Source organism: Bufo bufo, chromosome 1 (assembly GCF_905171765.1).
Source record: "Bufo bufo chromosome 1, aBufBuf1.1, whole genome shotgun sequence".
NCBI classification, from domain to species: Eukaryota; Metazoa; Chordata; class Amphibia; order Anura; family Bufonidae; genus Bufo; species Bufo bufo.
Genome location: NC_053389.1, coordinates 45,865,117 through 45,933,135, shown reverse-complemented (window position 1 = coordinate 45,933,135; position 68,019 = coordinate 45,865,117). Strand labels below are relative to the sequence as shown.

Below are 68,019 nucleotides of genomic sequence, written 5' to 3'. Positions count from 1 at the left end.
ATGAGGCCTGAAGCTTGATTGCTTGCCGAAGGTTACAAGGAAAACTACATACCCAACAGTTTTGGCTCATAAGGTCCATTGGTGGCCATCTTCTGATCCACAACGACTTGCCTTGCAATGACTGGCATGGCGGCCATAATATGATTGTCCTCATAATTTTCCTCCAGTTTCTTTTCAAAATTGCACAATCTGAACCAGGAGTAGGTTTCAAAATGGTCTACACTACTAGACCCACCTTGGGTAGTCATCCGGCAGGCTTGAAAGAACTATTGTGCTGAAGGAAATTGGAGAAATAAAGTCATGTGCGGCTATTTGGTGTCACAGAGCACAGATCGGATGCATGTCAGGCCATTAAGACTAGGAAAATGTGACTTGACTCCAAAGGGCTAATAATTAAAAGCAGGATATATTTATGGTATTAAGAAGGCAACTGAGAACATGTATACCTTCCTGAGTACTGTGGGACACCTACTTCTTTTAAAGAGGGCATAGTTCCCCTCGAAGGTAAGTCATCACTAAGGCTAGGAATATATGACTTTTGTCTCCAAATAGCTAAATATTAAAAGCAGGAGATATTTAAAGTATTAAAGGGGTTATCCAAGACTATTAAATTCCCCCCATATGCCTGGGCCCCTTACAATGAATTTACTTACCTCGCTCTCCGCTCCCTGCGCTGCTCCTGGTTCCCGCACTGCCGCTGCTGCTTCTCCCCGTGTGCGGATGAAAACATCCGGTGTTGGAAGGGAGCAGCCAATGGCCGGCAGGGACAGGGACCAGCCTCCCTAGCATCCCTGTCTCCGCCTGCCATACGTTGCTCCCCCCGACACTGGATGTTTTCATCAGCGGCAGTGGGGGAACCAGGAGCAGTGCAGGGAGGGAGGTAAGTATATTCAATGTGAGGGGCCCGGGCATATGGGGGACATTTAATAGTCTTGGAAAACCCCTTGAAGGAGGCAACTGAGAACATGTATACCATGCAGAATACTGAATACTGCGGGACACCCTCTTCTTTTAAAGAGGGCACAATTTACCTCGAAGGTAAGTCATCATAGCTTGCTATTGGGCGATTCTTATATTGTATGCCCCACATTTATTTTTGACCTTGCTGGCACTTCTATACATTGCCATATTTTGACAGTATTGAAGGAGGAGGTGCCGTGTCTACACAAGAAAAACTATACAAATGTGTTATTGCTATAATCGTACTGACGCAGAGAAAGAAGGTAAAAGATCAGTTTTACCACATAGTGAACACTGTAAAAAACAAAAAAACTGTAGCGAAATTGCTTTTTGTTTCCAGATTCCTGCTACATTTTATTCAATATTACATGGTGGAATAAGAAAGTACAACTGGTCCTTCAACAAACAAGCCCTCATACAGATATGTGAACAGGGGCGTAACTAGAAGTGACTGGGCCCCACAGCAAATATTTGTAAGGGCCCCCCCCAGCGCGCTTTGCACCTCCCTCCTCCTGTGTAAACCCCACTCCTTTGGCACAGTGTAGCGGTATACTGTATATTGTGTGGCACAGTGTAGCGGTATACTGTATATTGTGGGGCACAGTGTAGCGGTATACTGTATATTGTGTGGCACAGTGTAGGCTATATGTGTATAACATAAACATATTTCATATGAAAACTTACAGTTACTTGGTTTGGCCCTTGGGGATCTCGGACGCCACTTCCACACTTTGGCCGGGGGCTCGGTGGAGCTGATGTTGTGTTTTATCCTAATGAGAAAGATTTCGTAATAAGGATTTGGAGAAGGGGCAGAGGGATAGCAGAGCAGGGAGAGGATGGTGCTGCTACTAGGGGGTCATACCATGGGGGAGTAATAAAGCCCACAATAATGCCCCCCCAGTAGAAATAATTCTCCTTATAATGTGACAGTGCAAAAATACCCCCTTGTAATGCCCCCAGTTGAGCTAATGTCCCCATAGTGCCCCCATAATGTCCCAGTATAAAATTCCCCTATATAGTGCCCCCAGTAAATTCCCCCATAGTGCTCCTCTCCCCCCTTCCTGCTAGTGCCCCCCATAATGTACCAGTAAAAAATGCCCCATATATAGTGCCCCAGTAGATGCCCCTCAGTGTCCGGCCTCTGATAGGCTGCCGGCCTAGTGTCCCCCATAATGCCCCCCAATAATGTGCCAGTAAGTGTCCCCATAGATGCCCCCCCATCATGTGCCAGTATCAAGTGCCTCTCTCCTCCCCCCCACATGTCCCAGTATCATAGTGCCATCTCCCATCCCCCCAATGTGCCAGTATCAAGTGCTTCTCTCCTTCCCACCCCCCATGTGCCAGTATCATAGTGCCAAACCCCCCCATGTGCCAGTATCAAGTGCCTCTCTCTCCCCCCCATGTCCCAGTATCATAGTGCCATCTCCCCCCCAAAAAAGTGGCAGTATCAAGTGCCTCTCCTCCTCCCATGTGCCAGTATCATAGTGCCAAACCCACCCATGTGCAAGTATCAAGTGCCAACCCCCCCCCCCATGTCCCAGTATCATAGTGGCATCTCCCCCCCAAAAAAGTGGCAGTATCAAGTGCCTCTCCCCCCATGTGCCACTATCATAGTGCCAAACCCACCCATGTGCCAGTATCAAGTGCCAAACCCCCCCTCCCACATGCCAGTATCAAGTGCCTCTCTCCTCCCCCCCATGTCCCAGTATCATAGTGCCATCTCCCCCCCCCCCCCCCAAAAAAAAGTGCCAGTATCAAGTGCCTCTCTCCCCCCCCCCCCCCATGTGCCAGTATCAGGTGCCTCTCCTTCCCCAATGTGCCAGTATCAGGCACCTCTCTCCCCCCCCCCATGTGCCAGTATCAGGCGACAACCCCCCCCCCCATGTGCCAGTATCAGGTGCCAACCCCCCTCCCCCATGTGCCAGTATCAAGTGCCTCCCGCTCCCCCCATGGCAGTAACAGTCGGGTATTAAAAAAATAAAAATAAACACTTATACTTACCTCCATGTCAGCGATGCGATGCAGCCTCTTCCTGTGTCCCGCCCTGTATGTCCATATATAGAGTCAGTGCTTGTATTTCAGAAAAGTTTCTGCTGGGATTCAAACCCGCGACCTTCTGTATCAGAGGCAAAGCACCTAACCACACGACCATAAGAGCTGCCTTGCTGCTGACTGAAAAAATATGAGACTTCTACTGTTATAGCTGGCTAAGTCTACATCTGTACACAACACACCCAGCACTGCTATATCTCTATATGACAGCTGTCCGAGCACACTCAGCTCTGCTATATCTCTATATATGATAGCTGCCCCAGCACACCCAGCTCTGCTACATCTAATATATATGACAGCTGCACCAGCACACTCAGCTCTACTATATCTCTATATATGACAGCTGCCCCAGCACACCCAGCTCTGCTACATCTATATATCTCTAAGTATTGCTATACAGTAGATAGATATATAGAGATATAGCAAAGCTGAGTGTGCTGGGGCAGCTGTCATGTGTATAGATGTAGCAGTGCTGGGTGTGTTTGGGCAGCTGTCATGTGTATAGATGTAGCAGAGCTGGGTTTGCTGGGGCAGCTGTCATATATAGAGATATAGTAGAGCTGAGTGTGCTGGTGCAGCTGTCATGTGTATTAGATGTAGCAGAGCTGGGTGTGCTGGGGCAGCTATCATATATAGAGATATAGTAGAGCTGAGTGTGCTGGGACAGCTGTCATATAGAGATATAGCAGTGCTGGGTGTGTTGGGGCAGCTGTCATGTGTATAGATGTACACTTAGCCAGCTATAACAGTAGAAGTCTCATATTGTCACAGATGAGGATGGGGAAAACCCTCAGCTGTGCGATGACAGAGGATGGTAGTCACGTCTTGGCCAGAACCACAGAACTAGGGAGCAGGTCACCTCCTATTGCCTCCCTAATCTGACCCTAACTCCTAGCGACATGAGCCGACCTTGAAGGTAGGAGGACTCATGCTCTGGAACCTCGGGTCCCTACTTGCCCTCCGCCGGTCCCTACGCTAGGAGCTGGGTAGACTACCTGTTCCTCCTGGACATGGAGAAATAGGAGTCTAAAGATGGCCAAACTATAAAGACAGGGGAAACGGAAACAGGCATATGGCAATGGCAGGTAAGTGCAACTAGTACTAACACCCACCTGCCACAGACACAGGGCCTGGGACCCAAGTATCAGTGCTGCTGTCCACAAACACAAACGACAGAGCACTGATACTTGGGTCCGAGGCCCTGTGTCTGTGGCAGGTGGGTGTTAGTACTAGTTGCACTTACCTGCCATTGCCATATGCCTGTTTCCGTTTCCCCTGTCTTTATAGTTTGGCCATCTTTAGACTCCTATTTCTCCATGTCCAGGAGGAACAAGTAGTCTACCCAGCTCCTAGCGTAGGGACCGGCGGAGGGCAAGTAGGGACCCGAGGTTCCAGAGCATGAGTCCTCCTACCTTCAAGTTGCACTTACCTGCCATTGCCATATGCCTGTTTCCGTTTCCCCTGTCTTTATAGTTTGGCCATCTTTAGACTCCTATTTCTCCATGTCCAGGAGGAACAAGTAGTCTACCCAGCTCCTAGCGTAGGGACCGGCGGAGGGCAAGTAGGGACCCGAGGTTCCAGAGCATGAGTCCTCCTACCTTCAAGGTCGGCTCATGTCGCGAGGATTTAGGGTCAGATTAGGGAGGCAATAGGAGGTGACCTGCTCCCTAGTTCTGTGGTTCTGGCCAAGACGTGACTACCATCCTCTGTCATCGCACGGCTGAGGGTTTTTCCCATCCTCAGCCGTGACAGTATGACCACAAGGGTGGCCCCCACTGGCAGATGGAAATACCAGGAGGGTTTCTCCAGCAAAGCATGGCTGAAGAACCCCTCAGCTTCAGATCTCCAAAGAGGCTTTATAGCCCAAAGTGGCCACACCCACACAGACACACACAGGAGAGGGAATTAACCCTTCCAACACTAACAGGGAGTGAAACCACTTAAAGGGGAAGTGTCCAAATGCACATCACACTGTAGCTGTTACCGCAGGCAACGACATGGGTGGCAACCATGTCCTGGGAGTCAGCCAGAAGGCCGAGACACTGCCACCACATGTACACATACCAAACGTTGCCACAGGCAGCCACAGTGAAGGGAAGTGTCACAGTGCACACCTAACATAAACCTAGTGCACACCAGACATACAAAGTGCATACATACACACACACACTTAACAGAGAGGTTGCTAGGTGCAACCGCATGCACATTGCCGCAAGCTGCCTAGCACCAGCTCAGGCTGCTCTACTGCGACAATACCCAACTACTTGTTGCCCGCGGAAACCACAAGTGAGGCTACACACTAGCGGCCCTCACCTGTGGTTGAACAACTAAACCAGACCGCAGGCAACCGCATGCGGTAAAGGAGTCACGGCCATGGCTATGGCCGTGACACATATTTTTTCAATCAGTAGCAATGCAGCCCTTATGGCTGTGTGGGTAAATGCTTTGCCTCTGATACATGGTACATGGAGGTTGTGGGTTCGAATCCCAGACACATCAGGAGACAGTAAGATTAGAACACATTAGCGAGGGGGCCTGGTCCGCTGCAGCTATTTAACTAACTTGAAAATAAACTGTCACACATGCTGTCGGGGCGCCGGGCCCCTTGGCAGCCCGGGCCCCGAAGCAGCCGCTTCCCCGGTAGTTATGCCACTGTATGTGAACATAGGAACTAAAAAGTCATGGCTCTGGGAAAGCAGGAGGTAAAAAGTGGAAACGCAAAAATGGAAAATTGTCATGTCAGGAAGGGGTTAAAGATAGCTTATGATAAGATAGATAACATTCATCAAGAACATTTAAACCCTCAATTGCTGCCGCCATGCTGATTCTAGCCCGCCTAAAAAAAGTGGTGGCCTAGCATCCTAGTATAAAGGCCATTAATGACAGCCTTAAAATAACATATTGGTGATCAATAAAGGGTTAACATTACATTTTGAATACAGTTTTCCGTGACTAAACTATAAAATAAAAACTATTAGTCAGTGAAAGGATGAAGTAAAAGCAGAAATGTTTTATTTGCTCTGAAGAATATTGGTAGGATAGTCTGGAACGATGGTAAATCCAGTGATACTGCCGTCTTGGCCAAGAAGACGTATAAATGGAAAAGGACGGCAGCACTGGAGGTTCAGCCTCATGAGCAGGCACTGCAGATGTCTATTCTGGTGGAGAATGTCCTGCTGATGGTAACAGGACATTTTTGGCGGCTCCTTAGATGGTTCTAAGCTGGGACCCTGAATTTAAAATACAACATATGAAACACATCAATAATCAGTAAAGTGAGTGAGAAAACATCAGAGACAGATGAAGATGCTAGAGAGGACTTCTTACCATAGGTTGTAGATGGAACGGTGGAGAAGGGTCTTTCTTGATGGTGTCAGGTCAGTGGTGGTAAACTGAAGGGAGACAAATATAGAAATAAATCTTCAGTGGGTTAAAAGTGAAGCAAAACATGAAATAATTACTAGAAAGACTGATTTTATGACTACTATAAATGTGTTGTACGTATGGACCTCCTACCTGGGCCGCAATCCAAGCTACTTGATGTTATTCTTGTTTTTTCATCTGAAGCAATGGCTCCTACACAAGGGGCATCTCGGGTTGCAACTGAGCCAAAGGGATATGCAGTTGCGATGGTACAGATGGGAGCAGGGAAGCGGTGTTACTGGCTCTCCGATGGTAAATTCCTCCATACAGATGGTACAAGATGTTATTTCATCGCCCTGGATAAAAGGCCGAGACTGGAGGTCTGCTATCCTGCATACCCTGCGCGGCACCCTTGTTTGTGGTGGTGGTTGGTGTTGTGGCACTGGCCGACTAGGGCCGGGCTCAGGAGCAGCTGGCACAGGAACAGAAGTTCTCCCTTCCAATAGATTGGTTGTGGTCTGGGAGGCTACACCAACCGTAGGCCTGCTGCTTGGCCCAGCAATGGCCACTCCTGATGGTCGGGAGGGTCCAGCTGGTAATCGCGATAATGGCGATCTACTCCGCTGCCTGGTTTCCTCCACTCTGCCATGCCGTGGAGGATCTTGGCGGCGGCGGCGGCCTCTTCTACCCTGGAGAGGCACTCGGGCTTCTTCATTCTGCCCTGTTTGGTGCCGTCTTCCTCTTTCTATAGTCCTGGATCTTAATCTCAGAGGAATAAGGTCATCGTCTAAAAGAAAATCATTGATGCAGTAATTACTAAGAGTTAATGAAAGAAACCTTTAACTAAACCCAAAACTGTTCCTAAATGTGATTTTCTGCTGTAGATCCCATTACTGTCATCGACAAGCGATAAAGTGCAGGATGATGAAACCCCCAGTTATTAGATTCACCTCATGGAAACGCATCCCACTTTGTAGAACCTTACCTTGATTTAGTAGGTGACTCATGGTCCACTGTCAGCTCGAAAGAGGTGGACGCAAATGGGACAATAGGAAGCCCCCAAATAAAAAAGGAGTCCAAGCACAGGTGGTAAAGTGCCTGAGGACTGAAAGCTGATCGAAAATCAGAAAATATAGATTCGCGAATCCGAAAATGTATCGGAGCCAATAAAAGTGTCAGCAGACGCGTCAACTCAAAATGGCAACGATATCAGCCTGAGCTGGGCAGAAATACCTTCAGAATGATGATGTCACAATGAAGGACCGGAACACTGCATCACTGTGACATCACTGTATTCTAGAGGCCATGTGACTGTCACATGTCTGTGCCATGTGCTGCTCCTCAGACTGTGACATCACTGTATTCTAGAGGCCATGTTGGCTGCATAATCTGTGATATCTGTACATTATAGCTGCCATGTTGTTTTCTGGATCACAGAAAGTGAATGGTCCTGATAATTCTCATTATATGGCACCACATATGCAAAACGCACACGGCGGGTATCCGTGTTTTGCAGGTCCGTAATTTGTGCACCGCAAAACACTTACAGACGTCTGAATGGACTGATAGCTTCTAAGTGCCCGCAGCTTAAAAGCGTGTTAATTGGCTGTGCTGCAGCATGTCAACAAGCTTTATTCAGCATCCGAGCACGGACTTCCGCGTCAAAGTCCGTGTTTGGGTTCAGATGCCCGGACCCCGAGATGTTCGGTACAAACCCGAACATTCCAGTTCAAGTTCGCTCATCCCTTCTATAGAACATAGAATCTGCATTGCTGAGCATTGGTGTCAGTAAGGTAACCTCCTGCCAAAATCTGCTAAGACTTTACTGCAGTGAGGGACACTGCTCACCCTTGGACACATCCTGGCCAGACCTGCCTTCAAAACCCTGTTTCGCACAGTGGACACTACATCCACCATTACAAGTACTATTACCTGCCATAGATTCTACTGGAAGAGACTTCAGACAGATTGATACAGAGGGAAGAAGACCATAACTGCCATCCTTGCTTATCTGTTACGCTGCAATAGATGCACATTAATCCATGGATGGCGGCACTGAATTGTAATATAATGATCTTTCTGTAAGGAGATGGATACAATTATATTACTTTACAGAAATAGTAATCTAATGATTGTATGTTGGGGTCCACTTGGGGGCCTAAAAAAAATTTAAAAAGTTTTTACAAATGTGTATATAAAAATATTCAAATTATTAACATTCAAATTATTTCAAATCACCACCTTTCCACAGAATTAAAATAAACAATAAAAAAATAAAAAAAATTAAAATTATATGCTATTTAAAATCTAAAAAAAATTATCCCATATGGTGAACGATGTAACAGAAAAAAAAAATCAAAATGGCCTATTTCATGTTTTTTCATCACATCAAAAAATAAAATAAAATTGATTTTAAAAAAATCATACACACCCCAAAATGGTATCAGTAAAAAAAAAAAAAAAGAGCCCTCACAAAGCTCTGTAGACATAACTATAAAAAAAATTATGGTGGTCAGAATATAGCAATAAAAAACAAAAAGTTTTTTTCCATTTTTTTTTTTTCCAGTATTAAAAAACAAGAAAGACTATACAAATGTGTTATTGCTATAATCGTACTGACGCAGAGAATGAAGGTAAAAGATCAGTTTTGCCACACAGTAAACACTGTAAAAACAAAAAACTGTTGGAAATTGTATGCAATATTACATGGCGGAATAAGAAAGTACAACTTGTCCTGCAACAAACAAGCCCTCATACAGCTATGCGAACATAGAAACTAAAAAATCATGGCAATACATGGCATATAATGTCCCTTTTTTTCAATTTAAATAAAGCACCATGTAGACATAGACAATAATAAATACACAGACTGGAGAGTGGAGGTAAAAATTGGCCATGGCCTGTTTATTTAAAACCAAACTTTAACCATTACTTTAATAAACCATATTATGAGCCTAGTCATAAACTCTGACTCAATTAAACCATAACCATACATAAGAGTCCATCCCATCACGAGATGACTATCCTTAACCACCCACCAGGCCAGAATTGCCTTTAAGGCGGCAAGGGCCCCACCCCACCAACAGCTATTTCCACCATAGCCTGCAGGTTGAGATTAGAAATATCATAACCAATATCCGATAAATGAACACCATCCTTAAAAAACAGGCCTGTCTCTCCACTCTCCAAGTCAATGTGCCTAAAAGAAAACCCCCATAACAATTGAATAAAATGTGACATTGCACGATTTATTCTTTTCTGGACCTTATCCTTAAATTTTGGGTCGGGTTAAACTCTCCAACACCACCTACAAATAATTTCAGAAAATATTAGCCTAGTGTCGGGAAAAAGTCAGCCAAGGTCCGTCATTGTCTTTCTCATCTGGAACTTAAAATCCATGGTGTCTCCACAGCCAGTGTCATTACCACCTAAAAGAATAATAATAATGTCCGGATTAGGGAAATCATCGTGTAAATGTAGAACAAGATCTATCAAACCTGACCAGCGAATCCCTCAAACTCCAGCCCAGCAGATCCTGATGACCTCTGACGATAAGGTCAGATACAATCCATAACAGCGGTCTGCAGCCCTCCTATTAGCCCAATGGATAGAGGAATGGCCCAGAATCCAAACTGTATGACCTGTAAAGGCTAAGAAAAGATTAATTAATTAACAAATGGGGCCTCACGTAAAGCTGATACCTATTAGAAGACCACCTACCAATACGTCTAATAACAGATTTGTGCAGGTCCGCCTGGGAGGCAGCCATCGCAACCCCGATCCGAAACGAATGAAAAGAGAAAAACTGTGCACTTAAACCCAATTTAACTAGGCATTTAGATAAAACTGCTCTAAATTGAAATTGCAACAAAGGAGACAAATCCTGATGCACAAGAAAAAATACACTATTTCCCTGAGGCCGAATAGCTAAATATTGCAAAACAGCATTAACCAGACAGATCCTCTTATCTGCAATAGCCCCAACCTTCAAATAACGACCTCTTCTAGCCTGATCGGTTTTGGATCTCTCAATGAAAATTGACACCATCGAATTCTGAACCGAAACATGATGCAAAGCTAAACCTGTCCTTTCCAAACGAGAACGTGGCAATAATTCCCCAATCCGTAAAGCCCCAAAAAATAATACAATGAACGCTGTACAGAATAACGACGCATCAAACTGCGAAAAACAAACTGAAACTCCACACAACTTAACCATCAAATCCGGAGAGATAGGACACCGCCCATCAGGTAAGCATCCCATAGATTTATAACCCTTCATTAGCTGCTTAATCAAGAAAAACTCTAAAAAAGATTGGGATCGAAATAACTTAAGGAAGAAAGACATGCCAGGCAAAATTCTGCATACTGAACTGTGAGCCAGCTTCTCCTCGAACAACTGCAGCAAAAAGCCAGTGCCAAAGATTCATTCACCAACGAAGGTGATATCGACAAACTAGAAGTAAAATTATCCCCTAAGTTACGCGTAACCATGCCGACATATAGCCTTTCCATGTTGAAGCTGCAACTGAACGACTCGGTATTTCCAAGGCTACGACCAAATCAGAACCCACAGATGTTCCGGACAAGGAATCCCGCAAGCATCGGCCGACGGAGCCAAACTGCGAAAGCGGACCATCTGAAAACGTGACAAAATATGCACTGCTTTAATCCAAACATTTAATTTTAAACAAAGCAAAACTAAATGCCTTAACAGCTTGACGACCACTTTACTCTTAGAGGATAAACAATTTACTGCAAACATAACTCCTTTGTTGTCAGTATGCAAGCGGATCCGTTTATTCTTAAAAAATTACACCAAAGCGCCAATGCCACCATAACAGGAAAAAGTTCTAACAGAACAAAGTTTAACAATAGCAAATTTGAAACCCAAGACTCGTGCCATGCCTCAGCACACCAATGTCCATCCCAGAATACACCGAAACCACTACTGCCTGCAGCATCCGTGAACAGATTTAATTGTGCAGCATCCACAAAATCCTCTGGCCTCTCATAGCACGTACTGAAACAACCCATTCAATAAACATGGAAAAGGCCTCAAAATAAAAACAAGAAATAGAACATCCCATAGGAAGACATAGTAGTAACATAGTACATAAGGCCAAAAAAAGACATTTGTCCATCCAGTTCGGCCTGTCATCCTACAAGTTGATCCAGAGGAAGGCAAAAAAAAACCCTGTGAGGTAGAAGCCAATTTTCCTCACTTTAGGGGAATAAAAATTCCTTCCCGACTCCAATCAGGCAATCAGAATAACTCCCTGGATCAACGACCCCTCTCTAGTAGCTATAGCCTGTAATATTATTACGCTCCAGAAATACATCCAGGCCCCTCTTGAATTCCTTTATTGTACTCACCATCACCACCTCCTCGGGCAGAGAGCTCCATAGTCTCACTGCTCTTACCGTAAAGAATCCTCTTCTATGTTTGTGTACAAACCTTCTTTCCTCCAGACGCAGAGGATGTCCCCTCGTCACAGTCACAGTCCTGGGGATAAATAGATGATGGGATAGATCTCTGTACTGCCCCCTGATATATTTATACATAGTAATTAGATCTCCCTTCAGTCGTCTTTTTTCTAACGTGAATAACCCTAATTTTGATAATCTTTCAGGGTACTGTAGTTGCCCCATTCCAGTTATTACTTTAGTTGCCCTCCTCTGGACCCTCTCCAGCTCTGCTATGTCTGCCTTGTTTACAGGAGCCCAGAACTGTACACAGTACTCCATGTGTGGTCTGACCAGTGATTTGTAAAGTAGTAGGACTATGTTCTCATCACGGGCATCTATGCCCCTTTTGATGCAACCCATTATCTTATTGGCCTTGGCAGCAGCTGCCTGACACTGTTTTTTGCAGCTTAGTTTGCTGTTTATTAAAATTACTTGATCCTTTTCCATGTAAGTTTTACCGAGTGTTTTACCATTTAGTATGTACGGGTGACTTGCATTATTCCTTCCCATGTGCATAACTTTACATTTGTCAGTGTTAAACCTCATCTGCCACTTATCTGCCCAAGCCTCCAATCTATCCAGATCCCTCTGTAGTAGTATACTGTCCTCTTCAGTGTTAATTACTTTACACAGTTTAGTGTCATCTGCGAAAATTGATATTTTACTATGCAAGCCTTCTACAAGATCATTAATAAATATATTGAAGAGAATAGGGCCCAAGACTGACCCCTGAGGTACCCCACTAGTGACAGTGACCCAATCTGAGTATGTACCGTTAATAACCACCCTCTGTTTTCTATCATTGAGCCAGTTACTTACCCACATACAGACGTTTTCTCCCAGTCCGAGCATTCTCATTTTATATACTAACCTTTTATGAGGTACAGTGTCAAATGCTTTGGAGAAGTCCAGATACACGACATCCATTGATTCGCCGCTGTCAAGTCTAGAACTTACCTCCTCATAGAAACTGATTAAATTTGTCTGACATGACCGATCCCTCACGAAGCCATGCTGATATGGCGTTATTTGCTTATTTCCGTTAAGATGCTCTAACATAGCATCTCTCAGAAAACCTTCAAACAGTTTACCCACAACAGATGTTAAACTTACCGGCCTATAGTTTCCAGGCTCTGTTTTTGGACCCTTTTTGAATATTGGCACCACATTTGCCATGCGCCAATCCTGTGGGACATTCCCTGTCAGTACAGAGTCCGCAAATATCAGAAATAAGGGTCTGGCTATGACATTACTTAATTCCCTTAGGATACGGGGGTGTATGCCATCCGGTCCTGGCGATTTGTCTATTTTGATATTTTTAAGTCGCTGTTGTACTTCTTCCTGGGTCATACAGGACACTTTTAATGGCGAATTTATTTCAGCATTCAGCATTTCATCTGACAGTTTATTTTCCTCAGTGAATACATTGGAGAAAAAAATATTTAATAGCTTTGCTTTCTCCTCGTCGCTCTCTGCGACTCCCCCCTCATTACTCTTTAAAGGGCCGACACCTTCAGATTTATACTTTTTAACATTTATATAATTGAAGAACATTTTAGGGTTAGTTTTACTCTCTTTGGCAATTAATCTCTCGGTCTCTAGTTTGGCCGCTTTTATTTGTTTTTTACATGTTCTGTTTTTTTCCTTATAGTTTTTCAGTGCTTCCGTGCTACCCTCCTGTTTTAGTGTTTTATATGCTTTCTTTTTGTCATTTATTGCTTTCTTTACAGTTCTATTTATCCACATTGGTTTCTTTTTGTTCCTTAACCTTTTATTCCCATACGGTATGTACCTCTCACAATGAGATTTTAGGATGTTTTTAAAGATATCCCATTTTTTGGCTGTATTTTTATTTTTGAGGACTTTGTCCCAGTTAGTTAGGCCTATGGCCTCTCTTAGTTGGCTAAATTTAGCTTTTTTGAAGTTTGGTATTTTTGTTCCTCCCTGTAGAAACGCTCTTTTGAATGATAATTGGAAGGTTATTACTTTATGGTCACTATTTCCCAGGTGTCCCCCAACCTGCACGTCTGTTGTTCTGTCAGGTCTATTGGTTAATATTAAGTCCAGTATGGCCGTCCCTCTAGTCGGGTCCTGAACCAGTTGGGAGAGATAATTGTCTTTGGTTATTGCCAAGAATCTGTTTCCTTTATGAGATATACAAGTTTCAGTTTCCCAGTCTATATCTGGGTAGTTGAAGTCCCCCATAATAACCACCTCATTATGATTTGCCGCCTTGTCTATCTCGTTTAGTAGTAGATTTTCTGTGGACTCTGGTATATTAGGTGGTTTATAGTAGACTCCTATTAGTAATTTATTGTTGTTTTTAGCTCCATGTATCTCTACCCACAGTGACTCCACATGTTCATGTCCCTCACTTATATCTTCACGGAGTGTGGGCTTTAGACAAGACTTTACATAAAGGCAGACCCCTCCCCCTCTCCGGTTTTGACGATCCTTTCTGAACAGACTGTAACCTTGTACATTAACTGCCCAGTCATAGCTATCATCCAGCCATGTCTCAGTTATTCCCACTATGTCATAGTCCTCCTCACACATCACTAATTCCAGTTCACCAGTTTTATTAGTCAGGCTTCTGGCATTAGTATACATACATATGAGAGGTTTATGTATATTTTTTACCCTACACCTTTCCTTCTGAACTGTTCTTGTCCCTCCTTCCATTTCTCCCCCAGTCCCACTAGCTTGCCCCCGGTCTCTATCTGCACTATCTTCCCCTTCTATAGTGTAATTACCCTCCCCCCCAGTCCCTAGTTTAAACACTCCTCCAACCTTCTAGCCATCTTCTTCCCCAACACAGCTGCCCCTTCCCCATTGAGGTGCAGCCCGTCCCTACGATAGAGCCTGTAGCCGACAGTGAAGTCGGCCCAGTTCTCCAGGAACCCAAACCCCTCCATCCTACACCAGTACTTGAGCCACTTGTTAATTTCCCTAATCTCCCGCTGCCTTTCTTGTGTGGCCCGTGGTACCGGTAGTATTTCGGAAAATACTACCTTTGAGGTCCTTGCCCTAAGCTTTTGCCCTAAATCCCTGAAATCATTTTTAACGACTCTCCACCTACCCCTAACTTTGTCATTGGTTCCGATATGGACCATGACCGCTGGATCTTCTCCAGCCCCTCCCAGTAATCTGTCAACCCGATCCGCGATATGTCGAACTCTAGCGCCGGGAAGACCGCACACTGTTCGGCGATCACGGTCTTTGTGACAGATTTCCCTATCTGTTCCCCTAATAATTGAGTCTCCCACTACCAGCACCTGTCTGGCCTGCCCTGCTCTCCTGGTCCCCTGCTTACCGGAGCTGACATTCCCCTGACTGGCAGAGGAAGTGTCCGGCTGCGGCAGTGCCGTCCCTGGACTGATATCCCCCTCATCTGCCAAACGTGCAAACTTGTTGGGGTGTGTCAGATCAGGGCTAGCCTCCCTGGCACTCTTCCCTCTACCCCGCTTTCTAACTATTACCCAGCTAGCTACCTCACTTTCCTCAGCATCTGTCAAAATAAAAAGAACCTTGAAAATGAAAACCCAAAGAGTTAAAAGCAGCCGAATGGATGGGAAGCAGTTGAAACACCGACTGAATATCGGCTTTCGCCATTAAGGCTCCCTTCCCAAACTCCTTAACTACAGAAATTGCTGAATCAACCACATCCGGAAACTGCTGCACCGACGGCAAATTTTTAAACATTGCACAACCTTCACCCGCAAATGGAGACAACACAAATGCTTCTGAAAAACCCGCCATTAACAAATCAGCCATCTGCCGGTTTGAGAACCTGCTTAGCCAAGGAAGAATTTTCAGTAAATTTATCGGCATCCATGCTTTTGAAAATAAATTCTTTTGCCATCGGTTGCGACAGCAAATTGGCTTTCTAAAAGCATCTGGACATTGGGTGATTTGCTCCACAAAACCCACACTCAGGCTTGTACTTACAACTGGCAGGATATTTGCACTGCGACTCATTATAAGCAAAGCAAAGGCCCCGCTTCATAAAACCTCCAGCAGTAGATAACTTCTGGCTGACAGCTGGAGGCTTCTGTGGGACCAGAAGATTGAGCCACAAGTTCACATCCTTCGTGCATCCCACTTCAAACAGTGCCCTCACCATTATGAAGTAAAGGAGAAGCTTCTTGACATCATCCAAGTACCTGATGTTACTCCTGTCCTTTGTGATGACAACCTAGGTACCACAGTGTTTTGTACTTCAAGTGAGGACAACAAAATAGTCTTGTCAGTTGAAGACAGAAAATTACCGTATTTTTCGTTTTATAAGACGCACTTTTTTCCCCTCCAAAGTGGAGGGGAAAAGTCACTGCGTCTTATAAAACGAATAGAACTAAAATTAGGTGGCTCAGGAGCTCTCACTAACAACTCCTGAGCCTGTCATTAAACTGTTGGGCGGGCTGGCGGCTTCACTAAAGGTTTCTGCCGCTAGCCCGCGCTTCCTTAACAAGACTGCACCAGGGATTGTCGGGCTGGCAGCTTCACTTATTGTGCTCCGCTGCTGCCAGCCAGCCCGCCCGCTATTATAGTAAACCGAACTGAATTTTCTCCTGGTACGGAGATTTCAGAGACTTCCACTTCTGTTTTACCTCATGAATCAGTAACTCTGGGCTTGTCTCCTCCCTTTTGACAATGTCCGCTTCTTGTATGAATTCAGGAAAGAAGTGCAGGACTTGCAGCTGGCTGCACAGCAGCTAATGCTTTCTGCGTCGCTCCATGGAATCATCCACCAGGACTGGCTGGGATCTCGCATCACCTTCTTTACGCCGCACGTCCAGACTCCAGACAAGGGCGGTTAGAGAGGGAATCCAAAAGCCCTCCGCCATCCTGTCACTGCTTCCTGCTCCCGAACTACTTGTCTGGACGTGCGGTGTAAAGAAGAAGGTGATGGCGAGATCCCAGCCAAAGTCCTGGTGGATGATTCCATGGAGCGACGCAGAAAGCAGAAGATGCTGTGCAGCCAGCTGCAAGTCCTGAGCTTCCTTCCTGAATTCAAGCAGACATTGTCAAAACGGAGGAGACAAGCCCAGAGTTACTGATTCAAGAGGTAGAAGAGGTAAAACACAAGTGGAAGTCTCTGAAATCTCCGTACCAGGAGAAGGTGAATGAAGTTAGAGATTATACAGTAAACCGTTGGGCGGGCTGGCAGCTTCAATGAATGTGCTCTGCTGCCGCCAGCCCGCACTTCTTTAGTCCTGCTGATTAGTGGTGAGCGCAGTGGTGCTGCCCTCACCTCCATCAGCTTCCTTCCAATTTCCCGCTGTACCAGCTCTGCTCCTGCTGTGTAGAGCGGTTTTGTGTACCCAGTCCCCGGGTGAGTGGAGCTCAGGGCAATATAAAAATGACTGCAAATGTGTCATCTATGACTACAAACCCCCCCTTCCCCCCTCCCCTCTCATCCATAGGTATCCACCCAGATACTGCAGTATATGAGTGGATTCCTATGGATGAGGGGGGTTATAGTCATATTTAATATAAGCACTGTCCAGGGACTGTTCTGTAATTGTCATGTGTTTATATTAAATATGACTATAACCCCCCTCATCCATAGGAATCCACGCATGTGCTGCAGTATATGAGTGGATTTCTATGGATGAGGGGGGTCATAGTCATATTTAATATAAACACATGCCAATTACAGAACAGTCCCTGGATAGTGTTTCTATTTAATCTGACTATAACTCCCCTCATCCTTGAGAATACACCAATGTACAGTACCTACAGTACATCAGTGTATTCTCTAGGATGATGGTATAATCACATAAGTGTCATCCATAGATCCCTCATAACAGTGCGTCATCCACAGAGCCCCTCCATAGAAGTGTCATCCACAGATCACCCATAATAGTGTCATCCACAGACCACCATTAGTTCAAAACCCACCAAAAGCACACCTTTTGGTTAAAAATATTTATTTTCTCATTTTCCTCCTCAAAAACCTAGGTGCGTCTTATAAACAGGTGCGTCTTATAAAGCGAAAAATACGGTAATCAAAATAATGGATAAGGAATTCTTTCAGGATGAGTCTAACAGCTGGGTTGCACCATTACCTCTTCGTGCTACAAGGGCCAAACTCCCGACCAATCGTGAACAGGCTTTATCCAGATTCAACTCACTTCAACGAACACTAAGGAACAGGCCTGAAATGAAGGACCATTTCATCGCCTTTATGAAAAGGATCTTTAACAATGATCACGCCGAACCAGCGCCACCACTTCAAAGACACGATGAGTGCTGGTATCTGCCTTTCTTTGGAGTGTATCATTCACGTAAGCCAAAACAAATCAGGATAGTATTTGACTCCAGTGCCAAGCATCAAGGTGTATCCCTAAACGATGTTCTTCTCACTGGCCCGAATCTAACCAACAACCTTGTAGGCGTACTTATGAGATTTAGAAGAGAACCAGTTGCCATAACTGCTGATATTGAACAGATGTTTCATTGCTTCATTGTACGCGAAGACCATAGGAACTTCCTAAGGTTTCTGTGGCACCGTAACAACAACATGGACAATGAGATTATTGAATACAGCATGAAAGTACATGTTTTCGGAAATAGTCCCTCACCCGCTGTTGCAACATACGGTTTACAAAGGACTGCCATTGATGGAGAAAAGGAGTATGGAGCGGATGCTCGACACTTTGTTGAGAGAGACTTTTATGTTGACGATGGACTTAAGTCTTTACCTACAGACGAAGAAGCCATAGACCTGCTCCAAAGGACACAAGGTATGCTTTCTGAGGCTAACACAAAATTGCCTCAAATAGTGTTGCTGTTATGAAAGCCTTTCAACCTGGTGATCATGCCACAGGGTTTAAGGACTTAAATCTGGGAATGGACATGCCACCTATACAGAGAAGTCTGGGCCTACGGTGGGACTTATTAAATGACACTTTCAGCTTTCAAGTCAGCTCTACAGACAAGCCATTTACCAAGCGTGGTGTTCTGTCAGTGGTAAACAGCCTATACAATCCAATGGGATTTGTGGCTCCCATCACCATACAAGGTAAAGCCTTACTTAGACAGCTCTCAGAGTCTATTAAAGATTGGGATGCTCCACTGCCATCTGACAAGCTTTCAAAGTAGGAGTCCTGGAAGCAATCTCTACACGCCTTAGATGGAATCCATATACCACGCTGCTACACCTAGGCTTCCCTTGCTACGAGCCGGAGAAAAGAGCTTCACATCTTCTCAGACGCGTCTACTGAGGCCATAGCGGCTGTTGCCTACCTCAAGGTGAGAGACTCTTCTAATCAAACCCACATAGGGTTTCTGTTTGGGAAAGCTAAGTTAGCACCTAAGCCTGAGCACACAATTCCTAGGCTTGGACTTTGTGGGACTGTGCACGCTGTAGAAATTGCAGATTTCATATTACGCAAGCTAGACATTCAGATAGATGACACCAAATTCTACAATAGACAGTAAGGTTGTTCTGGGCTACATATACAGTCAGGTCCATAAATATTGGGACATCGACACAATTCTAACATTTTTGGCTCTATACACCACCACAATGGATTTGAAATGAAACAAACAATATGTGCTTTAACTGCAGACTGTCAGCTTTAATTTGAGGGTATTTACATCCAAATCAGGTGAATGGTGTAGGAATTACAACATTTTGCATATGTGCCTCCCACTTGTTAAAGGACCAAAAGTAATGGGACAATTGGCTTCTCAGCTGTTCCATGGCCAGGTGTGTGTTATTCCCTCATTATTCCAATTACAATGAGCATATAAAAGGTCCAGAGTTCATTTCAAGTGTGCTATTTGCATTTGGAATCTGTTGCTGTTAACTCTCAAGATGAGATCCAAAGAGCTGTCACTATCAGTGAAGCAAGCCATCATTAGGCTGAAAAATCGAAACAAACCCATCAGAGAGATAGCAAAAACATTAGGTGTGGCCAAAACAACTGTTTGGAACATTCTTAAAAAGAAAGAACGCATCGCTGAGCTCAGCAACACTAAAAGACCCGGAAGACCACAAAAAGCAACTGTGGTGGATGACCAAAGAATTATTTCCCTGGTGAAGAAAACACCCTTCACAACAGTTGGCCAGATCAAGAACACTCTCCAGGAGGTAGGTGTATGTGTGTCAAAGTCAACAATCAAGAGAAGACTTCACCAGAGTGAATACAGAGGGTTCACCACAAGATGTAAACTATTGGTGAGCCTCAAAAACAGGAAGGCCAGATTAGAGTTTGCCAAACGACATTTAAAAAAGCCTTCACATTCTGGAACAACATCCTATGGACAGATGAGACCAAGATCAACTTGTACCAGAGTGATGGGAAGAGAAGAGTATGGAGAAGGAAAGGAACTGCTTATGAGCCTAAGCATACCACCTCATCAATAAAGCATTGCGGTGGTAGTGTCATGGCGTGGGCATGTATCGCTGCCAATGGAACTGGTTCTCTTGTATTTATTGATGATGTGACAAAAGCAACAGGATGAATTTTGAAGTGTTTCGGGCAATATCATCTGCTCATATTCAGCCAAATGCTTCAGAACTCATTGGACGGCGCTTCACAGTGCAGATGGACAATGACCCAAAGCATACTGCAAAAGCAACCAAAGAGTTTTTTTAAGGGAAAGAAGTGGAATGTTCTGCAATGGCCAAGTCAATCACCTGACCTGAATCCGATTGAGCATGCATTTCACTTGCTGAAGACAAAACTGAAGGGAAAATGCCCCAAGAACAAGCAGGAACTGAAGACAGTTGCAGTAGAGGCCTGGCAGAGCATCACCAGGGATGTAACCCAGCGTCTGGTGATGTCTATGCGTTCCAGACTTCAGGCTGTAATTGACTGCAAAGGATTTGCAACCAAGTATTAAAAAGGGAAAGTTTAATTTATGATTATTATTCTGTCCAATTACTTTTGGTCCCTTAACAAGTGGGAGGCACATATGCAAACTGTTGTAATTCCTACACCATTCACCTGATTTGGATGTAAATACCCTCAAATTAAAGCTGACAGTCTGCAGTTAAAGCACATCTTGTTTGTTTCATTTCAAATCCATTGTGGTGGTGTATAGAGCCAAAAATGTTAGAATTGTGTCGATGTCCCAATATTTATGGACCTGACTGTACAACCAGACTAAACGTTTCTATGTCTACGTCAGCAACAGTGTAGAAAGAATCAGGAAATCATCTAAACCTGAACAATGGCATTATGTCCCATCCGAAATTAATACTGCAGATCATGCTACTAGGCCAGTGTCTGCAAGTGTATTTGCAAATTCTTCCTGGTTAACAGGTCCTGAATTCCTGCTGGATCACACAGAAGAGACCACGGCTGACGTCTTCGGTCTTCTAGAACCTGACAAGGATCCAGAGATTCGTCCTGAAGTCGCAACCCTCGCCACCAGAACTGAACAAAGACTCGTCTTGGGCTGTCAACGCTTTGAACGTTTTTCCAAGTGGATAAGGCTTGTATGCACCATTGCAAGGTTAGTCTGGAGCAAGAAATAAAAGGCTGAGAATAGTACAGTAAAAAAGCACTATAACTATCTGAAAAAAAAACGGTGGACCTAGAGGATAGGTCAAGAAGATGTAATGTACGAATTATTGGCTTAATAGAAACCCCTGATGAAAAAAATCTAGCAGGAACGATACAATCTATAATCTTTGAAAATTTTGGGAGGGGAACATTTTTCAGCACTGTTTCTAATCGAAAGGGCCCATCGAATCCCTGGGGGCAAATTGATTCTGGGGAGGCCGCCAAAGACTGTAATCATTGAGATGTTAGCTGCTTGTGATAGAGACATGATAAGGTGTAAACTTTATTTTTTTCCCGATTTTTCGAAAGAAGTTCAAGATAAAAGACGTACTTTTTTAGATGTTAAAAAACGTCTTCAGTACTCATTATTTTGACACTCCAGATATGGCCACCGATTGGTTAGATAGGAAAATGTTTAAAATATGCTTTTTTTTTTTTTTTCTTGATACTTTGTGCTTTCTTGTTCAGTTTTTTTTTTTCTTCTTTGGTTGATGGAATTCTGGCTGGTTGAGTGGGGGAGAGATGGTCTTAGTTAAGAGGTCTGTTTTTTTAAATCTACAGATCAAGGGGGATATGGAGTGTTTGGGTGGGGGGAGGGCAAGGGTGGGGGGGATTAGAGGGAAGGGTGGGCTGCGATGCTTCCAACGTTGAGGTGGGGAATGGAGTGAGGCTTGAGGAGAGTGGTACCTGGGCACTTTAGGATTAATTAATGATTATAAAAATACTTACATGGAATGTTCGAGGTCTTGGGGAGAAGATAAAAAGACAGGCGGTATTAAATTTGATAAGGAGACATCTGCCAGCTATTATTTGTTTGGTTGAAACTCATTTTTCACAGGAGATGATCCCCCGACTTGGGGGGAGGTGGGCTACACAGGTTTATAATTCCACATATAAATTCCACATACACTCACCTAAAGAATTATTAGGAACACCATACTAATACGGTGTTGGACCCCCTTTTGCCTTCAGAACTGCCTTAATTCTACGTGGCATTGATTCAACAAGGTGCTGATAGCATTCTTTAGAAATGTTGGCCCATATTGATAGGATAGCATCTTGCAGTTGATGGAGATTTGAGGGATGCACATCCAGGGCACGAAGCTCCCTCAAAGTTCCACCACATCCCAAAGATGCTCTATTGGGTTGAGATCTGGTGACTGTGGGGGCCATTTTAGTACAGTGAACTCATTGTCATGTTCAAGAAACCAATTTGAAATGATTCGAGCTTTGTGACATGGTGCATTATCCTGCTGGAAGTAGCCATCAGAGGATGGGTACATGGTGGTCATGAAGGGATGGACATGGTCAGAAACAATGCTCAGGTAGCCCGTGGCATTTAAACGATGCCCAATTGGCACTAAGGGGCCTAAAGTGTTTCCAGAAAACATCCCCCACACCATTACACCACCACCACTAGCCTGCACAGTGGTAACAAGGCATGATGGATACATGTTCTCATTCTGTTTACGCCAAATTCGGACTCTACCATTTGAATGTCTCAACAGAAGTCGAGACTCATCAGACCAGGCAACATTTTTCCAGTCTTCAACAGTCCAATTTTGGTGAGCTTGTGCAAATTGTAGCCTCTTTTTCCTATTTGTAGTGGAGATGAGTGGTACCCGGTGGGGTCTTCTGCTGTTGTAGCCCATCCGCCTCAAGGTTGTGCGTGTTGTGGCTTCACAAATGCTTTGCTGCATACCTCGGTTGTAACGAGTGGTTATTTCAGTCAACGTTGCTCTTCTATCAGCTTGAATCAGTCGGCCCATTTTCCTCCGACCTCTAGCATCAACAAGGCATTTTTGCCCACAGGACTGCCGGATACTGGATGTTTTTCCCTTTTCACACCATTCTTTGTAAACCCTAGAAATGGTTGTGCGTGAAAATCCCAGTAACTAAGCAGATTGTGAAATACTCAGTCCAGCCCGTCTGGCACCAACAACCATGCCACGCTCAAAATTGCTTAAATCGCCTTTCTTTCCCATTCTGACATTAAGTTTGGAGTTCAGGAGATTGTCTTGACAAGGACCACAACCCTACATGCATTGAAGCAACTGCCATGTGATTGGTTGACTAGATAATCGCATTAATGAGAAATAGAACAGGTGTTCCTAATAATTCTTTAGGTGAGTGTATACTACCTATTCCAGAGGAGTTACAGTATTGATTCACAAACAGATAAATTTTCTATGTTTGGCATCCTCTATGGACAAACAGGGGAGATATGTTTTTCTTTATGGTAGGCTTGATGGAATGTTATGTATCTTGGCTTTTATTTATATTTCCCCTCCGTTTTCTAGGCAGGTAGTGAATTGTTTGATGGCCTTTGTGGATCAGTGGCCTGATTGCTTGGTGATAGTCAATGGGGATTTCAATTGTGTGATGAATCCAGAGGTAGATAGGATTTGCTCTGGAGGGAATGGGTGCTCCCTGGTCCAGGGGTCCCCCCCTGGCTCGTTTTTGCCAAGAGGTGGGTCTCGTGGATGTTTGGGAATATCTATTTAACCACTTAAGGACCACAGGTTTATACCCCCCTAGTGACCAGGCCCTTTTTTACAAATCGGCACTCCACAACTTTAGCGGTTTATTGCTCGGTCATGCAACTTACCACCCAAATGAATTTTACCTCCTTTTCTTCTCACTAATAGAGCTTTCATTTGGTGGTATTTCATTGCTGCTGACATTTTAACTTTTTTGTTATTAATCGAAATTTACCGATTTTTTTGCAAAAAAATGTAATTTTTCACTTTTAGTTGTAAAATTTTGCAAAAAAAACGACATCCATATATACATTTTTCTCTAAATTTATTTTTCTACATGTCTTTGATAAAAAAAAAATGTTTGGGTAAAAAAAATAATGGTTTGGGTAAAAGCTATAGCGTTTACAAACTATGGTACAAAAATGTGAATTTCCGCTTTTTGAAGCAGCTCTGACTTTCTGAGCACCTGTCATGTTTCCTGAGGTTCTACAATGGCGAGACAGTACAAACACCCCACAAATGACCCCATTTTGGAAAGTAGACACCCTAAGGTATTCGCTGATGGGCATAGTGAGTTCATAGAACTTTTTATTTTTTGTCACAAGTTAGCGGAAAATGATGATTTTTTTTATTTTTTATTTTTTCCTTACAAAGTCTCATATTCCACTAACTTGTGACAAAAAATAAAAACTTCCATGAACTCACTATGCCCATCACGAAATACCTTGGGGTGTCTTCTTTCCAAAATGGGGTCACTTGTGGGGTAGTTATACTGCCCTGGCATTCTAGGGGCCCTTATGTGTGGTAAGTAGTTTGAAATCAAAATCTGTAAAAAAATGGCCTGTGAAATCCTAAAGGTGCTCTTTGGAATGTGGGCCCCTTTGCCCACCTAGGCTGCAAAAAAGTGTCACACATCTGGTATCACCGTACTCAGGAGAAGTTGGGCAATGTGTTTTGGGGTGTCTTTTTACATATACCCATGCTGGGTGAGAGAAATATCTCGGCAAAAGACAACTTTTCCCATTTTTTTATACAAAGTTGGCATTTGACCAAGATATTTATCTCACCCAGCATGGGTATATGTAAAATGACACCCCAAAACACATTCCCCAACTTCTCCTGAGTACGGCGATACCACATGTGTGACACTTTTTTGCAGCCTAGGTGGGCAAAGGGGCCCACATTCCAAAGTGCACCTTTAGGATTTCACCGGCCATTTTTTACACATTTTGATTTCAAACTACTTTGCACGCATTTGGGCCCCTAAAATGCCAGGGCAGTATAACTACCCCACAAGTGACCCCATTTTGGAAAGAAGACACCCCAAGGTATTCCGTGAGGGGCATGGCGAGTTCCTCGAATTTTATTTTTTTTGTCACAAGTTAGCGGAAAATGATGATTTTTTAAATTTTTTTTTCTTACAAAGTCTCATATTCCACTAACTTGTGACAAAAAATAAAAACTTCCATGAACTCACTATGCCCATCATGAAATACCTGGGGGTGTCTTCTTTCCAAAATGGGGTCACTTGTGGGGTAGTTATACTGCCCTGGCATTTTAGGGGCCCGAATGCGTGAGAAGTAGTTTGAAATCAAAATCTGTAAAAAATGGCCGGTGAAATCCAAAATGCTCTTTGGAATGTAGGCCCCTTTGCCCACCTAGGCTGCAAAAAAGTGTCACACATGTGGTATTGCCGTACTCAGGAGAAGTTGGGCAATGTGTTTTGGGGTGTCATTTTACATATACCCATGCTGGGTGAAATAAATATCTCGGCAAAAGACAACTTTTCCCATTTTATTATACAAAGTTGGCATTTGACCGAGATATTTCTCTCACCCAGCATGGGTATATGTAAAATGACACCCCAAAACACATTCCCCAACTTTTCCTGAGTACGGCGATACCAGATGTGTGATACTTTTTTGCAGCCTAGATGCGCAAAGGGGCCACATTCCTTTTAGGAGGGCATTTTTAGACTTTTGGATCCCAGACTTCTTCTCACGCTTTAGGGCCCCTAAAATGCCAGGGCAGTATAAATACCCCACATGTGACCCCATTTTGGAAAGAAGACACCCCAAGGTATTCAATGAGGGGCATGGCGAGTTCATAGAATTTTTTTTTTTTTGCCACAAGTTAGCGGAAATAGATTTTTTTTTGTTTTTTCTCACAAAGTCTCCCTTTCCGCTAACTTGGGACAAAAATTTAAATCTTTCATGGACTCAATATGCCCCTCAGCGAATACCTTGGGGTGTCTACTTTCCGAAATGGGGTCACATGTGGGGTATTTATACTGCCCTGGCATTTTAGGGGCCCTAAAGCGTGAGAAGAAGTCTGGAATATAAATGTCAAAAAAAATTTACGCATTTGGATTCCGTGAGGGGTATGGTGAGTTCATGTGAGATTTTATTTTTTGACACAAGTTAGTGGAATATGAGACTTTGTAAGAAAAAAAAAATAAAAAAATTTCCGCTAACTTGGGCCAAAAAAATGTCTGAATGGAGCCTTACAGGGGGGTGATCAATGACAGGGGGGTGATCAGGGAGTCTATATGGGGTGATCACCCCCCTGTCATTGATCACCCCCCTGTAAGGCTCCATTCAGACATCCGTATGTTTTTTACGGATCCACGGATACATGGATCGGATCCGCAAAACACATACGGACATCTGAATGGAGCCTTACAGGGGGGTGATCAATGACAGGGGGGTGATCAATGACAGAGGGGTGATCAGGGAGTCTATATGGGGTGATCACCCCCCTGTCATTGATCACCCCCCCTGTAAGGCTCCATTCAGACGTCCGTATGTTTTTTACGGATCCACGGATACATGGATCGGATCCGCAAAACACATACGATCATCTGAATGGAGCCTTACAGGGTGTGATCAATGACAGGGGGGTGATCAGGGAGTCTATATGGGGTGATCACCCCTGTCATTGATCACCCCCCTGTAAGGCTCCAATTAGACGTCCGTATGTGTTTTGCGGATCCGATCCATGTATCAGTGGATCCGTAAAAATCATACGGACGTCTGAATGGAGCCTTACAGGGGGGTGATCAATGACAGGGGGGTGATCAATGACAGGGGGGTGATCAGGGAGTCTATATGGGGTGATCACCCCCCTGTCATTGATCACCCCCCTGTAAGGCTCCATTCAGATGTCCGTATGTGTTTTGCGGATCCGATCCATGTATCAGTGGATCCGTAAAAATCATACGGACGTCTGAATGGAGCCTTACAGGGGGGTGATCAATGACAGGGGGGTGATCAGGGAGTCTATATGGGGTGATCACCCCCGTCATTGATCACCCCCCTGTAAGGCTCCATTCAGACGTCCGTATGTGTTTTGCGGATCCGATCCATGTATCAGTGGATCCGTAAAAATCATACGGACGTCTGAATGGAGCCTTACAAGGGGGTGATCAATGACAGGGGGGTGATCAGGGAGTCTATATGGGGTGATCAGGGGTGATCAGGGGTTAATAAGGGGTTAATAAGGGACAGGGGGGGGGTGTAGTGTAGTGTGGTGCTTGGTGCTACATATTACTGAGCTACCTGTGTCCTCTGGTGGTCGATCCAAACAAAAGGGACCACCAGAGGACCAGGTAGCAGGTATATTAGACTCTGTTATCAAAACAGCGTCTAATATACCTGTTAGGGGTTAAAAAAAATCGCATCTCCAGCCTGCCAGCGAACGATTGCCGCTGGCAGGCTGGAGATCCACTCGCTTACCTTCCGATCCTGTGAATGCGCGCGCCTGTGTGTGCGCGTTCACAGGAAATCTCGGCTCACGCGAGATGACGCTAATCGGCGTTAGTGTAGCCTGGGAGCGCCGCAGCAATGACGCCTTTCGGCGTTACGTGTGCGGCAAGAGGTTAAAGAAAAAAGAGCTTTCTCCTGTTTTAGTAAATCTGGAAGTTCTATGTCTAGAATTGATCTGACTTTGATAAATAAAGGTTATTTAAATTGTGTTAAACGGATGAAATACGAGGCCAGATCCGTTTCAGATCATGTTCCCTTCTTAATAGAGCTATGTATGGTTGGGAATGAGTCTAGAGTGAAATCCCCATTTAGATTGAATCCCCATTGGCTATTAATAATTGATAATCATAATCAGATAGAAAAGCTAAATCTCAATATATCTGGGATGTGTTTAAAGCATTTATGAGAGGGATTTTTATCAGTACAATTGCAAATTCGAGCAAACGCTATGCTATGAAGGAGAAAGAATTAGAGGAAGCAGCCGCTGTAGGAATGGCTAGATACGCCAAGGGAAAAACAGAGGAAGGTAGATAGATTATGCAGAGGACAAGCCAGGCTTTTTCTGACTTTCTTCTGGATAAAGCCCAACAGAGGCTGTTCTTCAGAGGACAAAAATATTTCTCAGAGGCAGGTCGTTTGGAGATGGACTTGTGTCCCCAAGAGATAGAGGATTCAATGAAGGCCTGTTCAGGTAATTCTTCCCCCGGATTGGATGGACTCCGGTATGAGTTTTATCGTAAAGACAATGACAGAGGCCGTCATAACAGTAATATTAAAGAAGGGTGAAGACCCTAATGAGTTGGGATCTTATAGACCTATTTCTCTCCTTAATACAGATGTTAAACTCTATTCTAAAATTTTAGCTATGAGGCTATCTAGTGTTATGACATCAATTATACATCCAGACCAAAACGGCTTTATTCCTAATAAGGGGACTCATTATAATTTACATTGCCTTTTTTCTAATATACAGACGTCTGGATATACACACGATCTATTTTGTCTATAGATGCGTCTAAGGCTTTTGATACAGTTGAGTGGGGATTTCTATGGAGAGTGCTTCATAGGATGGGCTTTGGCCCTAGGTTTATTAATATGGTTAAACTTCTTTATAGATTCCCCACCGCAAGACTCAATATAAATGGTCATCTCACAAGAAGTTTCCCTATGACTAGAGGCACTCGCCAGGGATGTCCACTTTCTCCTCTTCTATTTGATATCTATATTGAACCCCTGGCTGCCAGGGTCAGACAAGATCCTAGGATTCTAGAGTTTGGGGTATTGGGAACGGAAGATTGCATTTCTTTATATGCAGATGATATTTTATTTTATGTCCAACAGACAAAATCTACTTTGTTAACTATCATGCAAACGATAAACTCTTTTGGAAAAGTCTCAGGTCTGGATGTAAATTGGGATAAAACCACGCTTATGCCACTAGATACTACAACTATGCCCTTAGATAAATTTACATTCCCCAATGACAGCCCTTTGAACACCCTGAAAATCGCTGAGTCCTTTGAGTATCTTGGTATCACAGTCTCCCCTAGGGTGGAAGACTTTATCCCGCTTAATTTGACGCCATTGATAAATAAGTTAAGGTCAAAAATAACAACGTGGCTTCGCCTACCTTTATCAAAGGCTGATAGAATATCTCTAGTTAAGATGGTGATTCTCCATCAGTTACTCTATCTCTTTAGGAATTCTCCAGTTTGGATTCCGGATAGGTTCTTCAAAGTAATCGAAAGTATTAATAACGATTTACTTTGGGGGAGGAAACGTGTGAGACTTAAGTTAGAGCATTGGTATAAGCCTTTGGAGCGGAGAGGAGTTAATCTCCCCTGTTTCAGGGGCTATTTCTTAGCTGCACAGTTTTGTTTTCTCCGTGAATGGAATGATAGCCCACTTTGTAGGGATTTAGTGAACAGATCTCCATATGATAATTTTTTCACTCTATTGGAGTCTGATCAATTGATCAACCCAGATAGGGAATTTAGATCAGCCAGAAATCTCTTTATGAAGTCATGGTACTCTATTAGACTATGGTGTGGAGTGAAAGGTTCACTGGGATGCACTTACAAACTTTAGATGAATTAGCTAAGGATCAATATTGGCAAAAAAGTAATATTTTATATTTGACACAGGTAGTAAGTAATGGAGATATTATTTCATTTACAGATTTATCACAGAGAGAAAAAGCACAGAAATGATTATGGTTTTGGTATTTACAGCTAAGATCGGCACTTTTGAGTATAAAGAAAAATATTAGGCTTCAAATACACACTTCAATACAATTTAATGAGTGGATAGGGAACCTGGATCAGAAGATGAAGATTTCCCAACTTTATAAAAATTTACTTATAGCACGATTTGGAGGTGTCTCTTCCTCTGACCAGAGGACTTGGCAAAATGAATGTCCAATGATCCATCTGAATGACCAGGGGAATGTAACTTTGAATTTAAAATTGGTCTCACATAATTTTAAACACGTTTTGGTACAGTTTACTATTTTACATAGACTTTATGTCACACCTCTTTGGCTTAGTAGATGTGGGATTAGGAATGATTCCAACTGTCCTAGGTGTGATGTTCCTGAAGCGGATTATTTGCATATGTTCTGGTCCTGTGTAGAGTTGAAACAATACTGGGGGGCTATTCATAAATATATTGAGGGAAAATTGAAGGTGCGGATCCCTTTTTCCGCTGAATGTTGGGTATTTGGTGAGCTGGCCAAGGTGAGCTGTCAGCAATATAAAAAAAATCTTTTATTTAAGATAATGTTTTTGGCAAGACTTTTGATAGCATGTTCTTGGTTTTCGCGAAACAGTCCCACTGTGAATACATGGTTAAATCTGGTGAATATTACTAAAGATATGAATATATTTTGTATAAGCAGAGAAATACTGAGAAAAAATGGATTGGAATCTGGGGAGACTGGAATTCATAGAGCTTCCTCCGCTCTTCCACCCTCCACCACTACCCCTCGGTCTTGGGACAGAGGAGTGGTGGTGAAGGGTGGGGGATTTGAGGGGGTATAAAAAAATATGTTAATAATGATATGCTTTATATAATTGTTATTGTTGGAAATTTAATAAAGTTTGGTTAAAAAAAAAAAAAAGGTTGGACTGGGCAGAGTAACTTTATGGAGTGGGCAGAGTAACTGTGTAGAGTGTTTGGAGTGAGTAAAGATAGTAAACATTACACTAACCAAATGATTGATCAAATTTAAAAAGTGCACATGGCAAGCTTGATAGAGTGAGAAATGCATTTCAACTTTTATTTATTTATATAGCACATTTAATTGCAATGTTGTTGCCCAAAGAGCTTCACATACTTTTATAAAAACATTAGCAGCCGATTTGTGTAGGTGGGCTTGAAAATGAGGGAGTGGTGGCAGTTTAGAAATCATGTCCTGATTTTTCAGCTCACACTCTACCTTTTGTCACTCGGCTGGCTGCTCACACACCTGGGTTCATATGACAACTCACTCTACAGCAAGGGCAGAGAAGAGCGGTTAAAAACAAACTGCTCTAATTTGCACACTTCACTTGCGGTTGCCTTCTTCAAACGGTCGTAGTTAAAAAATCACAAGACCCAGACCTACATTTTAATGCATAGTATGTCTCTGAAATATAAAAAATGAAGGCACAGTCGCAGTTTAGAAATTGCCCTTCAAATTTGAGGTGGCTAGAGTGGAGTTTCAATGAATGCCAATGGGCAGCATGAGTTACAAACAAATGGTCATATTGTGAAAACTATCGGGACTATGGCTTAGCAGTGGGAATTTTAGTGGCAGCAGGGATAGAAAAAATGGCCCAAGGGTCAACTAAAGGGGTTTAGGCGGAAACCCTTCTGTCCTGTGTGGGGGGCCTGGTTTGATCCTTGCTATGGGGCCCTTACTTCTCTATGTAGGTGTCATGGTCTTACCTGCTTGCTGCTCTCCTTCGTTTGACATGTGCTGGCGGCCATCTTGGTTTCTGGGTTTCTTGTAGCCTTCCACCCTGCGGCTCCTCCTTCCCCTGGGAGGAGCTGGATGCCTAGCTCATATATATAGGAGGTCTGTGGCTTCAGTTCCTTGCTTGGTCCTCTTGTGTTCACATGCTTCTAAGACTGCTGCTGCTTCTGGTTCCTGATCCTGGCTTCGTCTGACTACCCTTCTGGTTCCTGATCCTGGCTTCGTCTGACTACCCTGCTGGTTCCTGATCCTGGCTTCGTCTGACTACCCTGCTGGTTCCTGATCCTGGCTTCGTCTGACTACCCTGCTGGTTCCTGATCCTGGCTTCGTCTGACTACCCTTCTGGTTCCTGACCTCTGGCTTCGCAAAGACTCTGCTCGGTTTCACCATCCGTTTGGACTTTTGCTTTACAGCTTTATTTTCAATAAAGCCTTCTTATTTTCACTTATCTCTTGTTGTACGTCTGGTTCATGGTTCCGTGACATTAGGACCAAGCCATGAATTCTGACGGTACAGGGCCATTCTCGCTACCCACGCTGGTTGCCAGACTTGATCAGCAGGATCACCTGTTGGGTCGGTTCGCTGTGGCGTTGCAAACCCTGCTTGAACGCACGGCTCATTTCGCTCCCGTTGCCGATGGGTCGGTTGTCGCTCCTGGGCTCGCTCCTACTGCCGCTCCGGTTGTTGCGCCAGAGTCTACCCCGACACCTGTTGTTGCGCCTGCGGTGTTTCGGGGTATGACCGGTTCTGCCCCTCTTCCACAGCGCTTTGGGGGAGAGCCAACTCAGTGCCGAGGTTTCCTTAACCAGGTGGGCATTTATTTCGAGTTGCTGCCACATGCCTTTCCTACTGAGAGATCAAAGGTGGGCTTCTTGATCTCGCTGCTCTCGGACAAGGCCTTGGCCTGGGCCAGCCCTTTATGGGAGAACAACAATCCGGTGGTTGCCGAGTTTTCCGGTTTTGTTGCTTCTCTTCGGAAGGTATTCGATGTGCCGGCTCGTGCTGCCTCTGCTGCGAAGCTCCTTATGTCCATCAGACAGGGTTCACGATCCGTAGCTGAATACGCCATTGAGTTTCGTACCCTGGCAGCAGAGGTGGGCTGGAATAATGAGGCTCTGGTCGCTGCTTTCTCTCATGGTCTCTCGGATGCCTTGAAGGATGAGGTTGCAGCTAAGGACCTACCAGTTGAGCTCGAGTCTCTTATTTCTTTCCTGATTTTGATTGACACCAGACTCAGGGAGAGACCTTCCTTTAAGGAGAACCTGCGGAGGTCTTCTAACAGATTGGTGCCTACGTTTGCTGTCCCACCCGTGCCTCCCTCTCCTCCCACGCCTCCTGGGGATGACTTGTCTGGGGGTGAACCCATGCAGCTGGGGTTTGCTCGCCTGTCCGAGGGGGAGAGGGCACTCCGGAGACGTGAGGGCCGATGCATGTACTGTGGTCTCGGTGGGCATTTTCGGTTGGCATGTCCGAACCGTCCGGGAAACGCTCGTACCCTGAGATCCTGTCGGGGGCAGATCTTGGGTGGAGTCTCCTCGTCCCCGGTTTCCCGTGTTGACAAACCACTGATCACTGTTGTCCTCTCCTGGGTCGGGGGCTCGGTGACGACCCAGGCGTTGGTGGACTCTGGTGCTGGTGGTTTGTTCATTGATAGTGTGTTCGCTGCCGCCAATTCCATTCCTCTGCAGGCTCGAGGTTCCCCACTGGCTCTTGAGGCGATAGACGGCAGACCCCTTCTGCCGCCACACGTGACTCATGAGACCCTTCCAGTGGGGATAGCCATTGGTGCCGTTCACAGAGAGTCGGTCTGCCTCCAGGTTATTTCGTCTCCACACTACTCGGTGGTCTTGGGGTACCCCTGGCTCCAGAAGCATAATCCGACTTTCGATTGGAGATCGGTCGAGATCCTCTCGTGGTCACCGCAGTGTGGGGCTAGTTGCATCCATGGGTCTGTCAAGTTGTTGTGTACTTCCTCGGACTCTCTGTTGCCTCCTGAATATGAGGAGTACCGGGATGTATTCGATAAGGTGCGCGCGGTTGCCCTACCTCCGCACCGCCCATATGATTGTGCCATAGAGTTACAATCTGGTGCCGTTCCTCCTCGTGGCAAAGTCTATCCACTGTCGGTAGCGGAGAATGAGGCCATGGAGGAGTACGTGAGGGAGGCGCTTTCACGCGGACACATTCGCAAATCTTCGTCCCCGGCAGGGGCTGGATTTTTCTTTGTGAAAAAGAAGGGCGGTGAGTTGAGGCCTTGCATCGATTACAGGGGTCTCAATCGCATCACGATCAAGAACGCTTACCCGATACCCTTGATTTCCGAGCTGTTCGATCGCCTTAAAGGGGCCACGGTCTTTACCAAACTTGACCTGAGGGCGGCATATAACCTGGTAAGGATCAAGGCGGGCGATGAGTGGAAGACCGCGTTTAACACCAGGACCGGTCATTACGAATCCTTGGTTATGCCCTTTGGGTTGTGCAATGCGCCCGCAGTCTTTCAGGAATTCATCAACGATGTTTTCCGTGACCTGTTGCAGCAGTGTGTGGTAGTCTATTTGGATGACATCTTGGTATATTCTGAATCCATGGAGGCCCACATTCTGGATGTCAGACGAGTGTTGCAACGGTTACGAGAGAACAAGCTGTTCGGTAAGCTTGAGAAATGCGAATTTCACCGATCCCAGGTAACCTTTTTAGGTTACATCATTTCCGCTGAGGGGTTCTCCATGGATCCTGAGAAGGTTTCGGCTGTCTTACAGTGGCCCCAGCCCAGTGGTCTTCGTTCCCTGCAGCGCTTTTTGGGCTTCGCCAATTATTATCGGAAGTTCATCAGGGACTTTTCCATGCTGGCCAAGCCTCTCACGGATCTGACCAGGAAGGGCAGTAATTCCCAGGTCTGGCCGCTCGAGGCCATCCGAGCTTTTGAGGCCCTAAAGTCCGCCTTTGTGTCGGCTCCGATTCTGTCGCATCCCAACCCTGGGTTGCCCTTTGTCCTCGAGGTGGACGCGTCTGAGACGGGAGTAGGCGCCCTTCTGTCTCAGCGTAGAACACCAGAGGGTCCTCTGCTTCCTTGTGGGTTTTACTCCCGGAAACTGTCTTCCGCGGAGTGCAACTATCAGATTGGTGACAGGGAGTTATTGGCCATCGTGCAGGCCCTTAAAGAATGGAGGCACTTGCTCGAGGGTTCGGTGGTTCCGGTTCTCATCCTGACGGACCACAAGAATCTGACCTACCTTTCTGAGGCCAAGAGATTGACACCACGTCAGGCCAGATGGGCTCTGTTCTTGTCACGTTTTAATTACGTGGTCTCCTACCTACCCGGTTCCAAGAACATCAGGGCGGATGCCTTATCATGGCAGTACTCCGAGCTGTCCAGGGAGGAGTCGATTCCGACTTCGGTCATACCTCCGAATCAGATCCTGGCCGCCATTCGCACCAGCCTGACCTCTCCCCTGGGTGAGCAGATTTTGGCGGCTCAATCTGGTGCTCCCTCTGGGAGACCCAACGGCAGATGTTTTGTGCCTGAGGAGTTGCGCACTCGGTTGTTGCGAACCTACCATAACTCCAAGACCGCGGGGCATCCTGGAAAGAATCAGCTGTCCTGGGCTGTTTCACGTCTGTTCTGGTGGCCTTCCCTACGTTCCGACATCGCCGCATATGTAGCGGCATGCTCCGTTTGTGCCCAGAGTAAGTCCCCTCGGCACCTTCCGTTGGGCCTTCTGCAACCCATAGCCACCGGGGAGCGTCCATGGTCACACCTGGGGATGGATTTCATTGTGGACCTCCCTGCATCCCGAGGCCATACGGTCATTCTCATGATTGTGGATCGGTTTTCCAAAATGTGCCACTGTGTTCCTCTCAAGAAGTTACCCTCTGCACAAGAGTTGGCCACGATTTTTGCCAGGGAGGTCTTCCGGTTGCACGGTTTGCCTAAGGAGATTGTGTCGGATCGGGGGAGTCAGTTTGTGTCCAGGTTCTGGCGCGCCTTTTGCTCCCAGTTGGGGATTCATCTCTCCTTCTCCTCGGCCTACCACCCTCAGTCCAATGGGGCCGCAGAACGATCCAATCAGGCCTTGGAGCAATTCCTTCGTTGCTATGTCTCCGATCACCAAGACAATTGGGTTGACCTCCTGCCTTGGGCTGAGTTTGCCAGGAACACGGCGGTGAACTCTTCCTCTGGGACGTCTCCCTTCATGGCCAATTATGGGTTCCAACCTGCCGTGTTACCGGAGGTATTCTCTCCCCAGGATATTCCGGCTGTGGAGGATCACCTTTCCGTCCTACGTGCTTCTTGGGTACAGATCCAGAAGTCCCTTGAGGTCTCTGCGCAGCGCCAGAGACTCCAGGCTGATCGCAGACGAGCGCCTGCTCCTTCCTACCAGGTCGGAGACCGTGTATGGTTGTCCACCCGCAACCTCAACCTTCGAGTGCCCACTCCCAAGCTGGCGCCTCGCTTTGTTGGTCCCTTCCGAGTGCTTCGCAGGGTAAACCCGGTAGCCTATGCCCTTGCGCTTCCTCCTGGCATGCGGATCTCCAACGTGTTTCATGTCTCCCTGTTGAAGCCACTGGTGTGTAATCGTTTCACTTCCTCGGTTCCTCGGCCTCGTCCGGTCCAAGTGGGCAATCGTGAGGAATATGAGGTGAGCAATATCCTGGACTCACGCCTGGTCCGCGGTCGGTTGCAGTTTTTGGTCCATTGGCGTGGTTATGGTCCAGAGGAGCGTTCCTGGGTTCCCTCCGCAGATGTCCATGCTCCTGCCTTGCTCCGAGCCTTCCACGCACGCTTCCCTCAGAAACCGTTTTGTGCTCCGCGGAGGAGGGGCCCTTGAGGGGGAGGTACTGTCATGGTCTTACCTGCTTGCTGCTCTCCTTCGTTTGACATGTGCTGGCGGCCATCTTGGTTTCTGGGTTTCTTGTAGCCTTCCACCCTGCGGCTCCTCCTTCCCCTGGGAGGAGCTGGATGCCTAGCTCATATATACGTATAGGAGGTCTGTGGCTTCAGTTCCTTGCTTGGTCCTCTTGTGTTCACATGCTTCTAAGACTGCTGCTGCTTCTGGTTCCTGATCCTGGCTTCGTCTGACTACCCTTCTGGTTCCTGATCCTGGCTTCGTCTGACTACCCTGCTGGTTCCTGATCCTGGCTTCGTCTGACTACCCTGCTGGTTCCTGATCCTGGCTTCGTCTGACTACCCTGCTGGTTCCTGATCCTGGCTTCGTCTGACTACCCTTCTGGTTCCTGACCTCTGGCTTCGCAAAGACTCTGCTCGGTTTCACCATCCGTTTGGACTTTTGCTTTACAGCTTTATTTTCAATAAAGCCTTCTTATTCTCACTTATCTCTTGTTGTACGTCTGGTTCATGGTTCCGTGACAGTAGGCCACTAACAGTTCATACAGTGTTCAGCCCTATTCTACTGGGACATCAATATTCTACTCCTGGACAACCCCTTTAATGGCCTGTCCTAAGCATAGGGCATCAATACGCCGACCCCCTGCTTGATGCAGTGCACTCTACTGCAGCCCATGGCAGGTGGTAGGTGAGGGACGTAGGTGATTGGGCAGTTCTAAGCCTTAGATTCTGATAGATTTGGTATTTATATATTTTTATTTCTCTGTTTATCTCTAGAGTTATCCTGTAGACATGGCAGTGATCCCAGATGATTCTCCTGCCCACGAGAAAACGTAAGTGATCACAAAGGTGCGAGAAAAACTACTCGTGGACGTGGAGATCACTATGGGACGAATGTACTGTACATAGAAATCATAGAAAAATGTCATATAACACCTTTCCCCCACCTTCACCCACAGATGCTGCTCATTAAAAGCTGTTGTTCCATAAATGTCCACCTCTGGCACGCGCTCCTATCTTAAAAACAGCCTACCACCACACCACACATGTGCACCTTACTGTGCATTCACTTAAGGCCCTATTTTTTACATAGAAGCAGATCCCAGGGGCTCGGCTAATTTTTGCAGTGCCATAGAAGCGAATGGACAGTGGCAGTTTCCTCTCCATTAGCTTCAGGGCTCCATTCTCTAGAAGTGGGACCTGTCCTGCACCTATGGGACACTTATGGTATATTCTAGCAATTTGCCATAAATGTTCCAATTGGTAATATCCTTTTAAAAGTGGTTGTCCAACCAACAAAGCAGTTTAACATGTGCTCCACAATGTGCTTAGCATAAAGAAACAAAGCCACTTATCTGTTCACCGATGCTCTATTCCAGCGCCGAGGGTCCAATCTCCAATGCTTCTGGTCCCCTGTGGACTAGAGGTTTACACCCTGATGTCATCATGTGCACTGCTGCGTCTATTCACTGGCCTCAGAGGTTTTGTGTCTCTTAAAGACACGTCACTGCTAAGGTCAGTGAATGGCTGCAGAGGTGATGATGGATGGGATGCTACTAGAGTTGAGCGAACACCTGGATGTTCGGGTTCGAGAAGTTCGGCCGAACTTCCCGGAAATGTTCGGGTTCGGGATCCGAACCCGACCCGAACTTCGTCCCGAACCCGAACCCCATTGAAGTCAATGGGGACCCGAACTTTTCGGCACTAAAAAGGCTGTAAAACAGCCCAGGAAAGGGCTAAAGGGCTGCAAAAGGCAGCAAAATGTAGTTAAATCCCCTGCAAACAAATGTGGATAGGGAAATGAATTAAAATAAAATAAAAATATAAAAAAATTAACCAATATCAATTGGAGAGAGGTCCCATAGCAGAGAATCAGGCTTCACGTCACCCACCACTGGAACAGGCCACTGTCAGATATTTAGACCCCGGCACCCAGGCAGAGGAGAGAGGTCCCATAGCAGAGAATCAGGCTTCATGTCATAGCAGAGAATCAGGCTTCACGTCACCCAAAACTGGAACAGGCCACTGTCAGATATTTTTAGGCCCCGGCACCCAGACAGAGGAGAGGTTCATTCAACTTTGGGTTGCCCCGCAATATAATGGTAAAATGAAAATAAAAATAGGATTGAATGAGGAAGTGCCCTGGAGTAGAATAATATATTGTTAAGGGGAGGTAGTTAATGTCTAATCTGCACAAGGGATGGACAGGTCCTGTGGGATCCGTGCTTGGTTCAGTTTTATGAGCGTCAGCTTGTCCACATTGGCTGTAGACAGGCGGCTGCGTTTGTCTGTAATGACGCCCCCTGCCGTGCTGAATACACGTTCAGACAAAACGCTGGCCGCCGGGCAGGCCAGCACCTCCAAGGCATAAAAGGCTAGCTCTGGCCACGTGGACAATTTGGAGACCCAGAAGTTGAATGGGGCCGAACCATCAGTCAGTACGTGGAGGGGTGTGCACAGGTACTGTTCCACCATGTTAGTGAAATGTTGCCTCCTGCTAACACGTTCCGTATCAGGTGGTGGTGCAGTTAGCTGTGGCGTGTTGACAAAACTTTTCCACATCTCTGCCATGCTAATCCTGCCCTCAGAGGAGCTGGCCGTGACACAGCTGCGTTGGTGACCTCTTACTCCTCCTCTGCCTTCGCCTTGGGCTTCCACTTGTTCACCTGTGACATTTGGGAATGCTCTCAGTAGCGCGTCTACCAACGTGCGCTTGTACTCGCGCATCTTCCTATCACGCTCCAGTGCAGGAAGTAAGGTGGGCACATTGTCTTTGTACCGGGGATCCAGCAGGGTGGCAACCCAGTAGTCCGCACACGTTAAAATCTGGGCAACTCTGCTGTCGTTGCGCAGGCACTGCAGCATGTAGTCGCTCATGTGTGCCAGGCTGCCCAGAGGTAAGGACAAGCTGTCCTCTGTGGGAGGCGTATCGTCATCGTCCTGCGTTTCCCCCCAGCCACGCACCAGTGATGGGCCCGAGCTGCTTTGGGTGCCACCCCGCTGTGAACATGCTTCATCCTCATCCTCCTCATCCTCCTCCTCATCCTCGTCCTCCTCGTCCTCCAGTAGTGGGCCCTGTCTGGCCACATTTGTACCTGGCCTCTGCTGTTGCAAAAAACCTCCCTCTGAGTCACTTCTAAGAGACTGGCCTGAAAGTGCTAAAAATTACCCCTCTTCCTCCTCCTCCTGCTCCTGGGCCACCTCCTCTTCCATCATCGCTCTAAGTGTTTTCTCAAGGAGACATAGAAGCGGTATTGTAACGCTGATAACGGCGTCATCGCCACTGGCCATGTTGGTGGAGTACTCGAAACAACGCAACAGGGCACACAGGTCTCGCATGGAGGCCCAGTCATTGGTGGTGAAGTGGGGCTGATCCGCAGTGCGACTGACCCGTTCGTGCTGCAGCTGAAACTCCACTATGGCCTGCTGCTGCTCGCACAGTCTGTTCAGCATGTGCAAGGTGGAGGTCCACCTGGTGGGCACGTCGCATATGAGGCGGTGAGCGGGAAGGCCGAAGTTACGCTGTAGCGCAGACAGGCAAGCAGCGGCAGGATGTGAACGCCGGAAGCGCGCACAGACGGCCCACACTTTATGCAGCAGCTCTGACATGTCGGGGTAGTTGTGAATGAACTTCTGCACCACCAAATTCAGCACATGCGCCAGGCAAGGGATGTGCGTCAAACCGGCTAGTTCCAGAGCTGCAACGAGATTTCGCCCATTATCGCACACCACCAGGCCAGGCTTGAGGCTCACCGGCAGCAACCACTCGTCGGTCTGTTGTTCTATACCCCGCCACAACTCCTGTGCGGTGTGGGGCCTGTCCCCCAAACATATGAGTTTCAGAATGGCCTGATGACGTTTACCCCGGCCTGTGCTGAAGTTGGTGGTGAAGGTGTGTGGCTGACTGGATGAGCAGGTGGAAGAAGAGGAGGAGGAAGCTGAGTAGGAGGAGGAGGCAACAGGAGGCAAAGAATGTTGCCCTGCGATCCTTGGCGGCGGAAGGACGTGCGCCAAACAGCTTTTTGCCTGGGGCCCAGCCGCCACTACATTTACCCAGTGTGCAGTTAGGGAGATATAGCGTCCCTGGCCGTGCTTACTGGTCCACGTATCTGTGGTTAGGTGGACCTTGCCACAGATGGCGTTGCGCAGTGCACACTTGATTTTATCGGATACTTGGTTGTGCAGGGAAGGCACGGCTCTCTTGGAGAAGTAGTGGCGGCTGGGAACAACATACTGTGGGACAGCAGGCGACATGAGGTGTTTAAAGCTGTCTGTGTCCACCAGCCTGAATGACAGCATTTCATAGGCCAGTAGTTTAGAAATGCTGGCATTCAGGGCCAGGGATCGAGGGTGGCTAGGTGGGAATTTACGCTTTCTCTCAAATGTTTGTGAGATGGAGAGCTGAACGCTGCCGTGTGACATGGTTGAGATGCTTGGAGACAGAGGTGGTGGTGTTGGTGGTACATCCTCTGTTTGCTGGGCGGCAGGTGCCAACGTTCCTCCAGAGGTGGAGGAAGAGGCCGAGGCGGCAGCAGCAGAAGAAGTAGCAGGGGGAGCCTGAGTGAGTTCCTTGTTTTTAAGGTGTTTACTCCACTGCAGTTCATGCTTTGCATGCAGGTGCCTGGTCATGCAGGTTGTGCTAAGGTTCAGAACGTTAATGCCTCGCTTCAGGCTCTGATGGCACAGCGTGCAAACCACTCGGGTCTTGTCGTCAGCACATTGTTTGAAGAACTGCCACGCCAGGGAACTCCTTGAAGCTGCCTTTGGGGTGCTGGGTCCCAGATGGCGGTGGCCAGTAGCAGACGGACTCTCTTGGCGGCGGGTGTTCTGCTTTTGCCCACTGCTCCCTCTTTTGCTACGCTGTTGGCTCGGTCTCACCACTGCCTCTTCCTCCGAATTCTGAAAGTCAGTGGCACGACCTTCATTCCATGTGGGGTCTAGGACCTCATCGTCCCCTGCACCGTCTTCCACCCAGTCTTCCTCCCTGACCTTCTGTTCAGTCTGCACACTGCAGAAAGACGCAGCAGTTGGCACCTGTGTTTCGTCATCATCAGAGACGTGCTGAGGTGGTATTCCCATGTCCTCATCATCAGGAAACATAAGTGGTTGTGCGTTAGTGCATTCTATCTCTTCCACCCCGATGAAGGGCTAGGTGGATGCCCTTGGGAAACCCTGCCAGCAGAGTTTTCAAACAGCATAAGAGACTGCTGCATGACTTGAGGCTCAGACAGTTTCCCTGATATGCATGGGGGTGATGTGACAGACTGATGGGCTTGGTTTTCATGCGCCATCTGTGAACGTGCTGGATCCACTGTCGGCCACCCAATTGACTAATGCCTGTACCTGCTCAGGCCTTACCATCCTTAGAACGGCATTGGGCCTCACCAAATATCGCTGTAAATTCTGCTGGCTACTGGGACCTGAGGTAGTTGGTTCACTAGGACGTGTGGCTGTGGCAGAACGGCCACGTCCTCTCCCAGCACCAGAGGGTCCACTAACACCACCACGACCATGTCCGCGTCCGCGTCCCTTACTAGATGTTTTCCTCATTGTTACCGTTCACCACAATAAGAAAAAAATTATTTGGCCCAATGTATTGAATTCAAATTCAGGCCTTTTTTTACAGGCACCTAACACTATCTGGCTATCTATTTAGGTACCGTATTACACTAATACAGGCACAGCAGTAACAGATTTAGCTGAATATAAATTGTAGGTCTAGTATTTAGGCGCTGGATGACAGGTATCCCTTTTACGGACAGAATTAGACTTGGAAATGCACGGTAGCGTGGAAAGTTATTGAGGATGACCCTATCCGCACCTTCAATCTAATATACCCTTTTATGGATAGATTTAACCTTGGCCTAATAGAGCAGAAACCACTGATTTAGGGAATTGCTAAGTTGGGAATTGTATTAAACCCAGAACAAAAACTGTTCTTCGGCAGACAGCAGACAGTATTACAATTGGCAAGCCACAGCTGAAACACCAGATTTAGGGTACTGCTATTTTGGCAATTGTATTTTTACCCCTCAATAAAATAGCAAGCACAGCCAAGCCCCTGATGTAGGATATAGCAAAAAAAAAACAACACACTATTGATGGTTAAAAATGGACTTGGTGGCAGCTTGTGCTGGCGCACCACAAGACACAAAATGGCCGCCGATCACCCCAGAAAAAAGTGACTGAAAAACGCTCTGGGCAGCCTTAAAACAGTGAGCAATTGAATAGCAGAGGTTGTATGATACACAGCTGTATATCGATCACTTCAGTAAATAAATCCCTGCCTAATCTCGCCCTAACAGCAGCAGCTGCATCCTATCCCTACACTGATCAGAGCAGAGTGACGTGCCGCGCTACGTGACTCCAGCTTAAATAGAGGCTGGGTCACATATTGCACTGGCCAATCACAGCCATGCCAATAGTAGGCATGGCTGTGATGGCCTCTTGGGGCAAGTAGTATGACGCTTGTTGATTGGCTGCTTTGCAGCCTTTCAAAAAGCTCCAAGAAAGCGCCGAACACCGAACCCGAACCTGGACTTTTACTATACAGTTCGGGTTTGCTCATCCCTAGATGCCACACTTCTGGTCTTTAGGTCACCAGAAGCAGCAAAGAGAGGATCTTCAGTGCTATAATGGAGCACTGGTGAACAGGTAAGTGACTTTTTTATCTTGAAGCTAAGCACTTTCGAGGGCAGAAGAAAAACAGCTTTGAGGGTCGGAAACCACTTTGATATTCTACTTTGAGGGTAATGGTAGGTGGGATTCAGGTTATTGTCACAATGGCTATTGCTGTATATGGAGCCATGCCACCATGTACATACAGATGTGTCATTCATTACTTTTCCTCTTGGTCCAAGATATCCAGAAATTAGATGTCCAGAAAATTTTTCTGCTACTCTAAACGCCCCCAACAGAGTAATGCTAAAGTTGTATTTTTCAAGCTGGAGAATTCAAGCCATTCGTCTTGAGAAGCTGTATACAGTACTTACATCTATTGATTTTTCTCAAAAGAACTCCTGTAGACAGCAATTTGATTGCCTATGGCACACTTATCAAGGAGGAGGGGTAAGTGAGTGAAAAGTCAGAGACTACCTAAACATATGAAGTCCACTATAATGTTCTAAGGGCTGTCTACACCTTGAACACATGCTGCTAGGTTGCCTAACTTCAGTTGATCACAGGGATTCCCCAGAATCAGTTTATCATCTAGGGACCCATCCATCAAAAAGAAGTTTCTATGAGAAAGTAAGTTGTTGACTGAACCTAGGTGAGCTATGAGTATCATATCATCTTGATCTTGGTTGAAACATAACATAAGAAACTGGGACTAAGACAATACATGTGCAGGAGAAAAAAACGAGGCGTAGAATTAATGGAACATATACAGATTGGATCATCACTAGTAGTGAGTAGCATCGGGGTCAGTATTAAATACTTGGCTTAATCGTTCACACTGAAATCCAATAAGGGGGGTGGTGACCTCTTCCAAAAAACATAATGTAGACAACAATAAATTTGTTTTGAATGTTTTTTTTTTTTTTCAGAAGTTCCATCAACCTTGCAAGATTGACCAGGATTCAGAAGAGAAGTCTCCACCTCCAGAAACTGCCACAGAATCACCCATTCCTCTACCGGCTCAAAAAATGGAGAAGAACAAAAGGAAGAGGAAACGTAAAAGAAAGAAGATAAAGGCAGTGGTAGTCATCAAGGGGCGACGTACTAAACCTGGCAAGTTTATGATGCCAAATTAATGTTAAAGAAATGTGTAGAAGTCAATGTAGATAAAACCTGGATGAAGTTGAAGACATTCTTGAGAGGGTTAACACCTTTATCCATAAATGTCTATGGATGCCCATGTAAAGCCTCCAGCCACCAACCCCTCAACCACCATATACCACAATTCTAGAATCCAGTGCCCATCTCTATAGCATCATATAGCGCCAAATAATAACAAATGGCATATGATGTCCAACTTATCTATGGTTAAAGTTACCCCACATTCTCCTCCATCACTTCAGAGTTGTCCTCCTCTCTATCTGCTCAACAGTATGCCCTATTAGAGTTAAATATGGGCCAGGAGAGGGTTTTGGGTGATAGAGGTGCCGTTCATTGGATTTGTTCCTTTGTAGTTATAGGAACCCCTGAATCTAGATGCCTGTGGATCCCTCTTATGGTAAAATTGGGACAATGGAGACAACTAAACAGTTGGAGCTCTGAGACGATTGCCCTTTTTTGCCTCTTCGACAGTTAGACCCTGTATTTGGCGAACTTATGGCATGAGCTATGGATCGCTTCCTGATACCCCATTGAAAAGGCACCCCAACACTGTAAATCATATGCATGTATGAGTCTTTTACCACTACCTCTCTTCTTACACAGAATTTTGCTTGTTCATCTAATTGATATTTCTTTACTTTAGGTATTTTGTCTGGAAAATACCGCCTGAAGTTGCCTAAAACATTTACTGGAAATTGTAAGTCATCTGAAAAATTCAACTTTTTGATCCAAGTTCTATATGCCCTAATTTTTTTTATTGCTTGCCTAAATTTGTAGCTTGTTTTTTCGTCACCCAAGGAAACTATTTCATTCAGTTTCCTAGTCCTGTAGTTAAATGCCCTGGTCAAGACAGAATGACTTCATGTCACCCCCCCCCCCCTTGTCATCTAACACCTGCTGACCATTATAACCAGGCCAATAAGCTTCTGTCTTCAGTAGCCATCGGTAGTGTTAAGGTGGAGGGTTTTACTATGCATTGATATGTACAGTGGCTAGAGTCAAGGTCATGTTTAATGAGTGACCTCAGTTCTAGATTAAGACCTAATCGGTTATTACAGCCATGGTTACTAAAGAGTATCCTTTATTTACAGGCCTTCCCCTTATTGCCCTCTGCTTGTTTTGCCAGTGCCATCTGGTTCACTCTGGTAGGTGTATGTGTGCAAGTAGAATACTACCTGATGTTCTAGTGTGGTCACCTTTACAATGACTTTGCTAGATCCACTATCTAGGTCTTCTCCAATAGAACATATTTGGGTGGCTATTCCTCTTCGCTTTGCTTGTCTTGGGTACTGTCAATCTATACATGCTCTATAGGTGATATACTAAATAACATCCCTTTATTTTAAGACACCTTTCATATGTACTTCAAGATTTGAACTTGTACAGGTTCATTTCAACCACTATATCTGTCAAGCATTAGATTGGACTGATACCACAAGTATGACTACAATCTCAGCAGCTTCTTCTCTCCTAGCAGCTCCTCCTCCACAAACAACTTCTCTCCCCTACTCTTCCCTTCTCTCTAAACGCACTGACCGAGATAGTTTTTTTTAGGCTTTTATCAAACTGGTTGCTCTAATTGTTCTAATTTAGTAAATCACTATTTTATTTCTGTTTATATTCTTCTATCAGGATTCCAGTGTGCAAATTCTGTTCGAGTATTAGATTTTCCGGTAACCCTCAGCAATAATGATCAGAACTTTTCCTTTGAAGAGCCCACATTCTGTCCAGAAAGAGTTTTTATTTTTGGGTCCTGCTTGGCTTGTTTTAGAGGTTCATCTCTGGAAATTAATTGCACCAATGCTATGGATATTAAGGTCAAATATGGGAAAGGAAATTTGGATGGCCCCCTCGTCCCAATTATTTGTAAAGGTAAAACTTTTATTTTGTGGGTATGATAGAAAGTAAATCACTGTAAGAGAACCATTAAGTACATTGTGTGAAATCTGTGAAAATCAGGTGTCAGTCAACATGGCCAATAGTTTGTCTAGGTCTAAACCTAGGAAATTTGGTTAACAACCCCTGTTGTCTGCAATGGTGGTCATTCTGGTTACCACCAAGCTTCCGAATATACTTTAGTGATGATTTCATTGTCTCCACTGGGAGATTCCTTGAAGGGGGTTTTCAGGGAGTTTTACATGACCTATCCTTTGGGGTATCAGTATCTGATCGTTGGGGGCTAATATCTTTATATTATATAGATTCTAGTTTATTATACTGTGCCCTGTATTTCCCAGTAGAGAATGATCCTTGGGAAACACAGTCCTCATCCCTGACCACCAGGACCAGTTAGCGCTCTGTCAGTACATGGCGGCCTCCCCTCTCCGCCATGTTGTGTACTTCTAGTAAGTTTTTGCTGGCTGCAAATATGAGCTGAAGGTTTTTCAGGTTTGCCTGCCATTAAAGTGAATGGGGCCCGCCGTGAACTTGCGGTTCGCAAACATTTGATCGCGTTCGCGAACCGTCCCGGACGATGTTCGTCCATCACTATCCAAGATTATAACACCATGGCTGCTTTCTTCTATAAACTGCTCAAACACAAGTTGTGCAGAATTAGAAACCCATGAGTGTGGTCCATGGGTCATGTGTTCATAGGTGTTCTGATATTACAGTTTGGTGCCATTGAAGTGATTGGGGTAAGCTGCAATGCCACACCCAAACTGTGGACATCTGTGGGGCTGTTTTTGAAAGAAACCCATCTTGTTTTTCTAAAAGTAAAGCCTACCATAGAAAGGGTATGGCCACATGGTCAGGTTTATGGATGCAGTTTTAGAAGCCAAAACCAGAAGTAAATTCAGAGAGACTTTGTATTTATCCTGTATAGGTTCCATCTTTTTAAGATCCACTCCTGATTTTGGTTTCCAAAACTGCATGCAGAATCCTGATGTCACGACTATGTTCATGGTCGTGACTCTTAGACCCGCATGCAATTGCCAGCGGTCAGTTTGGTTGTTCACCGCAGGTGAGGGCTGTGAGTTGTTTGCCCCACCTGTGGTTGCCGCTGGCAACATGATGTTGTTGGCAGTGTAGCAGCCTGAGCTGGTTGCTGGGCTGCTCACTGTCTATGCATATGGTTGCCTATGGCAACCTGTGTAGTGTATGTGTGCACTTTCCCTGTTTGGTGTGCACGGGGTTTAGTTGTGTGTGCATTTCCCCTTTAAGTGGCTACATTACCGTGTCTGCTGTTGGAAGGGTTAACTCCCATCCTAGTGTGTGTGAGTAGGTGTGGCTGCTTGGGCTATTTAGCTTCCACTGGATGCCTGAAGCGGAGGGGTACTCCAGCCATGCTGTTTGCTGGAGTCATCCTCCTGGTCTTCTTATGCCATTTCTCCAGTGAGGGCCACTGTTGTGGTCATAAGTAAATGTCATGATGTTAAGTTTATGTTCTTGTGCTGTCTCACCTTATTGCAGCTATGGTGTTCTGGTTTCCTGTGTGATTTGTGATGTGTGCTGTGTCCTTTTATGTTGGTGTGGACATCAGCACTTTTGCACGGGTTCCAGTCAGTGTGTCTGTGGCAGGTAAGTGTGGAACTGGTTTCACTTACCTGCCATATCCATATGCTGTATATGTTCCCTTCTCCTTGCAGCTTGGCCAGTTGAGACTCCTGTTCATCCGTGATGTGGAGGAACAGGTCGTCTTACTCTGCTCCTAGTCCAGGGATTTCCTGAGGGCTAGTAGGGACCCGAGGTTCCGGAGTATGAGCCCTCCTACCATCTGGGTTGGCTCATACAGTTAGGAGTCAGGGTCAGTATTAGGGACGTTTTAGGAGGTGACCTGCTCCCTGATACTGTGGTCCTGGCCTAGCAGCTTCCTATTCCTTTTAACATCGCACGGTGGGGGGGTTTCCCCCACTCCTCACCGTGACACCTGAACATGTGGTTGTAACCTACGTGATCCTATCACTAGGACATGCCATCACCACAAGTTGCACAATCTCCAGAGGTTGAATGGAGTTGTCTTGCAATTCCCTGCCCAGTGGGTGCTCAGAGAACCAATGTGCTGGAGAACTGCTGGAATGGCCTTGGTTTCTACATTATCAGGACTGACCCAAACTGATCATTATGTGATGCCATGTCCTAGTGAGTTGCTGTAACATTGCACATGGAACATCCCTTTAAGATTGTGAACGTAAGCAATGTTAGAAAACAAAATCAAGACATCATAAAGGTACATGGGATTCTCTTTCTAACAAAGCTAGAACTAGCCCTGTGCCTCACATGGATCTAGAGATCCTGATGGTGGTAGTTGGAGGACAGAACTGAGCATGTGTGTCCACCTCAGTGATGTTACTGAGGTGAACAGAGAAATAAGGAAAATAAGTAACAGTAGGTAGGGCCAAACAGATACATTTTATGAAATACATTTTTAATATGTTCATACAAAAGTATTCATATCCAGGTGCTGGTTTGAAAAGTCCAGTAGATTTTTTTATAGGACAACACCTTCCAACTAGAGTTGAGCGAACACCTGGATGTTCGGGTTCGAGAAGTTCGGCCGAACTTCCCGGAAATGTTCGGGTTCGGGATCCGAACCCGATCCGAACTTCGTCCCGAACCCGAACCCCATTGAAGTCAATGGGGACCCGACCTTTTCGGCACTAAAAAGGCTGTAAAACAGCCCAGGAAAGAGCTAGAGGGCTGCAAAAGGCAGCAACATGTAGGTAAATCCCCTGCAAACAAATGTGGATAGGGAAATGAATTTAAAAAAAATAAAAATAAAAAAAATGACCCAATATCAATTGGACAGAGGTCCCATAGCAGAGAATCTGGTTTCACGTCAGCAGAGAATCAGTCTCTTCATGCCATAGCAAAGAATCTGGCTTCATGTCAGCACAGAATCAGTCTCTTCATGCCATAGCAGAGAATCTGGCTTCATGTGAGCACAGAATCTGTCTTCATGTCATAGCAGAGAATCAGGCTTCACGTCACCCACCACTGGAACAGGCCACTGTCACATATTTAGGCCCCGGCACCCAGACAGAGGAGAGAGGTCCCGTAACAGAGAATCTGGCCTTATGTCAGCGCAGAATCTGTCTTCATGTCATAGCAGAGAATCAAGCTTCACGTCACCCACCACTGGAACAGGCCACTGTCACACATTTAGGCCCAGGCACCCAGTCAGAGGAGAGAGGTCCCGTAACAGAGAATCTGGCTTGATGTCAGCACAGAATCTGTCTTCATGTCATAGCAGAGAATCAGGCTTCATGTCACCCACCACTGGAACAGGCCACTGTCACACATTTAGGCCAGGCACCCAGGCAGAGGAGAGAGGTCCCGTAACAGAGAATCTGGCCTTATGTCAGCGCAGAATCAGTCTTCATGTCATAGCAGAGAATCAGGCTTCACGTCACCCACCACTGGAACAGGCCACTGTCACACATTTAGGCCCGGCACCCAGACAGAGGAGAGCGGTCCCGTAACAGAGAATCTGGCCTTATGTCAGCGCAGAATCTGTATTCATGTCATAGCAGAGAATCAGGCTTCACGTCACCCACCACTGGAAACAGGCCACTGTCACACATTTAGGCCCAGGCACCCAGGCAGAGGAGAGAGGTCCCGTAACAGAGAATCTGGCCTTATGTCAGCACAGAATCTGTCTTCATGTCATAGCAGAGAATCAGGCTTCACGTTCACCCACCACTGGAACAAGCCACTGTCACATATTTAGGCCCCGGCACCCAGACAGAGGAGAGAGTCCCGTAACAGAGAATCTGGCCTTATGTCAGCGCAGAATCTGTATTCATGTCATAGCAGAGAATCAGGCTTCACGTCACCCCACCACTGGAACAGGCCACTGTCACATATTAGGCCCAGGCACCCAGGCAGAGGAGAGAGGTCCCGTAACAGAGAATCTGGCCTTATGTCAGCGCAGAATCAGTATTCATGTCATAGCAGAGAATCAGGCTTCACGTCACCCACCACTGGAACAGGCCACTGTCACACATTTAGGCCCAGGTACCCAGGCAGAGGAGAGAGGTCCCGTAACAGAGAATCTGGCCTTATGTCAGCGCAGAATCTGTCTTCATGTCATAGCAGAGAATCAGGCTTCACGTCACCCACCACTGGAACAGGCCACTGTCACACATTTAGGCCCGGCACCCAGACAGAGGAGAGCGGTCCCGTAACAGAGAATCTGGCCTTATGTCAGCGCAGAATCTGTATTCATGTCATAGCAGAGAATCAGGCTTCACGTCACCCACCACTGGAACAGGCCACTGTCACACATTTAGGCCCAGGTACCCAGGCAGAGGAGAGAGGTCCCGTAACAGAGAATCTGGCCTGATGTCAGCGCAGAATCTGTCTTCATGTCATAGCAGAGAATCAGGCTTCACGTCACCCACCCACTGGAACAGGCCACTGTCACACATTTAGGCCCAGGCACCCAGGCAGAGGAGATAGGTCCCGTAACAGAGAATCTGGCCTGATGTCAGCACAGAATCTGTCTTCATGTCATAGCAGAGAATCAGGCTTCACGTCACCCACCACTGGAACAGGCCACTGTCACATATTTAGGCCCAGGCACCCAGGCAGAGGAGAGAGGTTGCGTAACAGAGAATCTGGCTTCATGTCAGCACAGAATAAGTCTTCATATCATAGCAGAGAATCAGGCTTCATGTCACCCACCACTGGAACAGGCCACTGTCACACATTTAGGCCCCGGCACCCAGACAGAGGAGAGGTTCATTCAACTTTGGGTTGCCCCGCAATATAATGGTAAAATGAAATTAAAAATAGTATTGAATGAGGAAGTGCCCTGGAGTAGAATAATATATTGTTAAGGGGAGGTAGTTAATATCTAATCTGCACAAGGGATGGACAGGTCCTGTGGGATCCATGCCTGGTTCAGTTTTATGAACGTCAGCTTGTCCACATTGGCTGTAGACAGGCGGCTGCGTTTGTCTGTAATGACGCCCCCTGCCGTGCTGAATACACGTTCAGACAAAACGCTGGCCGCCGGGCAGGCCAGCACCTCCAAGGCATAAAAGGCTAGCTCTGGACACGTGGACAATTTGGAGACCCAGAAGTTGAATGGGGCCGAACCATCAGTCAGTATGTGGAGGGGTGTGCACAGGTACTGTTCCACCATGTTAGTGAAATGTTGCCTCCTGCTAACACGTTCCGTATCAGGTGGTGGTGCAGTTAGCTGTGGCGTGGTGACAAAACTTTTCCACATCTCTGCCATGCTAACCCTGCCCTCAGAGGAGCTGGCCGTGACACAGCTGCGTTGGCGACCTCTTGCTCCTCCTCTGCCTTCGCCTTGGGCTTCCACTTGTTCCCCTGTGACATTTGGGATGCTCTCAGTAGCGCGTCTACCAACGTGCGTTTGTACTCGCGCATCTTCCTATCACGCTCCAGTGTAGGAAGTAAGGTGGGCACATTGTCTTTGTACCGGGGATCCAGCAAGGTGGCAACCCAGTAGTCCGCACACGTTAAAATGTGGGCAACTCTGCTGTCGTTGCGCAGGCACTGCAGCATGTAGTCGCTCATGTGTGCCAGGCTGCCCAGAGGTAAGGACAAGCTGTCCTCTGTGGGAGGCGTATCGTCATCGTCCTGTGTTTCCCCCCAGCCACGCACCAGTGATGGGCCCGAGCTGCTTTGGGTGCCACCCCGCTGTGAACATGCTTCATCCTCATCCTCCTCCACCTCCTCCTCATCCTCGTCCTCCTTGTCCTCCAGTAGTGGGCCCTGTCTGGCCACATTTGTACCTGGCCTCTGGTGTTGCAAAAAAACTCCCTCTGAGTCACTTTGAAGAGACTGGCCTAAAAGTGCTAAAAATGACCCCTCTTCCTCCTCTTCCTCCTGGGCCACCTCCTCTTCCATCATCGCCCTAAGTGTTTTCTCAAGGAGACATAGAAGTGGTATTGTAACGCTGATAACGGCGTCATCGCCACTGGCCATGTTGGTGGAGTACTCGAAACAGTGCAACAGGGCACACAGGTCTCGCATGGAGGCCCAGTCATTGGTGGTGAAGTGTGTCTGATCCGCAGTGCGACTGACCCGTGCGTGCTGCAGCTGAAACTCCACTATGGCCTGCTGCTGCTCGCACAGTCTGTCCAGCATGTGCAAGGTGGAGTTCCACCTGGTGGGTACGTCGCATATGAGGCGGTGAGCGGGAAGGCCGAAGTTACGCTGTAGCGCAGACAGGCGAGCAGCGGCAGGGTTTGAACGCCGGAAGCGCGAACAGACGGCCCGCACTTTATGCAGCAGCTCTGACATGTCGGGGTAGTTGCGAATGAACTTCTGCACCACCAAATTCAGCACATGCGCCAGGCAAGGGATGTGCGTCAAACCGGCTAGTCCCAGAGCTGCAACGAGATTTCGCCCATTATCGCACACCACCAGGCTGGGCTGAGGCTCACCGGCAGCAACCACTCATCGGTCTGTTGTTCTATACCCCGCCACAACTCCTGTGCGGTGTGGGGCCTGTCCCCCAAACATATGAGTTTCAGAATGGCCTGCTGACGTTTACCCCGGGCTGTGCTGAAGTTGGTGGTGAAGGTGTGTGGCTGACTGGATGAGCAGGTGGAAGAAGAGGAGGAGGAAGCTGAGTAGGAGGAGGAGGAGACAGGAGGCAAAGAATGTTGCCCTGCGATCCTTGGTGGCGGAAGGACGTGCGCCAAACATCTCTCCGCCTGGGGCCCAGCCGCCACTACATTACCCAGTGTGCAGTTAGGGAGATATAGCGTCCCTGGCCGTGCTTACTGGTCCACGTATCTGTGGTTAGGTGGACCTTGCCACAGATGGCGTTGCGCAGTGCACACTTGATTTTATCGGACACTTGGTTGTGCAGGGAAGGCACGGCTCTTTTGGAGAAGTAGTGGCGGCTGGGAACAACATACTGTGGGACAGCAAGTGACATGAGCTGTTTGAAGCTGTGTGTGTCCACCAGCCTAAATGACAGCATTTCATAGGCCAGTAGTTTAGAAATGCTGGCATTCAGGGCCAGGGATCGAGGGTGGCTAGGTGGGAATTTACGCTTTTCTCTCAAATGTTTGTGAGATGGAGAGCTGAACGCTGCCGTGTGACATGGTTGAGATGCTTGGTGACGCAGGTGGTGGTGTGGTGGTACATCCCATGTTGCTGGGCGGCAGGTGCCAACGTTCCTCCAGAGGCAGAGGAAGAGGCCGAGGCGGCGGCAGCAGCAGCAGAAGAGGCCGAGGCAGCAGCAGAAGAGGCCGAGGCGGCAGCAGCAGAAGAGGCAGCAGGGGGAGCCTGAGTGACTTCCCTTGTTTTTAAGGTGTTTACTCCACTGCAGTTCATGCTTTGCATGCAGGTGCCTGGTCATGCAGGTTGTGCTAAGGTTCAGAACGTTAATGCCTCGCTTCAGGCTCTGATGGCACAGCGTGCAAACCACTCGGGTCTTGTCGTCAGCACATTGTTTGAAGAAGTGCCATGCCAGGGAACTCCTTGAAGCTGCCTTTGGGGTGCTCGGTCCCAGATGGCGGCGGTCAGTAGCAGGCGAAGTCTCTTGGCGGCGGGGTGTTCTGATTTTGCCCACTGCTCCCTCTTTTGCTACGCTGTTGGCTCGGTCTCACCACTGCCTCTTCCTCCCGAACTGTGAAAGTCAGTGGGCACTCCTCATTCCATGTGGGGTCTAGGACCTATCGTCCCCTGCATCGTCTTCCACCAGTCTTGACCCCTGACCTCCTGTTCAGTCTGCACACTGCAGAAAGACGCAGCAGTTGGCACCTGTGTTTTGTCATCATCCAGAGACGTGCTGAGGTGGTATTCTCCATGTCCTCATCATCAGGAAAAATAAGTGGTTGTGCGTTAGTGCATTCTATCCTCTTCTACCCCTGGGGAAGGGCTAGGTGGATGCCCTTGGGAAACCCTGGCAGCAGAGTCTTCAAACAGCATAAGAGACTGCTGCATAACTTGAGGCTCAGACAGTTTCCCTGATATGCATGGGGGTGATGTGACAGACCGATGGGCTGGTTTTCATGTTGCCATCTGTGCGCTTTCTGCAGAAAGACTGGGTGGGAGATAATGTGAACGTGCTGGATCCACTGTCGGCACCCCCAATTGACTAATGCCTGCACCTGTCAGGCCTTACCATCCTTAGAACGGGCATTGGGCCCCACCAAATATCGCTGTAAATTCTGCTGGGCTACTGGGACTGAGGTAGTTGGTACACTAGGACGTGTGGCTGTGGCAGAACGGCCACGTCCTCTCCAGCACCAGAGGGTACACTAAACACCACCACGACCATGTCCACGTCCGCGTCCCTTATTAGATGTTTTCCTCATTGTTCCCGTTCACACAATTTTGAGAATGGCAAATTTGGGGAATGCTTTTTCAACCCAGAACAAAAAAGTCTGCTTTTACGGTCACTACAAATACTTGACCAGCTAAAAATGTGCAGATTTGGTTGAATAGAGATGTGAGACCTGTTTTTTTTTGCGCTGTGTGACAGTTATAGGTTTAATCACAGAATGACACTTCTATCAGCACGCTAGCGTGTGTCTTAGGTTTTTTCTGAATGACACTATCAATACCTTCAATGTAAGATTTTCTTTTTGGGATAGATTTCAAGTAGGCCTCAAATACCACAAACTAGTTATTTTCAGAATGGCAAATTTGGGAATGCTTTTTCACCCAGAACAAAAAGTCTGCTTTTACGGTCACTACAAATAACTTGACCAGCTAAAACTGTGCAGATTTGGTAGAATAGAGATGTGAGACTGTTTTTTTTTTGCGCTGTGTGACAGTTATAGGTTTAATCACAGAATGACACTTCTATCAGCACGCTAGCGTGTGTCTTAGGTTTTTCTGAATCACACTATCAATACCTTCAATGTAAGATTTTCTTTTTGGGATAGATTTCAAGTAGGCCTCAAATACACAAACTAGTTATTTTCAGAATGGCAAATTTGGGAATGCTTTTTCAACCCGAACAAAAAGTCTGCTTTTACGGTCACTACAAATACCTTGACCAGCTAAAACTGTGCAGATTTGGTTGAATAGAGATGTGAGACCTGTTTTTTTTTGCGCTGTGTGACAGTTAATAGGTTTAATCACAGAATGACACTTCTATCAGCACGCTAGCATGTGTCTTAGGTTTTTCTGAATGACACTATCAATACCTTCAATGTAAGATTTGATTTTTGGGATAGATTTCAAGTAGGCCTCAAAGACCACAAACTAGTAATTTTGAGAATGGCAAATTTGGGAATGCTTTTTCAACCCAGAACAAAAAGTCTGCTTTTACGGTCACTACAAATAACTTGACCAGCTAAACTGTGCAGATTTGGTTGAAAGAAATGTCAGGTCTATTTTTTAGGCGCTGGGTGACAGGCTCAACTTGCCCCTGATGTAATATATGGCCAAAAAATACCACACTGTTGATGGGTTAAATGCACTTGGGTGACACAGGCTCAGCCTGCAGCTGATGTAGTATATGGCCAAAAAATAATCAGACTGTTGATGGTTAAATGCACTTGGGTGACACAGGCTCAGCCTGCAGCTGATGTGGATATAGCACAAAATAACCACACTATCGATGGTTAAATACACTTGGTGATAGCTCGTGCTGGCGCACCACAAGTCACAAAATGGCCGCCGATCACCCCCAGAAAAAAAGTGATCTAAACAACGCTCTGGGCAGCCTCCAAAAAAGTGAGCAAGTCAATAATAGCACTTCAATGATCCACAGCTGCAGATCGATCACAGAATCAAGTCTTTTGGAGGAGTTAATCTGCCTAATCTCGCCCTAACGTCGCAGCTGCAACTCTCCCTATAGTGATCATAGCAGAGTGACGTGCAGCGCTCGTGACTCCAGCTTAAATAGAGGCTGGGTCACATGGTGCACTGGCCAATCACAGCCATGCAATAGTAGGCATGGCTGTGATGGCCTCTTGGGCCAAGTAGTATGACGCTTGTTGATTGGCTGCTTTGCAGCCTTTCAAAAAGCGCCAAGAAGCGCCGAACACCGAACCCGAACCCGGACTTTTACGAAAATGTTCGGGTTCGGGTCCGTGTCACGGACACCCCAAAATTCGGTACGAACCGAACTATACAGTTCGGGTTCGCTCATCCCCTACTTCCAACCAATCCAAGTTCAATCCAACCAAATTGATTATTTAAAAGAAAAATGGGTTCAAAGTTTTGCAGTCATGAAGATACAACTTAGACATTCTTTTTATTCTATTTCTCTTCTTCTGCCATCTGGGGAATCAGGTTGGGGTGTGGATGGGGGAAAGCTTATTAAGTAATCATGTATAATATAGTGTGTTTTGTCTTACAATAGAACTTTGAAAAGAATAAAAGACAATAAGAAAACATTGCAACAAACTGCAGACTTGTGAGGCACAATGGACTTTTTAGCTTTTGATTTTAAACATTGCTTCCGTTCACTGACAGCAAGCTGAGCTTTAATTATCTGATAAAAGTTAGCATTTTATATGTATGATTTAGTATATATCAAAATGTTGATTCAAATTGGATTTCTATATGATAATGTCTGCTATGTGTGATTTTTATTTCTGTCCTCCGTCATGGACGCCTAGAAGTATGTGCACAGATTCATACCCCACCCTAACCCCACCACTTATCATCTTAGGCACACCTCCAAAATCAACCCGAGTCACAATTCAAGACAATCCTGCAATCTCAGACTGCGAGTCTAGTGGTCATAGGGCCGGAGTGTGAGTGATACCCCCAGGGCCCATATACACGTAAGACTAGGTCTAGTCTATTGTCCTGTGCTGCTCTCTGATCCTTCAGAGCTGCAATATTGCAGTTGAGGTTATCCTGGTTTAGGAAATTGAGGGCCTGAAGCTTGATTGCTGCCAAAGGTTACAAGGGAAAACTACATACCCAACAGTTTTGGCTCATAAGGGACCATTGGTGGCCATCTTCTGATCCACAACGACTGCCTAGCAACTGACTGGCTGGCGGCCATAAGATGATTGTCCTCACATAATTTTCCTCCAGTTACTTTTCAAAATAGCACATATCTGAACCAGGAGTAGGTTTCAAAATGGTCTACACTACTAGACCCACCTTGGGTAGTCATCCGGCAGGCTTGAAAGAACTATTGTGCTGAAGGAAATTGGAGAAATAAAGTCATGTGCGGCTATTTGGTGTCACAGAGCACAGATCGGATGCATGTCAGGCCATTAAGACTAGGAAAATGTGACTTGACTCCAAAGGGCTAATAATTAAAAGCAGGATATATTTATGGTATTAAGAAGGCAACTGAGAACATGTATACCTTCCTGAGTACTGTGGGACACCTACTTCTTTTAAAGAGGGCATAGTTCCCCTCGAAGGTAAGTCATCACTAAGGCTAGGATGTATATATGACTTTTGTCTCCAAATAGCTAAATATTAAAAGCAGGAGATATTTAAAGTATTAAAGGGGTTATCCAAGACTATTAAATTCCCCCCATATGCCTGGGCCCCTTACAGTGAATTTACTTACCTCGCTCTCCGCTCCCTGCGCTGCTCCTGGTTCCCGCACTGCCGCTGCTGCTTCTCCCCGTGTGCGGATGAAAACATCCGGTGTTGGAAGGGAGCAGCCAATGGCCGGCAGGGACAGGGACCAGCCTCCCTAGCATCCCTGTCTCCGCCTGCCATACGTTGCTCCCCCCGACACTGGATGTTTTCATCAGCGGCAGTGGGGGAACCAGGAGCAGTGCAGGGAGGGAGGTAAGTATATTCAATGTGAGGGGCCCGGGCATATGGGGGACATTTAATAGTCTTGGAAAACCCCTTGAAGGAGGCAACTGAGAACATGTATACCATGCAGAATACTGAATACTGCGGGACACCCTCTTCTTTTAAAGAGGGCACAATTTACCTCGAAGGTAAGTCATCATAGCTTGTTATTGGGCGATTCTTATATTGTATGCCCCACATTTATTTTTGACCTTGCTGGCACTTCTATACATTGCCATATTTTGACAGTATTGAAGGAGGAGGTGCCGTGTCTACACAAGAAAAACTATACAAATGTGTTATTGCTATAATCGTACTGACGCAGAGAAAAAAAGTAAAAGATCAGTTTTACCACATAGTGAACACTGTAAAAAACAAAAAAACTGTAGCGAAATTGCTTTTTGTTTCCAGATTCCTGCTACATTTTATGCAATATTACATGGTGGAATAAGAAAGTACAACTGGTCCTTCAACAAACAAGCCCTCATACAGATATGTGAACAGGGGCGTAACTAGAAGTGACTGGGCCCCACAGCAAATATTTGTAAGGGCCCCCCCCCCAGCGCGCTTTGCACCTCCCTCCTCCTGTGTAAACCCCACTCCTTTGGCACAGTGTAGCGGTATACTGTATATTGTGTGGCACAGTGTAGCGGTATACTGTATATTGTGGGGCACAGTGTAGCGGTATACTGTATATTGTGTGGCACAGTGTAGGCTATATGTGTATAACATAAACATATTTCATATGAAAACTTACAGTTACTTGGTTTGGCCCTTGGGGATCTCGGACGCCACTTCCACACTTTGGCCGGGGGCTCGGCGGAGCTGATGTTGTGTTTTATCCTAATGAGAAAGATTTCGTAATAAGGATTTGGAGAAGGGGCAGAGGGATAGCAGAGCAGGGAGAGGATGGTGCTGCTACTAGGGGGTCATACCATGAGGGAGTAATAAAGCCCACAATAATGCCCCCCCAGTAGAAATAATTCTCCTTATAATGTGACAGTGCAAAAATACCCCCTTGTAATGCCCCCAGTTGAGCTAATGTCCCCATAGTGCCCCCATAATGTCCCAGTATAAAATTCCCCTATATAGTGCCCCCAGTAAATTCCCCCATAGTGCTCCTCTCCCCCCTTCCTGCTAGTGCCCCCCATAATGTACCAGTAAAAAATGCCCCATATATAGTGCCCCAGTAGATGCCCCTCAGTGTCCGGCCTCTGATAGGCTGCCGGCCTAGTGTCCCCCATAATGCCCCCCAATAATGTGCCAGTAAGTGTCCCCATAGATGCCCCCCCATCATGTGCCAGTATCAAGTGCCTCTCTCCTCCCCCCCACATGTCCCAGTATCATAGTGCCATCTCCCATCCCCCCAATGTGCCAGTATCAAGTGCTTCTCTCCTTCCCACCCCCCATGTGCCAGTATCATAGTGCCAAACCCCCCCATGTGCCAGTATCAAGTGCCTCTCTCTCCCCCCCATGTCCCAGTATCATAGTGCCATCTCCCCCCCAAAAAAGTGGCAGTATCAAGTGCCTCTCCTCCCCCCATGTGCCAGTATCATAGTGCCAAACCCACCCATGTGCAAGTATCAAGTGCCAACCCCCCCCCCCCATGTCCCAGTATCATAGTGGCATCTCCCCCCCAAAAAAGTGGCAGTATCAAGTGCCTCTCCCCCCATGTGCCACTATCATAGTGCCAAACCCACCCATGTGCCAGTATCAAGTGCCAAACCCCCCCTCCCACATGCCAGTATCAAGTGCCTCTCTCCTCCCCCCCATGTCCCAGTATCATAGTGCCATCTCCCCCCCCCCCAAAAAAAAGTGCCAGTATCAAGTGCCTCTCCCCCCCCCCCCATGTGCCCCCCTCCCCCCATCCACCCCTGCCCCCCCCCCATGTGCCTCAGGCACCCCCCCCCCCCCCATGTGCCAGTATCAGGTGCCTCTCCTTCCCCAATGTGCCAGTATCAGGCACCTCTCTCCCCCCCCCATGTGCCAGTATCAGGCGACAACCCCCCCCCCATGTGCCATTATCAGGTGCCAACCCCCCTCCCCCATGTGCCAGTATCAAGTGCCTCCCGCTCCCCCCATGGCAGTAACAGTCGGGTATTAAAAAAATAAAAATAAACACTTATACTTACCTCCATGTCAGCGATGCGATGCAGCCTCTTCCTGTGTCCCGCCCTGTATGTCCATATATAGAGTCAGTGCTTGTATTTCAGAAAAGTTTCTGCTGGGATTCAAACCCGCGACCTTCTGTATCAGAGGCAAAGCACCTAACCACACGACCATAAGAGCTGCCTTGCTGCTGACTGAAAAAATATGAGACTTCTACTGTTATAGCTGGCTAAGTCTACATCTGTACACAACACACCCAGCACTGCTATATCTCTATATGACAGCTGTCCGAGCACACTCAGCTCTGCTATATCTCTATATATGATAGCTGCCCCAGCACACCCAGCTCTGCTACATCTAATATATATGACAGCTGCACCAGCACACTCAGCTCTACTATATCTCTATATATGACAGCTGCCCCAGCACACCCAGCTCTGCTACATCTATATATCTCTAAGTATTGCTATACAGTAGATAGATATATAGAGATATAGCAAAGCTGAGTGTGCTGGGGCAGCTGTCATGTGTATAGATGTAGCAGTGCTGGGTGTGTTTGGGCAGCTGTCATGTGTATAGATGTAGCAGAGCTGGGTTTGCTGGGGCAGCTGTCATATATAGAGATATAGTAGAGCTGTGTGTGCTGGTGCAGCTGTCATGTGTATTAGATGTAGCAGAGCTGGGTGTGCTGGGGCAGCTATCATATATAGAGATATAGTAGAGCTGAGTGTGCTGGGACAGCTGTCATATAGAGATATAGCAGTGCTGGGTGTGTTGGGGCAGCTGTCATGTGTATAGATGTACACTTAGCCAGCTATAACAGTAGAAGTCTCATATTGTCACAGATGAGGATGGGGAAAACCCTCAGCTGTGCGATGACAGAGGATGGTAGTCACGTCTTGGCCAGAACCACAGAACTAGGGAGCAGGTCACCTCCTATTGCCTCCCTAATCTGACCCTAACTCCTAGCGACATGAGCCGACCTTGAAGGTAGGAGGACTCATGCTCTGGAACCTCGGGTCCCTACTTGCCCTCCGCCGGTCCCTACGCTAGGAGCTGGGTAGACTACCTGTTCCTCCTGGACATGGAGAAATAGGAGTCTAAAGATGGCCAAACTATAAAGACAGGGGAAACGGAAACAGGCATATGGCAATGGCAGGTAAGTGCAACTAGTACTAACACCCACCTGCCACAGACACAGGGCCTGGGACCCAAGTATCAGTGCTGCTGTCCACAAACACAAACGACAGAGCACTGATACTTGGGTCCGAGGCCCTGTGTCTGTGGCAGGTGGGTGTTAGTACTAGTTGCACTTACCTGCCATTGCCATATGCCTGTTTCCGTTTCCCCTGTCTTTATAGTTTGGCCATCTTTAGACTCCTATTTCTCCATGTCCAGGAGGAACAAGTAGTCTACCCAGCTCCTAGCGTAGGGACCGGCGGAGGGCAAGTAGGGACCCGAGGTTCCAGAGCATGAGTCCTCCTACCTTCAAGTTGCACTTACCTGCCATTGCCATATGCCTGTTTCCGTTTCCCCTGTCTTTATAGTTTGGCCATCTTTAGACTCCTATTTCTCCATGTCCAGGAGGAACAAGTAGTCTACCCAGCTCCTAGCGTAGGGACCGGCGGAGGGCAAGTAGGGACCCGAGGTTCCAGAGCATGAGTCCTCCTACCTTCAAGGTCGGCTCATGTCGCGAGGATTTAGGGTCAGATTAGGGAGGCAATAGGAGGTGACCTGCTCCCTAGTTCTGTGGTTCTGGCCAAGACGTGACTACCATTCTCTGTCATCGCACGGCTGAGGGTTTTTCCCATCCTCAGCCGTGACAGTATGACCACAAGGGTGGCCCCCACTGGCAGATGGAAATACCAGGAGGGTTTCTCCAGCAAAGCATGGCTGAAGAACCCCTCAGCTTCAGATCTCCAAAGAGGCTTTATAGCCCAAAGTGGCCACACCCACACAGACACACACAGGAGAGGGAATTAACCCTTCCAACACTAACAGGGAGTGAAACCACTTAAAGGGGAAGTGTCCAAATGCACATCACACTGTAGCTGTTACCGCAGGCAACGACATGGGTGGCAACCATGTCCTGGGAGTCAGCCAGAAGGCCGAGACACTGCCACCACATGTACAGGGCCGTCTTTTCGAATGGGCACGCTGGGCAGTTGCCCGGGGGCCCCACTTGCCTGGGGGCCCGCCTGCCCAGTGAACCCACCAGCCAACTTCCCAACCGTCATTTAGCAGCGTTGCCGCCAGGGCCGTCTTTACCAAGGGGCAAAAGGGGCAGCTGCCCTGGGCCCAGTTGCTCCTGGGGGGGCCCAAGGCAGCTGCCTCTTGAGCCCTGCTAGCTACTGCCCCGGGTGTCAGGCTGTCGGCTACACAGGCATCATGATCGTACTGTGTTAATGATCTTAATTCTAGGACCTTAATGAGTTTTGATCTAGGACCTTAATGACATCATTACCATGTGACCAGTAACCTAGCAATTACTGGTCACATGGCTATGAAGTCATCACAGGTCCTATCAGGAGTGTTGCAGGAGTTAACTGTGGAGCTTTTCTGTGTAAAGATTACATCAGAAAAAGGTGACATGGGGTTGTTATTTTAATATACTGTAAACTACTGTATAGTGGGGTGCTGTGTACTGTGTGGGGGGCTGTATACTGTGTGGGGGCCTGTATACTGTGTGGTGGGCTGTATATTGTGTGGTGGGCTATATATTGTGTAATGGGCTGTATATTGTGTGGTGGGCTGTATACTGTGTGTGTGGGGGGGGGGGGGGGCCTGTATACTGTGTGGTGGGCTGTATAGTGTGGGGGGCCTGTATAGTGTGGGGGGCCTGTATAGTGTGGGGGGGGGGGGCTGTATAGTGGGGGGAGTGCTATACTGCTGTACTGTATAGTGTGGGGGGCTGTATACTGTGGGTGCGGTATAGTGTAGAGTGCTGTACTGTATAGTGTGGGGGGCTGTATCGTGTATAGTTTGGGGTGCTGTATACAGTGAGGTGCTGTATAGTGTGGGGGTCTATACTGCTCTACTATATACTGTGGGGTACTGTATAGTGTGGGGTGCTAAACTGCATACTGTGTGGTGCTGTATACTATAGGGTGCTATACTGCATACTGTGTGGTGCTGTATACTATAGGGTGCTATACTGCATACTGTGTGGTGCTGTATACTATAGGGTGCTATACTGCATACTGTGTGGTGCTGTATACTATAGGGTGCTATACTGCATACTGTGTGGTGCTGTATACTATAGGGTGCTATACTGCATACTGTGTGGTGCTGTATACTATAGGGTGCTATACTGCATACTGTGTGGTGCTGTATACTATAGGGTGCTATACTGCATACTGTGTGGTGCTGTATACTATAGGGTGCTATACTGCATACTGTGTGGTGCTGTATACTATAGGGTGCTATACTGCATACTTGGGGGTTTACATCCACTTTAATCATACAACTAAAAAAACGAAATAAATATAGATATATATATAAATGTACACACACTCTGGTGCTGGTGGGTAATGCTGGTGTGGGTACTGCTGGTGCTGGTGGGTATTAATGTTGGAGTGGCGTGTGTACTGCCTGGGTACTCTACATTGTGACATCACAAAAAAAAAAAATGTTTGGGTTTACATCCACTTTAAGTTATTAGTGCCCCTCAAGTTTTGACTGTAATATCTTATGTGTCCCCCTTATATAGCAATCTTAGAGTTGCCACTCGTTCGAGGAAGTGTAAAAAAGGTGAGGAAAAATAAAGTTTATTACGTGTTGGTGAAAATAACCTTTAGTGCAGAAATGAAACGTAATGTTTTGAGTGGAGCACAGAAGAGGAAAAAGGCTGCAGAGGAGAAAGAGAAAATGTGCAAACTTCCAAAACTAACATCTTGGCTCAATCCAGGTGCAACGTCAGCCAGTAGTTCTGCTCCTCCAGATGTAGCATCCACATCTACATGCACTCCAATTCCAGCAGAAATACCAATGGTATCATTACCTGATCCTACTGCTAGGGAAAATCCACAAGAGGAAATGCCCAATAAATATCGCCTTATTGATAATTTGCATTTTTATTCTAGTGCGTGATTGTGTAGACAGGGCCCCAGTGCACTGTATTGCCCGGGGGCCTATAATGCTCTTAAGATGGCACTGCACATGTACACATACCAAACGTTGCCACAGGCAGCCACAGTGAAGGGAAGTGTCACAGTGCACACCTAACATAAACCTAGTGCACACCAGACATACAAAGTGCATACATACACACACACACTTAACAGAGAGGTTGCTAGGTGCAACCGCATGCACATTGCCGCAAGCTGCCTAGCACCAGCTCAGGCTGCTCTACTGCGACAATACCCAACTACTTGTTGCCCGCGGCAACCACAAGTGAGGCTACACACTAGCGGCCCTCACCTGTGGTTGAACAACTAAACCAGACCGCAGGCAACCGCATGCGGTAAAGGAGTCACGGCCATAGTCATGGCCGTGACACATATTTTTTCAATCAGTAGCAATGCAGCCCTTATGGCTGTGTGGGTAAATGCTTTGCCTCTGATACATGGTACATGGAGGTTGTGGGTTCGAATCCCAGACACATCAGGAGACCAGTAAGATTAGAACACATTAGCGAGGGGGCCTGGTCCGCTGCAGCTATTTAACTAACTTGAAAATAAACTGTCACACTGCTGTCGGGGCGCCGGGCCCCCTTGGCAGCCCGGGCCCCGAAGCAGCCGCTTCCCCGGTAGTTATGCCACTGTATGTGAACATAGAACTAAAAAGTCATGGCTCTGGGAAAGCAGGAGGTAAAAAGTGGAAACCGCAAAAATGGAAAATTGTCATGTCAGGAAGGGGTAAAGATAGCTTTTGATAAGATAGATAACATTCATCAAGAACATTTAAACCCTCAATTGCTGCCGCCATGCTGATTCTAGCCCGCCTAAAAAAAGTTGGTGGCCTAGCATCCTAGTATAAAGGCCATAATGACAGCCTTTAAAATAACATATTGGTGATCAATAAAGGGTTAACATTACATTTTGAATACAGTTTTCCGTGACTAAACTATAAAATAAAAACTATTAGTCAGTGAAAGGATGAAGTAAAAGCAGAAATGTTTTATTTGCTCTGAAGAATATTGGTAGGATAGTCTGGAACGATGGTAAATCCAGTGATACTGCCGTCTTGGCCAAGAAGACGTATAAATGGAAAAGGGACGGCAGCACTGGAGGTTCAGCCTCATGAGCAGGCACTGCAGATGTCTATTCTGGTGGGAGAATGTCCTGCTGATGGTAACAGGGACATTTTTGGCGGCTCCTTAGATGGTTCTAAGCTGGGACCCTGAATTTAAAATACAATATATGAAACACATCAATAATCAGTAAAGTGAGTGAGAAAACATCCAGAGACCAGATGAAGATGCTAGAGAGGACTTCTTACCATAGGTTGTAGATGGAACGGTGGAGAAGGGTCCTTTCTGATGGTGTCAGGTCAGTGGTGGTAAACTGAAGGGAGACAAATATAGAAATAAATCTTCAGTGGGTTAAAAGTGAAGCAAAACATGAAATAATTACTAGAAAGACTGATTTTATGACTACTATAAATGTGATGTACGTATGGACCTCCTACCTGGGCCGCAATCCAAGCTACTTGATGTTATTCTGTTTTTTCATCTGAAGCAATGGCTCCTACACAAGGGGCATCTCGGGTTGCAACTGAGCCAAAGGGATATGCAGTTGCGATGGTACAGATGGGAGCAGGAAGCGGTGTTACTGGCTCTCCGATGGTAAATCTTCCTCATACAGATGGTACAAGATGTTATTTCATCGCCCTGGATAAAAAGGCCGAGACTGGAGGTCTGCTATCCTGCATACCCTGCGCGGCACCCTTGTTTGTGGTGGTGGTGGTGTTGTGGCACTGGCCGACTAGGGCCGGGCTCAGGAGCAGCTGGCACAGGAACAGAAGTTCTCCCTTCCAATAGATTGGTTGTGGTCTGGGAGGCTACACCAACCGTAGGCCTGCTGCTTGGCCCAGCAATGGCCACTCCTGATGGTCGGGAGGGTCCAGCTGGTAATCGCGATAATGGCGATCTACTCCGCTGCCTGGTTTCCTCCACTCTGCCACGCCGTGGAGGATCTTGGCGGCGGCGGCGGCCTCTTCTACCCTGGAGAGGCACTCGGGCTTCTTCATTCTGCCCTGTTTGGTGCCGTCTTCCTCTTTCTATAGTCCTGGATCTTAATCTCAGAGGAATAAGATAATCGTCTAAAAGAAAATCATTGATGCAGTAATTACTAAGAGTTAATGAAAGAAACCTTTAACTAAACCCAAAACTGTTCCTAAATGTGATTTTCTGCTGTAGATCCCATTACTGTCATCGACAAGCGATAAAGTGCAGGACGATGAAACCCCCCAGTTATTAGATTCACCTCATGGAAACGCATCCCACTTTGTAGAACCTTACCTTGATTTAGTAGGTGACTCATGGTCCACTGTCAGCTGGAAAGAGGTGGACGCAAATGGGACAATAGGAAGCCCCCAAATAAAAAAGGAGTCCAAGCACAGGTGGTAAAGTGCCTGAGGACTGAAAGCTGATCGAAAATCAGAAAATATAGATTCGCGAATCCGAAAATGTATCGGAGCCAATAAAAGTGTCAGCAGACGCGTCAACTCAAAATGGCAACGATATCAGCCTGAGCTGGGCAGAAATACCTTCAGAATGATGATGTCACAATGAAGGACCGAACACTGCATCACTGTGACATCACTGGATTCTAGAGGCCATGTGACTGTCACATGTCTGTGCCATGTGCTGCTCCTCAGACTGTGACATCACTGTATTCTAGAGGCCATGTTGGCTGCATAATCTGTGATATCTGTACATTATAGCTGCCCATGTTGTTTTCTGGATCACAGAAAGTGAATGGTCCTGATAATTCTCATTATATGGCACCACATATGCAAAACGCACACGGCGGGTATCCGTGTTTTGCAGGTCCGTAATTTGTGCACCGCAAAACACTTACAGACGTCTGAATGGACTGATAGCTTCTAAGTGCCCGCAGCTTAAAAGCGTGTTAATTGGCTGTGCTGCAGCATGTCAACAAGCTTTATTCAGCATCCGAGCACGGACTTCCGCGTCAAAGTCCGTGTTTGGGTTCAGATGCCCGGACCCCGAGATGTTCGGTACAAACCCGAACATTCCAGTTCAAGTTCGCTCATCCCTTCTATAGAACATAGAAACTGCATTGCCGAGCATTGGTGTCAGTAAGGTAACCTCCTGCCAAAATCTGCTAAGACTTTACTGCAGTGAGGGACACTGCTCACCCTTGGACACATCCTGGCCAGACCTGCCTTCAAAACCCTGTTTCGCACAGTGGACACTACATCCACCATTACAAGTACTATTACCTGCCATAGATTCTACTGGAAGAGACTTCAGACAGATTGATACAGAGGGAAGAAGACCATAACTGCCATCCTTGCTTATCTGTTAGGCTGCAATAGATGCACATTAATCCATGGGTGGCAGCACTGAATTGTAATATAACCATCTTTCTGTAAGGAGATGGATACAATTCTATTACTTTACACAAATAGAAATCTAATGATTGTATGTTGGGGTCCACTTGGGGGCCTAAAAAAATTTAAAAAGTTTTTACAAATGTGTATATAAAAATATTCAAATTATTAACATTCAAATTATTTCAAATCACCACCTTTCCACAGAATTAAAATAAACAATAAAAAAATAAAAAAAATTAAAATTATATGCTATTTAAAATCTAAAAAAAATTATCCCATATGGTGAACGATGTAACAGAAAAAAAAAATCAAAATGGCCTATTTCATGTTTTTTTCATCACATCAAAAAATAAAATAAAATTGATTTTAAAAAAATCATACACACCCCAAAATGGTATCAGTAAAAAAAAAAAAAAAGAGCCCTCACAAAGCTCTGTAGACATAACTATAAAAAAAATTATGGTGGTCAGAATATAGCAATAAAAAACAAAAAGTTTTTTTCCATTTTTTTCCCCCCAGTATTAAAAAACAAGAAAGACTATAT

At 46.4% G+C, this 68,019-nt stretch overlaps 1 long non-coding RNA gene across 1 annotated transcript; it reads left to right on the top strand.

Moving 5' to 3' along the window:
* The first annotated feature begins 28,239 nt into the window (after window positions 1–28,239).
* Window positions 28,240–43,861, top strand: LOC120994149. The gene is made up of 3 exons (XR_005777336.1): window positions 28,240–28,297; window positions 37,185–37,240; window positions 43,422–43,861. It is a non-coding gene; the product is annotated as an uncharacterized LOC120994149 (long non-coding RNA).
* The last annotated feature ends 24,158 nt before the right edge of the window (window positions 43,862–68,019 follow it).